Source organism: Sander lucioperca, chromosome 21, assembly GCF_008315115.2.
Source record: "Sander lucioperca isolate FBNREF2018 chromosome 21, SLUC_FBN_1.2, whole genome shotgun sequence".
NCBI lineage: Eukaryota > Metazoa > Chordata > Actinopteri > Perciformes > Percidae > Sander > Sander lucioperca.
In genome coordinates this window covers 28,608,289-28,679,819 of record NC_050193.1, presented here as the reverse complement: position 1 = coordinate 28,679,819, position 71,531 = coordinate 28,608,289, and the positions used below count along the sequence as shown (strand labels likewise).

The following is a 71,531-nucleotide window of genomic DNA, read 5'->3' as shown; positions in this document are numbered from 1 at the left end:
CGGCCATCAGCTGTGTGCTCGGCCATCAGCTGTGTGTTTGGCCATCAAGTGGTATTTCAGACTGGACGTGCTGCGATGATAGCTCAGTTCACAACGACAAAACACACAGATCACTTTGGTCTTGTCAATGGAACCATTTGGCAACTTTTTAAAAGTAAACTTTCCATTCAGAATCTTGTTGGCATCCATTTCGGCGTCTCGCGCTCACCATCCACTCAAAACGTAACGTTAGCCTACTACTCTTTGGCCGGCTCGCACGCCCAAACAAGTGTGTGCGGCGTGCCTGTTGTTCTGTTTCCGGTCTAGCTAGATCCGGTGTGGTATTGTAGTTTTTCTAACATTACTAGTTGTTGCAACAGCATGTGAAAAAAACTACAAAGTTTGCTATGCCAAAAAGAACGTTAATCTCGTGATAAACCAATTGACGCCGTTAAAATGGGTTTACGTTAACGCCGTTAATAACGCGTTTAACTGACAGCACTAATAAATACATAGAGAGACTGATATTCAAGAGTCAAAGAGGAATTCTAGCATGATATGGCAGCCAAAGTCAACAACTACCAGCTGCACTTTCTCACCAGAATTTTCTATTAAGAAAACATCCAGGTTCTAAGTCTCTAATTTACAACTGCGTCACCACCAACTCCTTCCTGTCTGTAAAGTAACCTCCATTACTTGTTTTTTTCATCCCTACATCATGTCTGTAATGTCTCTGCTTTATTCTTCCAGGCTTTAGATTTGCTAAAATTGTATATAAGCATGTAGCCAAACCAAAACTGTCACTTCCAAACAGAAATTGGGAGCTTTTTACCTTTTTGTTTAGATGGTCAGGCCTTTCTGATGTCTGTGGGGGTAAATATTTACAAAAATGTTGAGCCAAAATCAATATTTCACTCAACCAAAATCAGCCACACAACCGGAGAGGGTAGATTACTGGATCCCAGGAGACCAAAGTCACCCCCGAGGTATTTGATTTGCATTCCAATTGTTTTGACATGGCTTCGGTGTAATTCACTGCGTGCCTCTGAAGGTGAACCGCTGCAGGCAAAACCCTAAACCACGTGGCTAATTTATTGCAGAGAACACACACACACACACACACACACACACACACACACACACAAACACACACACACACACACACATTTGATACGCTGCTGTGGTGCCGGGGCAGCTTGTGCCAAGAAAGCAAAGCAAAACAACAAACCCAACATAACATTTTCCCCTCTCTGCTCTAATATTACGCTCCAGTGCCCAACTTTGATTATTTTGTATGGTGTTAATTTCACGTTGTTGCTGTCACCTTGTTTATGGTCGTGTGTTTGTGTAGAAATATCAGTTGCAAAAAATGTCAAGTTGACTTCTCATTTCCACAGACAGGCTGCTTGGTGTTGTTTTTGATTATAACATCATTATGATGTGTATGGGGACTGGATCTGAAAGCAATTATGCTCTGTAACATCCAGCGATTGCTCTCGTTTACAGAAATCACCTCTGTCTTTGCTACAATGTGACAACGTAAATGAACGCCGAGTGTCCACAATTACAGCCAGTATGATTTCAGTATGTTAAAATATTCAGGGGAAATGTTCACTGAGAGTGTTCATTTGCACATGTAGCACAGAGCACGGGCATTGCGAACAGTGGAAATTACGGTTTATTATCTTTCCACACTCGGCTACAGCTTCATATCGTTTCCTTCTCATTTACTCGAGTGTTTGCTCTCCAGCCTCAGCCATTTCTTCCTTTCGCTCCCCCCCCCCCTTTGCTCTGCCACACAGATTGATTCCGCTTTTTTAAATTTCACAGCATAATCCAATAAACTTTATTGTTATTGCCGCAATTAACATTTAAGCTTGGCAATGTAAAAAAAATGAGACTTCTGTCACGGTTGGCGTGAGTCACGTGGCTTCGGTCATGGCTTCATGGTCGGTTAGCGTTCCCTCCCTGCGAGGGGAGTTCGGCAGGGCTCTCCCCTGGCTACCTGCTCCTCCAGGTCCCACCTGCTACACTGAAACAAATTAATTATATCGATTTAAAAAGCCTCTAATGACAGTAAATGTATTAGACTCTTTTTACAGTCCTCACATCACATCACGGCTAGGTTGATTAGCATTAGGCACCATATACTTACACCACACACAGTATTAAATTATGAGCTGCAGCATGTACAATAGGCACTCTACAGTATATGCAATTTATACATAGGGGGCAGCTAGTTATTTGTTGATTTCCTGCCTCTCTGTACCAGTGTAATCACTTATAGATTTTGCTGCGATCCCCTGGTGGATTGAAAATTCTTAGGAACCCTCAGGCCACAGTTATTGCTACACACACACACACACACACACACACACACACACACACCCTGTAAATAACATATAAATAATCAGCTACTGTAGCACTGGGCTGGCAGCAATCTGCCAACTGTTACATTATATGGGCATGTGGAGTAGACAAAATCTGCTGTTGAATACATCGCAGCATTCACAAGATTTAATGCACTACAGTATTAACTTTTTGTTCTCAGTTGTGGTTGTTGTTTATGTAAGGTATTTTATTGTGTAACCTCTCAGTTGAAGCTTAGGAGGAAGTTGTAGACAAGGCAAGGCAGCTTTATTTGTATAGCACATTTCAGCAACAGGGCAATTCAAAGTGCTTTACATGAAAACAGATTAAAACATTTAAAACAGATAAAATACGAGAATAAAAGTTACAGTGCAGTATAAGAAATTAAACATTGAAGACCAGTTAAAACAGTTAAATATATAAATGCAGATACAATAGGAATTTCTACTTTATATGCTTATATAGATTGTCATACAGTGTCAACAATGCAACTTCAGTATAAGAAATGAACATTTTTAAAGAAAGGCAACCTCAAAAAGATAGGTCTTCAGCCTTGATTTAAAAGAACTGAGAGTTGCAGCAGACCTGCAGTTTTCTGGGATTTTGTTCCAGATATGTGGAGCATAAAAACTGAACGCTGCTTCCCCCTGTTTAGTTCTGACTCTGGGGACAACAAGCAGACCTGTCCCAGACGACCTGAGAGGTCTGGGTGGTTCATCCTGTAGTAGCAGATCAGAAATGTATTTTGGCCCTAAACCGTTTAGTGATTTATAAACCAGCAAAAGTATTTTGAAATCAATTCTTTGAGGCACTGGAAGCCAGTGTAGAGACTTCAGTACTGGAGTGATGTGATCCACTTTCTTGGTCTTAGTGAGGACTCGAGCAGCAGCGTTCTGAATCAGCTGCAGCTGTCTGATTGATTTTTTAGGGAGACCTGTAAAGACTCCGTTACAGTAGTCTAGTCTACTGAAGATAAAAGCATGGGCAAGTTTTTCCAAATCCTGCTGAGACATAAGTCCTTTAACCCTTGATATATTTTTAAGGTGGTAATATGCTGACTTTGTAATTATCTTAATGTGGCTGTTAAAATTCAGGTCTGAGTCCATGACTACACCAAGATTTCTGGCTTTGTCTGTTGTAATAAACATAGAGCTTTTATTTTGAAGGGAAAAACGGAAGTAGAGAAAGCGTTGTATTTTTCTGACGTTTTTGACGGTGTGGGGTTAAAATAAAGTGAGACGTGCAGTGCCGTCTTGGTTCTGACATTGGAAGCCAGTGTCTTCATTTTAGAGTCAAACAGTGAGTCTAGACAATATAAGAAACGCTCGGTTACATTTATTTGTGCGTGTGTGTGTGTGTGTATGAAAGAAAAAGCTTTAAGGGTCCCATATTATGCTCATTTTCAGGTTCATACTTGTATTTTGGGTTTCTACTAAAACATGTAACATGCTTTAATATTAAAAAAAAAACACATTGTTTTTTTTCCATACAGTCTGTCTGAATATACCTGTATTCACTCTCTGTCTGAAACACTCTGTTTTGGCGCCTGTCTCTTTAAGCGCCCCTCCCAAAAAAGCGCAGTCTGCTCTGATTGGTCAGCGTTTTGGGGTCTACAACCTCCGGACTCTTGGGAGTCTCTGCACCACCATTGCAGCCGGGAAATGACTGTAACGTCACTGTAGCGGCACCTTCTACCTATATATAGTATAGTTGTGACATCACAACCGTACAGAAGTCCTGATGGCTCGTTTAAAGGCACAGTTTCTGAATACAGGCTGTATGCATTTCTGTGTTTTGATACTTTTATCAATTTATATAGCACCTCGACCTGCTTTATAATAAAAAAAGGCATATGCAATATGGAACCTTTAAAAAAACACAAATATTTATCCTGAGCTTGCTCTCATTTACCTTAATTTCTCAATACAACCCAACCTCGCCATCAAAACCTGAAGTGGGGAAGATCCTCTAAAGATTAATGGATGGATGCTTCTGGAAAGGTCGGCCCAAAATGGGATGTTGTCATAGATAGTCATGGGAGGGAAGACGTGACAGATTTGGCAGCAGGTGGGGTGTAATCAAGACAATAAAAGAAGAAAAACAAAAGATGTGAAGTGATGACAAGTTATATAAACAGGCAGATGGATAAAGAAACACAGATGAGACAAAGAAGGACCAGATAAACATTGAAAGATGCTTCTAAGTGGGGGGAAAAACCCTGCGTGATATTTAACATTTGTCTTCCACTTCAAGATTTCCATCCAATTCCAATATATCTTAAATATAAGGAGTTCTTTTGTATTTATGTTAACCGCCTCTTGGTTTTAGCCATTGTCAAGCTTTACATACTTGGCTGTTAACAGATTGTGAAATTGACATTATCTCTAAAAGCGGAATGGGGGATGAAGGCCTTTTTGGCTGAAATGCAGGTGCTGTCCATGGAGCTAATTAATTAGCAGGAAACGAGCGTCGAGGGAAAGGAGAGCTGTGGGTCAACGAGTCAATGTTAGTGGATAAAAGGAGGAGGTTGGTAAGAGTTGTAGTTTGACAGCCAGCAGACCCGTAACCTCTTGTCCTGCCCTCTGTAGTGGTGAGCAGGTCGGAGGTCAGCTGATCATCGATCTTTAACAGTGGTCAAAAGTATCCTTTTATTTCCATAGTCATCTACAGAAATTCCGAAAAACTGAGCAAAATCATTGTTTGGAATTGATCTGATCCTTTTACCGTCCCCCATCTGTCATGCCTGGTTTGCTCTCCTCCGTACAATCGTTTTTATCTGAATATTGTATCGTACATCACTGAATGCAAATGGAGCAGTTTATCTTTTTTGTCACTTTAACGCTCGGCCGGCTTCTCCTTGGCTTGGCCTTTTTCTTCGGAGGGAATTGTGTTGCGGCGTCTAGCGCCAGTGGAACTGAGGTGTTTAATAACTGCCGGAGGATATTGTTCAGCTGAATTCTAATCACATTGATTGAAGGTATTGACAAGTGGGACCCGGGGGTTTTTTTTGCAGCCCCTTTGCCTTTATCGATCATCCACCGTGCAGCTACACTATCCTCTCTGAGTCTTCATACTGTATGCTGTCTTGCACTGTCTCACTTTATCTCACGCCAGCTAATATACTACAGGTTACCGTTTATAAATGACATCTGTTTTGACTTGTGACATATTGTGTTTATATGAGCAATGGATTGACGGCATCAGCAGAAAGAGCTGTATTCACTTTATGTCCTCTAGGTTCTAAAATGTGGGGTGGTCAGGGTGCAATGCAGCTGCAGTCTGATGTTTTTGTCAACTTAAATTACAATATTAGTGAAAAATGATGGTTACTGTAAATGTATCAAATGTCACTGTTTAATGCCTTTATTTCCCCACACAGGGCATCTACAGCTGTATCCACGGTGTGCAGATTGAGGAGAAGAGCAGCTCGGCATTGAACTCCCCATCAGCCACCATGAACAACACCCATTCCAACATTATGCGCCTCCTACGCACCGCCAAGAACATGGCCTCCCTGTCGGGGGTGAACGGCTCACCCCACAGCGCTCTGGACTTCATCCGCCGGGAATCCTCTGTTTATGACATCTCTGAACACCGGCGCAGCTTGGCGGGCCACTCCGACTGCAAGCCCCCTTACATCCCGGAAGACAACATGTTCAGCGACTACATCAGTGAGGTGGAGAGGACGTTTGGCAACCTCCACCTGAAGGACAGTAACCTGTACCAGGACCACTACCTGCACCACCACGGCTCAACACTGGGGCTCAGCGGACCGGCTCCCAACAGGCCCCACAGTCTGGGCAGCGCTAGTTCTCTGGAGGGGGGCATGTTCGACTGTGACAGTCTGGGCGGAGGGATGGCCCCTATTTTCACCACCCAGCCATGCTCAGCACTGACCCACAGGAACATGAGCAAGTTTGACCTGCTGTCTGGACAGACTCCCCCCTCAGGCCAGAGCTTTAAGGGAGGCCTGCCGGACCTGTACGGGAAGTTCTCCTTCAAAGGAGGCGCCTCAAGTTCCACGTTTATCCCTGGGCACGGCTACTGTGGAGGGAGAGGAGATGACGATGGGAATATACGCTCAGATGTCTCGGACATTTCCACGCACACAGTAACTTATGGGAACCTGGAAGGTAATGCCAAGAAGCGCAAACAATACCGCGATAGCCTGAAAAAGAGGCCAGCCTCTGCCAAGTCCAGACGGGAGCTGGACGAGATCGAGCTGGGCTACAGGAGGAAACCCTACCACATCAGCCACCACCATTACCACGGCCACCGCTCTACCTCCCCACCGCTTTTGCCCGCTGAACGGAAGAGAGGAGGAGGAGGTGGAGGAGGTAACAACGACGGGAACTCCTATCTCTTCAGAGAAAAGGAGAGCGTTCGGGATTTTTATTTGGACCAGTTTCGGCCCAAAGAGGGCGTCCCTCAGTGGGAACATGTGGACCTGACGGAGGGCCCTGGGAGTAGAGATGGAGGAGTGGCGACCTGCACCACCCTGGTTCCAGTGGATGATTTTCTTAAGGGCAAACCCAAGAAGTCAGATTCAAAGAGTGGGGGAGGATCTGGGCTGGCAGGGGGAGAGTGGGAGTGCAGGAACTGCCGGGCTAGCGGGGGAGGAGTGGGCAAGCAGATGTCCATGCATGGAGGAGTGGGTGGTGGTGTTGGGTACGGTGGTGGTATGAGCTGCGGGTCCTCTGGAGGCGGAGGAAACAGCCGCCCCAGCTCCGCGACCTGCATGCGCTGCGAGGGCTGTAAAAAGACAGGAAACCTCTACGATATCAGCGAGGACAACAACCACCTCTTGGAACAGATGGGGGGAGGGAAAGGCGGGGGAGGAGGAGGAGGCGGCATGGGCGCAGGCCCTCAGTCTCAACCTCAGGGCCAGCAGAGGAGAAAGAGTGGAGGATTGGGCAAACAACTGAGGCGGCAGCACTCGTATGACGCGTTTGTGGACCTTCAGAAAGAGGAGTCAGGTGGGATGGGAAGTCTGATAGGCCTAGGGGGGGTTGGAGGGATGAGCGGTGCGGGTATGGGAGGGATGCTGCCCCCACCCAGAAGTGTTAGCTTGAAGGAGAAAGAACGCTACATGGAGGGCTCCAGCCCCTTCGCAAACATATTTGAGCGTCACGGGGGCTCGGAGAGAGAAAGGGAAAGAGACCGGGACCCATTGTTTTACGCAGGTGAGGGCCGGAAAAGACCCGGCTCACCATTCGGCCTGTTCAGAGGCGGCGAGGGCCTCCACCGCCGCTCCATCGGAGAGAGAGACATGCGAGACCGGGACAGGTCTTTGATGGAAGGAGGAGGTGGGGGAGGGTTCTCTTTATCCAAATCTCTTTACCCCGACAGGGTAAACCAAAACCCCTTTATACCCACCTTTGGGGACGACCAGTGTCTGATGCACGGAGCCAAACAATATTACATGAAAAAGCAACAGCAGCAGCAGCAGCAGCAGCAGCAGCAACAAGTTGCCAAAAACAGCCGAAGTGACTTCAGGAGCCAGATGAGCACGACGTCATATCTGCCGGCGTCTGCCACGGCCGGGGTGATGTCCAACGTGACCCCCCGGTTCCCGAAAGAGCTCAGCCACGGTGGAATGAACCACCACGGCTCCATGCTGGGGGTGGGCCCCCCACGTCCCTTCAACGGAAGCAATGGCCATGTGTACGAGAAACTCTCCAGCATTGAGTCTGACGTGTGAGAACAAAACACAAAAAGGGGGAGGAGGACCGGACAATGGCGAGGGAGGAAGGGGGGGGGGAGGAATAGAGGCATGTACTAGTGTTGGGAGATCAGGGATGATTTTAAAAGACACTGTCCACACACTGCAACCCTAGCCCATATTGGGACAGCACGATTAGGTAAGAGAGGAGAGAACTGGAGACTGTGATATGGAGATGTAAGAAGAGTACAAAATCTTGTTTTAGCAAAAAAACTAATCTGGGTTAAAAAATCAGGACACTCTGAGGAGGTGTGGGATGTTAACCCTCTCTCAGAAACGGCCAAAGCTACTCTACTTTTATGTCCACTCACGGTCGATCAACATCCCCCCCACCTCAACATTAACACAAATGCGCTCGACTCCCCCAAGTCCATTATTTTCATCCACCGGTGACGCAGAAGTCAATGTACTCGGTTATTGTCGCAAAGAGGCGACAGCTCATCTTTTAATTTGATACTGGACGTGTGAGCCTGTTGCGATGCGACTGCCTGTCGACGCGAGAGCTCCCGCCGAGGCGCTTCTGAGGAAAAAGACTGCGAGAGCGAGCGGCCCATCTGCCCCTGTGTCACCGCAGAACGGAGACGTTGTCACGCTTACCGGAGCCACGACACAGGCGATGACTCTCTGCTTCTCTCTCAGCCCCGGCCTGTCCATCTCCTCTCCGTCCCAACTCGTCTCTTCTCCTCCCCCACAACCCCCCTCCTCCTCATCCCCCAACGCCAAATGACCTGATCTTGTTTGCTTTGAGAAATACAATCATGAATGATAAGATATTCTTATAGAAAAAAAAAAACAGGGTATAAGAACAACAATAATATTGATAACATTGTGAATAACAAAAATGTTAGTGCTGATTATGATAACACTGCTTATGATATCACTTAAGTTTGTTTTAATTTGTTTTATGTTCAGCTGGTATGATATTTCACTAGTGTTTGAGTACCTGTGGTTGTATCCTGTCTGCCTCCCGTGGCAGCTGGAAGGTTGTTCTAAGTTCAACCAACAAGTCAGAAAGACTGAGTCCTTAACTTCTTATTTTTTTCAATGGTTTCTGTAGAATAGTCTACTTCATGCTCATACATTTATTTGCTCCTTGTGGAAAAAACAGGATCTGGAGAGACATGTTTAGAGCTGACAGATCCTTCTTTGATGTTTCAAGACGTTACAAATGAAGTGCACACACACACACATACACATACACACACACACACACACACACACACACACACTCATACTTTAAACACATGCCGATTTTGTCGGTCTGAACTTGTGTTACTGTGAACGACGCGTTTCGTCTCAAAAGCTGAAGAGATTGAGAGGAAGGACGTGCCTTAATGGTCTCCAGTGGATGTGTCCTCCGGTTCACCCGCCGTCCTCGTGCGACAGGCCTGCACCGGGATGGACCGGCATGTTTTTTTAGGCTCCTCTGTGACTCTCTTCACGTTTATTGAGCCAAAGCTGCAGTGAAAATGTACAGCAAGGCTTTGAGACACTGCAGCTGATGGTTTAGATACAAGAGGATGATGTTTTATAACTTCGTAAGAAAATGATTTCATATGTCGAATGTGGGCAGCGCTTTACGAACCAGATGTATTTTTAGGATGTCACGGATAGACCGACCGCGTCTCACTTCACAACACGGCAGCCTTTAGACCACTTCTTTTATTCAGGTTACATGATAACAGTCACCAGGCACTCACCTTTTTATTTATTTTCCCGCCTCTCACCAGTATCTCGTAGAAGGCGTTACTTATTCACTCACGTAAGCAGTCTGAGAGGCGCGCACAGAAAGCTTTGTTTGTACATTGTGTATGATAAATATATGGACTGCTGTTTATGTTGGCGAAAACACAAAATGGGTAGGAAAAATGTTGTTGCCCCGTGACAATGATGCCGATTAAAGCTTGAGCCGAGGAGGATGTCGATTTGGGACAGGCCTCTTCGACACTGACAGAGGCGTCCGGAAGGCGTCCCGAAGGCGTCCTGAAGGCAGCCATCTTGCGAACATCTTTGCGAATGGCTTTTCACTTTAACTGATGTAGATAGTCTTTATTTTTTATTTATTTATTTATTTTTTTTGCTGGAGAGGCCTCATTGTATTGCACAGGACCTTTTTACTTGGTGTAGGTTCAGGCACTTCAGTAGACATGCCTTATCATCCCATCACCATGTCCCCCCTCCCCCCAGAGCTGTCTGATGATCATATTAACTGTAAATTAATATGTACTATTAAAAGGTTTGATCTTCAGTTAGCTGGCGGCGTCAGAAGTTCAAGGGCTGCGGGAGATTGCGAAGGAGTGCTGGCCTGAGACAGGAGCTGCTGGAGTGTGTAGAGTGTGATCTTTGTCCTTGCGGACTTCTATCTTATACCCTAATCTAAATGCACCAATGTAATAGGTTGGCGTGCGTGCGTGCGTGCGTGCGTGCGTGCGTGCGTGCGTGCGTGCGTGCGTGCGTGCGTGCGTGGGTATGTGTGTGGAAGGAAGCAAATCACGATTGAATGATAACAGCTGTATTTTTTCTGATAACTATTCATAAGTTCAACAGCCTCTCCTCCTACTCCTCCCTCGCTCCACAGACAACACCATCAAAGTGAGACTGATCGAGTTAGCCTTAAATCAAACTGATCCATCCATCTATCCCCCCTCCACCCCCCACCCCCCGCCCCGCAACCCCATGACTCTCCTAATGAATAGATTGGGATCTCTGGAATTTTTATACGCACACATTTTCGAGAGTTCAGGTCAACCATTATCAGCGAGACGGTATAAGGAGAACAGGAAATGACGGGGGAATAAGAAGGAGCAGAAGAAGGGAGACTTTGGAGTGGGCATCAATCAGTGTCAGCATTTGTACGTTCAGTCTTTTCCTTGTAAATAATATATTTCAAACTCTTTTCACTTTGTACAGTCGACAGACAGACAGGATGTAACTTTCAATATGTTTTACAGCAATTTAAGAAATAAACAAAACGATAATAAAAACTGATAAAAACGAAAAAAAGTCATCGACAAAATTATGCAAAAATATACTTAAGACACAAATATTACTAATCATAAGTGATATAATTGCACCTTTTTACTTTAAGTCTCATGTTTACTTAATTATAATAGTTTACCAATCAGTATACTTATTATGTTAAGAATTATGCTTTTTTTCATATTTTCACTAAAGTGTTGGAAATCAAGGATACTTTACTGTAGGTGTAGACGTTTGGTGATAAAAAAGGGGGAAAGTTTAGTTTTAGGAGTCTTCGCTAAGTTTCCCTTGAATTGTGTTAGATTCTCTCTTTTAAGGTAAGCTCTTCTTCATGCTTTTTGAGATCAATTCAATTATCTACACATTTATGGAATACAATATTACATGTATACATAGATGATATTTGCATATAGAGGCAGTATATTGTGATCCTTCATTTTTAAGCAGCAATCCTTGTTAAAAAAACTTACGAGATATTTGTGTTTTTGTTGCCCGTTTTTTTCTTCTCACCTGGGCTCTTTAACGGTGACTGCACACAGAATTTAGAGCCATCGTCGGCCTGGCCTATCCTCTTCCCTCTCTATGCTTGGGATAGACATCACTGTGGTAAAGGAATACACACATGCATACACACACACACACACACACACACACACACACACACACACACACACACACAAATGCACGCTGGCCATTCCCCAGTGTTGACGGCGTTAATGTTGCGGAGGATTTCAGCACAATCTTGTGGGAAACCCAAGAGTGAGTGTAGTTTCATCTCATTGAGAATCCATTTGAAGCTGAAATGCATTTGTGCAACCCCTTATTATTAAAAGGTGCAACATTTGTTCTGTCACGCCTCATGTTATGTAGAGTTTTGCTTCAGGGGAATCAACTGCTGTTGCTATATTCAAGCTCGCATATTCCTAAACTGTGTTATTAGACAGAAAGCCTCGGATACTGACTTATGTTTGTGCAACTTTGTGTACTGCTTGCTTCTCAGCACGAGACTGGAAATATAATTTGTTGTGCACATATGCAATTTTGACCCCATGCAGTCAGAAATCCCCCCCCCCCCCACACACACACACACACACACACACACACACACACTCTTCTGTATGGTACTGATTCCAATAAGTCTCTATAATCTTTGCCTCAACCCTGAGAGAAGAAATTCATATCTCTTCTGTTTTTCTCCTCAACTGTTTTCATGTCTAGAGGGTTGATTGAAAAGTGAAAAATGTTTCTGTGCACGTAAACTCTGTGTAGGTTTGCATATTTTTCATACAAGCCACCACGCTCCTCCTCCCTTATTTGCAATAAAAAAAAAAAAAAAAAAACAGGATGACAGAAAAAAGCTCTTACTGTACTCGGTATGTGCTATTTCATCACTTCCTGTTTTTTTTGTTTTTTTTCCATGCATTGGAAAGGGCGAGCTAGGGCCATTTTCCAGCTGCTGGTTAGGAAGTCAAGGTGCGCCTGACACTGTGGTAAACATGCTATCATCAGGCCTTTACCACCTCCAGCTGCTCTGCTCTGCAGCCAGAGTCTTTATTTCCCTTACGGCCGAATCGGTCCCGGGCTCACTTCTCTGCACACGAGCATGCCACAACACATTTGTTCAAATGGGTCGCGTTGAGCGAAAAACACTGTGTCACATTTTTACAACACAAGAAACGGCCGTGGCAAAGTCAGCGGGGCCTGGAACATCCTGAAGGCGGAGGATGTACACATCACCTCAGCTGACGCGTGTTTTGTCTGTCAGGGATACTGACACACGGGACCACATAAGAGCGTGACGTGGTCGGCTACAGGGATCGATGTTGACCGGTTAAACTGACTCGTGAAAATGTATTTTTTGTGTGTTTTGGAGGAAAAGGTATTTGACATCGGTATTTCTATCATATTGAGTTGCTAATTGCGTTTTCACACATGCAGATAGGAAGGATTATACTGTGATGTTATATGATTGAGTTGTTGTGAAGGTCCATTTGTAATTTAGCTGCTTATAATTTTCCAGTTCACCCTAATTCATTGCAGAACTTGGTTACTCATATTTTAAAAGTTCTTTCTGTGTGTACGTGTATTAATATGTATTGATATTGCTTTATATTGATGCAACATTTTCTATTAAATTGTGTACAGTTTTGTTTGTTTAATATTGCTATTTTCCATCCTCCTCATTGGTACAGTTAAGGGATTGCTTTAGCTGATTGAAAAATGACATAAGGGGTTGCTACTAAATGTATTTCACAAGGTGAACTCACATCTTCACTGAAACTACATAGCCTGATTCAATTTACTGTGGGTTGACAAACGTGTAACATATGAATAGTATCAATTGTATACATAATGATATACATAATATTATTCTTGGCCATTCTTTTCTCTTTTTGTGGCCCTTTTCTTTGAAATAAAAAAAAAAAAACCCACATTTTTACACCATACGAACAGAAAACGACACAAAAACAAATAATTGTACAGGTTGTGTAAATACTGAATACTGCGGTGAAACATTGACCTTGTTTTTTTTTTGTATGGAAACTATCAAAGTAATCTCAATAACAAAATTAACCACGTCATGACAAAATTGCAACAAAAAAATAAATAAACATTAAGGTACTTCTAATAAGGATAATATTGATATCTACAATTATAAGTGCTCAAATAAGACTATTCTTTCTCTTTGTACATGATGAACAAAATGAAGTGTTGAGTATTAATAATAAAAAAAACTAAGTTTCACGCATTTGGCACTGAGTCTTTTTAAGCTTTTTTGTGTTTACCTCTGAATTTTGACACAGACATGCACACCTCTGCATCCTCGAATCATTTCATTTTGCTGGTGTATTTATGTGCCAAAGAAGTCCCCCCCCCCCCCCTTGCATTTTTTTTGTAGTGACACGCACTCTCTCGTAACACACACACTTGCATAATCTGAAACCCTTCGTTGAGTCCTCCTAGCCTGGTCCTACCAGACTCTGGTCCATTAGCCTGGTCCTACCAGACTCTGGTCCATTAGCCTGGTCCTACCAGACTCTGGTCCATTAGCCTGGTCCTACCAGACTCTGGTACATTAGCCTGGTCCTACCAGACTCTGGTACATTAGCCTGGTCCTACCAGACTCTGGTACATTTCATCTGTACAGAGAGTCTGGCCACTCTCCACTGACAAGTGTTAACTTCCTTGAAGGCGGGTACTCTGTTGAAGTTTAAAACTATTGGAGCCACTCTGGATCTGCCATAACCAATCGCTAACGTTTGGTCGTGACGTCAGCTTAGCATCGCTAGCGTTAGCCTTAGCCAACTCCTTCACCACTAACGGAGCGAGCTGGAAAATCAAACTGTTCCTGAACCCCGTGGGGAGGAGGGCCACAACATCATGGCCACCAACACAACTCAGCAAAGATTGTTCTTGCTCGGGCTTTAACTTCTGGATATTCTGCAGCGTTGCCACAACGGACCGAATGACTTCGCTCGCATCTTTCTCCGCCATTACGGAACTACAACTCAAACTAGCGCACGACCTCAACGTCATCGTTCTCAGCCACTCCCTCTGTTCGCTGATCGGACCGCCAAATATTTGGTCGAAGAAAACCCAAGAATATACCGCAAACCCAGACGGAGTTCTGAAGGAAAATGAAAATTGAGCCGAAGTACGTAGGATGGCGGAGCCAGGCTAGAGTCCTCCTCCCACTTTCTTGCTTTCTTTCACAGACTAAGGGCCCCTTCACACCTGAAAGTCCGCACCAAGGCCCGAACCAAACTTGATGTTTTGATACATTGTGTTAGTTTTGGTTTGGTTTAACATTGCAATTACACAAGCGAACTAAAGAACTTTACATGACATACTTGCGTCCTGTCGTCATCATCTACAGTATGTGGGCTGCGTCTTCCTATACATTGATTGGTTCGTAAACGGACGTGCGTCTTACGTCAGCGTGTTGTCAATTCGGCGAGTAGACAATACTCTTTGGCCTTGACAAGAATGAATTAACAGATGCATATCGTTGCCACTATATTGTTATTATTATAGCATTATTACCTGCAGTACCAACTAAACTCAAGGCTAGTTTTCTCATTGCTACCAAGAAAGAAGAAAACGACACATTTTTACTCGATGTCAGACCATATTTCAATTAAAAACGTAGTCTCCTCCGAACCCCATGTGCTACCGCGGCTCATTCTCTCCTGCTACGTCTTCTTGTCTCGGTTGTTTACGCGGGAATACCTGAACTTCCTGTATTTGGTCCGAACCATCCAAAAAAAATTATTTCACACTAGAAACAAACCAAGCCATGGTTGAGTTTGATCCAAACCGAGACTTTTGTTTTTGCCGACCAAATTACGGCTGTTTGGTCCGAACCGTGGTCCAGGGGAGGTTTTACACCTGTGATTTTGGTTCGGATCAAACTCATAAATTCAGAAAATCTGGACCGGTAAGTGTGAAAGGGCCCTTAAATGCATGATCTTTCTGTCACACACAAGCTCTCTCTCCCTCTCTCAGACAGGAATTCCAGGAAGAGGGGGAGAGGAGGGCCATATGGTGACTGTATGGTGGAGTGGTTGGGTCTGGGTTTGCCCCCTCAACAACCCACACTGCTGCTGGCGCTCCACACAACCCTGCTGATTCCGTCCAGCCCCCTCAGGGTTCTCTCAGGCTGCTCTCTCCTCTTTTCCCCCTACACCATCGCTGCTCCTGCTGGACCGTGCAGCACAACAGTAGTCCTGCCTGAGACCTGTTGTGTGTTCTCTCTCAAATTTAAAGCTATAGTGCGCAACTATTTTAAAAATAATGAACGTCCGTTACATTCAAGCCATTGCCAGATGAGTTGATAATTAAGCCTATTAGCTCCACAAAACTCTCTCTGTATTTCTCAGCATGGCTATGTTTACAAAACTTTGTAGTCCGGCGACATTTGCGCGCAGAAGCTCGAGTGATGCATTTAATGTCACCACTGAGAAAGGGCAACAGCAGCGCTCAGAGTTGGAGAGAAATTACATGATAATTACCTTCTCTGAAGAGTCCATCATGTTTTTGTTTTATTCTCCATGTCTTCCTTGATTTGACGGGATAAACGCTACTAGCAACTGCGTGTAGTCATTAATTAGAATTCCTCATGGGGGCGACAGAAACTACGCACTATAGCTTAAAAAAAGGTTGTCAAACTGAACTGGCACCCATTTCAGTCAATACTATAATTATTTTACATGTATTTATCTGAGAGAGATCAACAGTGAGGTGGAGTATGTCTTTCACAATGCATAATAACTGTCTTGAGGTCAGGGAAGCGGGACAGATTGAAAAATCGGGTTGATGGAAGTAAATGAAGAGAACCCTCCCCTGTCTCAGCAAGAAGGGCATTTATCTTGCAGCAGCAGTCTCTGACGCTGTTCAGTCACCAGTAGTATAATAGTGTGCTTGTACTGAGCAGGTCCCTTGTGTAATTGTATTGAAATGTATGAATAATAAGAAGGGGATACAAGCAAAACATCCAGAGAAAATCAAAGCATGTGCATTTAGCTCGGCTTCTAATGTCTGGATATACATAAGCTCTTTTTCAGCATTGTGCATTTAAAATATTTCATTTATTCTGTATAAAAACCAGCTTCTAGCCAAGTTTGAATGATGATGCTTCATGAAGATGGAAAGACATATTCAAAATGGAGGTGTGATTAGATGGCATAATGGATTCTCACATTATTAAAAACACCTCACATCCCGAAAACTGCTTATTTTTCACTGTTGAACAGCTGGGCTGTGAAGGCTGTACATTTTACATTTTTACATTTTAACAAGCAGATCTTATCCAGAGTGACTTAAAGATGCATTAAGATTTGTACTGCCCCATACTACAAAATGACCACGATATAAATTATCTACAGGGGTTGATAGGGTTGTTGAGCAATGACTCAATGATTACTTTGCCAGGTACTGAGGCTTTCGGCGCTCCCAACCTCTCACATTCTCAGCTTGTCAAAGATGGAGGATGGGTGTCCTGCGTGAGTAAACCAGCTCCACAAATGCATTTCGTGCTCAAGCAGTGTTATTTTGCACCGTGACACATCATCACTTCACTCAAACAGTTTGTGGAATTTCTGCTCTGAGAAGAATGAGATTCCTGCAGTTTTGTCAGTGTCGAAGCTCTCAGCTCTGCCACACACCTGTCAACACTTATGCAATTCCCTGATCACCGGTTACTGAAGTTAGTAGTAGTCTTGCATTGCCAGCTGTGGAGTAAGGTGTGGCTACACCACAGATACATTCTGGGATATTCTGGGTTGTTTGCATTTTTTTAAACCAATCACAATCATGGAGGGCATTAAGCTCTGGACGCAGCGACGGTGGCTCTGCGAAATAGCCTCGGCAAGGAACTTATTTGGTGGAACATTTGCATCCCGCAAAAGAAAATGTGTATCACCGTGTGTACTTCGCCGTGTGTACTTCGTCCACAGCAATCCCCCCAAAACGTCCCAGTTAGAGAGTAAATGCTGTAAACATATTCTTTGTAAATCTTTACAATCATTCCCTAAAAGAACCAAGCAGGCCTGCCTTATTGCACGATCCAAATTTAATTCAAAACTTCCCATTTTCAGTGTGTAGCTTGCTAGCTCGAAGTTTGTTGTTGTTTGCCTAAGTGAATGGAGTTTGAGAATGGCAACACATAGTCAGACAATTATCCTGGAAATGTACTTCCCTTGACCCAGACTACTGTAACGGGGTCCAAGCCCCCCGGTGCAAGTCGACCCCGGCGGACCGTGGAGTCCATGAAAGCAGAACCCAAAGCGCGATGGGGGTGAGGCAAACGTCAGGAAATAGTGCAACGCATGAGCTGCAAGGTCTGTAGTAAATTGCAATTACAAATTATCCATTTACATGCATTGAGTTATTGGCCAAAACGTGTCTAAGTTGTTGTAGCGCCCCCTAATGACTGGTTTTCGCCAAATTTGGTACAAAGCCTTGGAGCATGTAGAACAATAATCAATTACAATTAATCCTGTGCAGGGAATAAATGCATATCAAATTTATTGGCAATCCATCCAACAGTTGTTGAGCTATTTTACTCAAAATCATAAATGTGCACGAGGGAAAAAGTCAGGGGATCACCAAAGTCATTACGCCGTCGGTGCATTCTCTAGGGAACATGAATGTCTGTACAATTTTTTATGACAATCCATCCAATAGTTGTTTAGGTATTTCAGTCTGGACCAAAAACTGCTTTAACGACAGTGCTATCCCTGGAGCCATGCTACTAGCCTGACTAAAAAAGTATGGGGGTTAGAGGGAAGCTGGAAGGAGTTAAGGAAAGAGAGATTGATTGAAGTGTAGCTATAGGGGAGGAAAAAGGGTTTTCAGAAAGAGAACAAGAGCATGAGAGAGTTGCATTTAGGAGCTCAGACTCATCATTTTACCTACCTCCCAAAATAGTGAAGTTGAGATAAAGTGGCTAGACTGTCTCCCTAAGCAGACTCTCACCTGCGCTCCCCACAGACCACAGCTAGATAATAGGTTCAGAGAGCTTCAGAGACATGATAGAAAACTTTCTGACAAGGCAAACACAGTCAGACTCATGCTGGGAGTAAGGCTACATGCTGGGAGTAAGGCTACTTGCTGGACAATAGAGAGGCGAAGTCCCTCCCCTTCCGGTGGACCCCATGGGAACTTATTTTGCTAAAAAATATGTATGGTAAACGGGGAGGGACAAATATTTTTTTTATCCTGTTTGAATTGAGCCATGACTTGTGAATTTAAAAGATCATTTTGCAAATATGGAAAGTCATGGTTTGTCGTAGGTTTGTTGTAGTACCACTTAGTTTTGTGTGAATCCGCTCAGTGAACTACATCCCTCGTATCGCACAAAGTACGTCACCTTGCTTGCTAGCTCGGCTTGCTCGCTAGCTAGCTTAGCTATGTTCCACAACACGTAAAGTTATCTTACACAATGTGTTTTATCCAGTGTCTTTTTGTCAGCCGGGAAACGAAAGAACGATCAAGACTCATCGTTTGTGTGAGTAACGTTACATCCGGCGAAGTCCGTCCCCTTCCGGTGGGCCTCATGGGACCTTAATTCGGAAAAAAATATGAACAGTTAGTGAACGGGGAGAGGCAAATTATTTTTAGCTAGCCAGCTTAGCGCTGTTCCACAACACGTGTAACGTTATCCTACCTGCTGTATTTTATTCAGTGAAGTTTTATCAGCCGGAAAGCTTACAAACAAGCTAAATCCTCTGCTCGTGTGAGTAACGTTACATCTGGTACGATACACACAGACATCGTAGCTTCAGCGAGACGTCATCCATGCGACTTTGATTTGTCTGTCTAATTACGTATTTTTTTCATCTTATACTTTAACAGTTTAACAATAAACTGAGACTTTCTTGACTTATAAAATTATCTTTTAAACTGACGAACGTCATATGTGTAATTCATGGCTCAATTCAAATGGGATAAAAAAAATATTTGTCTTTCCCCATTCACCACCGTTCATATTCTTTCCGAATTAAGGTCCCTTTCTTATGTTTGCGTTGAGCAAACAGGGACGAGGAACAAGTGGATACTGTCATCTCGTTGTTTGATGTTTGATGTTGTCATATGTCAACACTTTGACTCAACATTAGGTTGTAACTTTTTGATATTAATGAATGTCTGTTACATTCAAGCCATTGCCAAATGAGTTGATACAAAGCTAATTCAGCTTTACAAAACTCTCTCTGTATTTCTCAGCATGACTGTGTTTAGAAATTGTTGTCGTCCGGCGGCTTTCGCGCTCAGAAACTTGAGTGAAGATAATGACCTCTTCTGAAGAGTCCATCATGTTTTTTTAATCCTCCATGTCCTCCTTGACCACTAGCAACTGCGTGGTGGAGGGGTGGGGGTGGTGCGTGATTACGGAAGGCTTGTGTCATGTGGATGCAACAACAGTGGTGTATTCATTACTTAGAATTCCTCATGGGGGCGACAGAACCTATGCACTATAGCTTTAACTATAGATCTTTAAACATTACAGTAATGGCTGAAAATGACAACAGAAATAAACAAGTTTGCCAATTTCCCATATCTCCGCAATTCAAATCAACTGCCAGTTGTCTACCTGGAGGTGATTTTTGTGTTAGCCACAAGTCACAGTGTGTCACGGTGGTTTGGTCTATAACTAACTAACTTAGCATCCACTCTGTATGCTAAATATCTGACCTACTCTCAGCTCTTATACCTGCACTCTGCAGCCTGCCTGTCCCCCACCCAGCTATGATGACACCCACCTCCTCATCCATCATCCCTGGAACCCCCCGCCCCCCGACTCCTAGCTCACATTAATTTTTCAGTCACACTGGCGAGCAAGACTTATTAAATTATTGATGGAGGGAGTGAGGTGTGAGGGTAAAAAGGATGACGCCTGTGAGCTAGTTCAGGCAGCCAACTCGAGCTGCACTGCGTATACACATGTGACATGCCTCACTCCCCGTATCATTTACCAAACACACCCCCTCAATTTGGCGGTCTATTTAAGCTGCACAATTTCCCTATCTCTGCCTTGTCAATGCTGCTGCTGCCCTGCACCTGTATCGCTGCCCGCTGTTAGCCCACCACCCCAGCATCCACCTGCAGGCTCCGGCCAGGGGGAAGCTACTTTATCATCACTCCCCAATATCTCATGTAAACCCATAATGCGGGGAGTGATGAGGTCGGAGTCTGGCCGCCAAACACAATGTGCTGCTGTTATAATAAACATTTCAAACGTGAGTTGTCTGACTGAAATATTAGTAAGATAGAGATTCACGTGTGAAGTTGCATACTGCACTACAGTGTGGTACTTTTGCTACTGTCAAGGATTAGCTGAATGAAATGAATTTCTTTTTTCTGGTTTGGAGAGAAACCCGACGTGTGTGCATCTGAAGGCCGAAACATTCGACAGTTCCGATTCAGCCAGTCAGAGGCAAAACCTTTCTCTCTATCTGCCTCTCACCCTCTCTGTCCGTCTGCCTCCTGGCGTTGCTTTGCCCTGTCACTCCTTCCTTTTCTCCTATCTTTCGCCTGATACTCTCTTACACAAAGACTGCTTTCCTTCCTTCTAACCTTTTTCAACCCTACTTCTCTGTCTCACCTCTCCTCTCTGTATCTCACCTCTCTCTCCAATGCCCCCTTATATTGTGCGTCAGCTTGAATTATTAGGACGGAGGGATAGGTGGTGGTGGTGGGAGGGGCAATGGGTAATAAAAGAAAGAGGGGCCGGTGAGTTATGGAGGAGAGTTCACTGTATTATGGAGAATGAGAGGGGGAGCAGGATGGAGGGAGAAGAGGGGTAAAAAGGACAGATGACAGAGGGTCTACAGCACTTCAATAAGTCCAATAAAGCAAGCTTCCACTTCAGTGATACAACTCACTCTATCCTTGAAACTTGTGACCTTAAAAGACTCATTGGTTTGCAGAATATTGCTCAGTTTTGTGTGTGTGTGTGTGTGTGTGTGTGTGTGTGTGTGTGTGTGTGTGTGTCGCACCAGTATCTACAACTCTCCCTCCTTCCTTTTTTCCTACCCTCTTCTCTTTCTACTCTTTATGAAGTACCTGCATTTAACAATTAACAGTTACCTAGCAACAGGATATGTTATGTTGAAAAAAACAGAGGGGAGATGTGTCTGAGGCAGCGATGAAATATAGAGTAGATTATTTACAGTAATATTGTTTGTTAGATACCAATAATGCATTTTGACTTAATTTCCACATTTGGTATAATGGAAGGCATGTGTGACACGTGATTCCACTCAGCTACGCAAGAAGATATTTTAGCAGAGAGAAAGAGAAGCAGGAGATTGGCAGGGCAGTTGATTCTGAGGGAGCCGGCGTGATTGAGGTCAGTAGTGGTCTATAGGTCTAAGGACATGTGGGGTGTTGTGTTTTCTTCTAACAATAAGCATTTGTTGGCAGGTCTAGGCACTAAGGCATAGCCTAAACTAAATTATTTAATTATATGTATTATATATGCTAGCTATATTCTAACCATCTTAACTTTCTGCATTCATTGGCTGTGATAAATTAAATAAATATGTAGATTTTGCCTAAATGTAGGCTTGACTAAACAAGAGCATATGCCCACAGATACACATGTGAAAATAAAATGAAAGCAATCCTACATACAGTACATACATACAGTAATCGTTACTCCAAATCTTTTATTCCTTCCACCATCAGGTTATTATATTTAGACAGTAGCCACTTTAAATAGGATCCTTATCAATAGCTTACATGATAAAGTATGCAGCAATGCCTATTTTCTTTCTTTTTTTCTTGTACTACGCTATTTGTCATATTTGTTTAACTTACCAACTTATTAGCTGTCCGACCTCTGTTTGTCTGTTTTTGGACATTTTGGATGTTGTTTCACGTGACCAATTTGCATTTCGACGTCATGAAATTAGCATCAGGGTTTTGTTTTATCGGACAAGACAGGAGGAGAGGCTGAGGAGGAAAAGGGTCAAAAGGCAAGCTGCTCGAGGCAGGGAGAGCAAGCGGGTCCAGAGATAGAGGAGCTTGAGCAAATGGAAATAGAGAGAGAGGGAGATCAAACTGATCCAGGGAGAGAGAAGGAGCAAACAGACCTAGAGAAGGAAAATGACGAAGCAACTGCAGCAACTCCTTCCAGTAATGTGCATGATTTAGGTGAACATTGTGCATTGACTGGTTGTTGACATAAGTGTAGCTCTAATACAGTAACAAAAGATGTGAGTGCAAAGATTTTGCAAACGCAGGTTACAAATACCCTGGGGGCTAAGCACCCCCTGTCTTTAAATCATAGTGACGTCCCTGGGAATCAAATAAAGTATATAAATTGTGTAGGCATTGAACATCAGCCACTCATTTCACTCACCAGCATTCATGATGTATGCAGTGTAAGGAGACTGCATGTGTTCAACACACACGATTGTGGCTCATGGGGATGGAAGCGTTTTTCATGATGCTGCATTCGAAGAGCAACCGAGTAAATACTGTAAATTGGCAAGAGTTGAGATTGTTGTTTTTTTCTGACCTCTAAATGTCATATTTTGCATTGGCAGACGTCCATCAGATCAAATGGTTACACATAGGGGCGTAGTTCTGCCAGAGTGCAACGGAACGACAACCCATCACTTCTTTTCTCTAAGTGAGGAATTAAAATATTCGCAGTTTGCGTAATCCGGTTGAAATTCATATTTTTTTAAGCGCTGGAAAATACATTCACCACCACAGTGTATGTCATGCAAGAGAGACAATAAAAACAAATGGAATGGTCAAAGTTGTCATGTTGACATTCAAGGTGTGTAGATTAAATCGCGACATCAACTCATGCATGAGCAACAAATGCAAAAAAACATTCCACCTTAAAAGTTGCAGGTAGCTGCAGCTGCAGCCTTTGAGCGGCACTGTGAATTAAATAATTTTTTCTCAGTCTATAGCTGGCTGTTAACTAGTAAAGATGAAAAGACGGCAAAACATCCTTTCATTTTATAGTTACGTTCACTAATGTATGTAAACTTTCCACCGTAGGAACAGTGGTTACATGACCTTTGAAACCAGCCACAACTTAACTGCGCGTACTTAAAGCGTAACTCTCGCCAAAATGTAACCTAGGGTCTTTTTGTGAACGTACCTGAGTCAAACTTTCGTTTAAAAGCATATTTAGGATGGAATCGCCACTTTTAAGATTTACAGTATTTCTAGTAGTAGTAGTAGTAGTATTAGTAATAGTATTCTCTATTTTTAAACCACTAAGAAGGCTCGTTACCTTCTACCCCTTCTACACAGGAGTGAACTTTAATTAATTTGTGAATTTCAGTTTGATTTGATTTTGCCTGAAGTTTGCAAATTCAGGATTAGAACTGGGTTGCAATAAGGACAATGCCTACTTTCAAGGAATAGTTTGTCATTTCGGTAAAATACACTCATTCACTTTCTTGCCTACAGTTAGATGAAAATATTAATATCACTATCGCCAGCCAGTTACAGCCGGTTAGCTTAGCTTAGCTTAGCACAGAGACAGGAAATAAGGGGACACAGCTAGCCTGGCTGTGTTTATTAAATCTGTAAAAAAAAAAAGCAAAGTTTAAGCATGACAATTTACAGGGGGTTATGTGCCAGACTATTTCTAAGCTGAGACTGGTTGGCAGGCAATCAGTATAGACTCCAGGAAGTAACTCATCCCAGCTAAGAAATAGCCTAGCACATAACTCTACGTAAAAAAAAAACAACTACAAATTTCATTTTACTTGTATTAATTAGTAAGCTTAAGAGGTGCTGGTAGGCAGATTTTGTTATCTTTGAACAGAGCCAGGCTAGCTTTTTCAACCTTTTTTTTAATTTATTCAAATATAGAAACATTCACATCATTTAAAAGGACCACACAGCATCGTTAGCATCTATTCCTCCAGAGTACTTAACCACACTTTCCTGCATTAAAGCAGTCATGTTGTTGCCCCATGTGTTAACGTTATCAAATCATCAATAACACATACTGTGAAACAATGACTTCCTGACACTTAACACAGTTTAGCACAAATTGTTACTGTTCTCAAGCACAGAATGATTCAGTGTTAACAAAGCACATGTGTGCCGACATGAGGATGAATAATCAAGATGAGACCTAATGGATTTTGAGAGATAGAGAGCTGCATGGAGATAAAGAGAGGGACAGATGGAGTGATAGGACATCAACAAGTGAGAGACAGAAGGTGAAAAGAAAGTGGCAAGGAGAATGGGTTAAAGAGTAGAGGCCAGAGAGATGGTTACCTCGGCAACAGCAGCCAGCGTTTTCTTTCTTTCTTCATCAACCCCTCCTGCGCAAATACACACACATGTTGTCTCCCTCCTTCCCTCCTTTATCTCTTCAGAGTTAAAGTTTTGCAGGCGTACATTAACTCCACGCTCTTCCTGGAACAGATTTTTTCAAAGGACGATGCATTTGTCTGATGCTGTGGCAGCACTTGGAAGCACAGGATGTACTTGGAAATGAATGGTGTAGTACAACGATGTTCAACCAATTAAATGAGTTTTGATCATATCAAATCACATAATATTATATCAGTATTAACACTTCTAGTCTACCATAAGCAGAAATAATTGTAGTAGTAGCCCAAAAACTGGTACTTATATAATCATTAGTGGTACTATTAGTGTCACTGTTACACACTGTTAAGATGCATTTTAATATTGCTCATATTTTGTTACTATAAAGATTTATATATATACAGTATGTGATCCACACAGATAAAAAATGATATTATTGCTGAACAGTGGCTCTTTGCTCTTTGAAAGAACAGTAATCACAAGATGCAGAGATCCAGTGTCTAAGGACAGAGATCCAGTGTCTAAGGTCAGTGTCGCATCACGAGGGGGGTGTGAAAGCTTGTGACTGTGAGTGACGAGCATGTGGAGGTGTGTGAAGTTGAGGCGAAGCGCTGCTGGGTCTTTGTGGTGATCACATACAGGTCCTCTTTGTTACTTCAGGTGTACTGTGTTTAGTCTATCGCGTGAAGGGCTCATTGCATGGGTAGAATCTGCTCTTAAATGTCTCCTTTAAAAAACAATCCAAGGCAGACTGTATGGTTTGTGACAAAATTGAAATGCCTTTATTTTACATGGCAATATGCATTTAAAATGACCAACACGTTGCACTAATCTGTGTGGTTCTCTATTAATGTGCAAGCCTATAGACCCACTCACAATGTTTGCTCACAGTAAATTCCAGGTAGAAAACTCCCTTACATACAATTTAATGGTGCTGAGCAAACGAGGACGAGGAACAACTGGATATACTTTCAATTAATTCATCCAAAATGAGTGTTTGATGCTTTCATATGTCAACACTTTCACTAATGCTGGGTTGGAGACATAGGCGTAATTTACAGGGCGGATGGGGGGCTACAACCCCCCCCAATAATCAAAACTGGCCAGTGCAGCCCTCCCCAAAAACCTATTATAATTTCCTTCACATAAATAAAGACATCTGCATCATAACGTGATGCAGAAAAGGCACAAATTGTTGCTGAAAAATTCACCAGAATGCAGAAAATGAATTGTTTCACATGCTCAAAATTTAAATTTTGCTCAAAGGTGGAGATCTCAACCCCCCTCAATGTTGAACCTAAAGTGACGCCCTTGGTTGGAGAGCTAATTTAACTGCTGGGCCACAGACTAAACAAAATGATGCCACCCAATCTAGCAGTCAGTCCGACCGGCGGTGACATGTTGCTGTTCCTAACGCTAGATTTGGTTCATCAAAGACGCTAGCAAGGCAACACAGGACAGAAAATAAGCACAGCAGAAACATCAGATAGGTCGGACCTCCATGTTTAACTACATATTACAGTTACAGATGAAATGACAATTGAAATCAACTGCCATGTGTCTACCCGGAAGTCATTTTTATGTTAGGGCGATGTCACAGTGATTTGGTCTGTTGGTCAAAAACAAGGAAGTGATGCCTCATCATCGTCATTGTTTTTGAAGAAGACTTGCATTTCTGAACAGATTCTGCCCATGCAATGAGCCCCTTCACGAGATGGAACATGCATTTTCTTTGTGTTCTGAATTCATGACAAACACAGAATATTATTTGCAGACTTGTTATGTGACGTGCAATTACGTGGCATCTCCAGCATACCTGTGTAAATGTATGTGACGTCTGTGTGATGCAATGTAGGATCGTACTGCATGGACATTTTTGTCTCTGTACGTGTCATGCATGCATCCCCCATGTGTGTGAAACATAGATCACCGGACAGGAGAGGACGGACCCCCAAGGAAGAGTGCAGTGATAAAGCACAGAGGCCCGTCACGAGTCACAAGGACGGAGCAGAGATGATGATGGCGCCATCAAATTTAATGGGCTACAGGAGAAGGTGGGTGAGAGTAGAAGAAGAGGGGAGGGGGGAGCTGCTGGGGGGCGGCATGAGCTGTGGAGGCAAAGCAAAGTGGACCCTCAAGACAAACAGGCTTAATCGTGGGCAATCACTCTCTTCCACTTCACATTCTGTAATATGCATGATTTGAATTATGATCCCAATATGTCGCTGAGATCCTTGGCTCCATGATTCATCAGACCCCCCCACCCAACATGACCCCCCGCTGAAACCCCTTGCATCAACTTCTTTTTTTACCTTTGCACTCTTTCAGTGCTGTTGGTTTCTAAAGCACTGGATGGCTGCTCCATTATGAAGCATCCAGACCTCTCAGGTCTGCTTTCTATCCCCAGAGTCACAACTAAACACGGAGAAGCAGTTCAGTTTTTATGCTCCACATATCTGGAACAAAGGTCTGCTGCAACTCTCTCTTCTAAATAGAGCTGCAAATATGTGTCAATTAATTGATTAGTTGTCAACTATTAAATGACTCGTCAACTAGTTTGATAATCAATTAATCGGTTTGAGTCATTTCTTATGAAAAAAAGAGTAAACATTCTGTGATTCCAGTTTTGTAAATGTGATTTTTTTCTCGTTTCTTTACTCCTCTTTGGCAGTAAAGTGAATATCTTTGAGTTGTGGACAAAACAAGACATTTTGAGGACGTCATCTTGGGCTTTTATAGACCAAAAAATTAATCGATTAATTGAGAAAATAACCGACAAAATAATCTCAAATAATTGCTAGTTGCAGCCCTAGTTCGTTTAAATCAAGACTTTCCTTTTTGATAATGCCTTTTTTAAGTAATTGTTCATTTCTTTCACTGCACTGTAACTTTTATTCTTGTATTCCCTGCCTGTCTTATTCTATTTTAGCATTTTTTATAGTCTCCTTAATTAGTTTTTTAACTGACCTTTAATGGTTTATGTAAAGCACTTTTAATTGCCTTGTTGCTGAAATGTGCTTTATAAATAAAGCTGCATTTCCTTGCTGTTCAGGATGCATATGCCTAGCCAGCCTCTCCTCCTCCTCCTCTTCCCCCTCTGCCTCTTTCACAGTCTCCCACCCTCCCTCCATCCCTCCCGGTATCCGTAGTGATTGGAGGCAGGGTTTCTGCGGTTGCTAGGAGACGAGGAGAGTGTGGCAGCCGGCCTCAGTGTGGGAGAGAGTTATGTGAGAGCGGTGATGGACATTAGCGGAGAGCCCCCCCTGCTGGTATCTGCTGGCCACTGATACCTGCACATAGGTTGAACAAGCAAAGGGATTTTCTTTAATCAGATATAGAGGTCCACTGCTATGGAATTAAGAGGTCTGAAACGTACATGTGTTGGTGACAAGACGTAGATGGTATGTGTGGTGTTTTGCATAGTGTAGCATTAAGCATGTCTTAGTTATTGTTATTCAAATATGACTTATTATAGACAAGGACAGAACTGATGTAGTGTAGGTTGTGTTTTAACCACATGCTAAACAAGCACATTCCCAGAAACTAGAAGACTGTAGGTTTCAGATAAAGCCTTATACATGCATGTTGGCCTCGCAGTTCTTCTGTTATAAGCTTTTCAATTTTGGTATGACAAATAGGCGAAAAACAAACAAAAACAGGTAGTTATGAACGAGTTAAAGAAGTTTCTCATTTCACTGTAAACCTTATGGCAGGATGCTTCTTTTGATTGTATTTATTGACTTACTCTAGGTTTGTTTTTCGGTTTGCTTTTGTCTTTTTGCTTGCTTTATGGGTTTTTTATATATACATATATTTTTGTGGTGTTGTGTTTTTTCCTGTTTGTAGTATTGATTGTTTCAATTTTGTCGAGTATTATATAATTTTTAGGTTTTTTTATATTTAGGGGAGGATTCTGAATATGCCTTTTAGGCTTCCCTTCATCTCCTGCACTGACACTGCTGTTTTCCTCTATTGTATGTTCCTCTTTTGTGCAAATAAATTAACTAAACCAAAGTAAGGGATCCCTCAGAAGTGAGTATATACTGTGTATGTATATATATATATATATATATATATATATATATATATATATATATATATATATATATATATATATATATATATATAGATAGATATAGATATATATATATCTATATATATCTGTGTGTTTGTGTGTTTAAGTAGGACAGATGATGTGTACCCTTTTATGCTATACTGGACTTGGTAAACATCACTTGTTCGATGGGAACAATCCCTCTAATGGTGGTGAACAGAGGGAACACTGATTGTTATCATGTCCCTTTGAGGAAAACACATCTTTGCATCATGGGACTCTGTTAAGGTCACAGATTTAGAGTTGGAGCTGTTGCAACTGGGCTGCATCATGCTCTTTGATCTAGAAAAGTTTCACTGAGATTGTAAAAGCGCTACCACACCGAGCAGCAATCAAAGTTCAAGATCTCTTCTCTCTGTGTCCTCAGAATTATGTTTTCAACAAATGTTTTATCAAAGCTGTGCCTTTCTACTCGTATAATACTTAATGTCCGTGGGACACTAATTGTGATATTGTAGGACACTCCAGATGGAAGGATGGAAGGAAGGATCAAAGACTGTGAAATTGTACCAAAAGCATAACTTTAGAAGCATTCACTTCAAAGGGTTTGATGAACTGGGATTTCAGACAAAATAATATGAGGGCTATTTTTTTTTATATCTTATTCAGCCTGCTGCTGTAATGCAAGGCCAGCTTCTGAGCATTAGAGCCCAGCTGCATGTTTGTTTTGTATGACTCTGACTCCATGTGGTCATCAAGGAAACTGCAAATCACTGCTGCTCTGAGGCACGTCAATCACCGTCGCTGTATGAATTGGATGCAGCGGGATGCTAATGTTGTCCAGTCTAGTATTTTGTTTTGATACTAAAAATAATTCCCACTCTCCTCATACTGTGCGGTCTTTTTCCTTCCTCTAAGCTCAGGTCCTCTACCAGAGGCCGTGGAGACTGTGGGTTCTGTGCAGTACCTTTTGTTCGCTGTTCCTAAGACTGCTCTTTTCTGGACAGAAATCTCAGATGTTGGTCCTCGAATTTGCTGGAACCTTTGTTCCAGTTTTGGGGGTTACAGCTCTGAGTGCTCTGATTCCCACTGGAACCACCGTTGCCTTCACTTTCCACATCTTTTCTAGCTCCTCTCTAAGCCCTTATTATTCCTTCTTCTTGATGTTGCTGCTGTCACTGGGGATTGCTACATCTGTCACAGCTGCCTTTTTTCTGCTGTTTTTACTGACCACCACGATCTCCGGTTGGTTAGCCATCACCATTTTATCAGGAGCAGGATCTGGGAAGTCCCACAGGATCTTAGCGATGTCATTCTCAGCCATCTTTGGAAGTGCCTCCAATTTTGACCATGGGACTTCCAGCATATACATATAAAACTCACAACATATATTAAAGCTACGTAGCATAATATCAGGAGCAAGGCCACACCTTGAACACGCCTCTTCCGGTTTTCCTATAAACACTCTCCTCTCATTCGCTCCTGCATTATGCTGCCCTCACTCCCTTCCTGTTTCTTTTTTTCCTCTCCTTTCTCCTCTCCTTTAGGTCTGTCGTGCTACGGTGGATTCCCTACCAAAGCTTCCTCACAATGCAGTGAGCAAACGGATGACTACACTTCACGTGATGACTTCACGCCTTGCATACCAATCATCATTTATTAATAAATTGTTCAAACATATCTGGTTAGATGTGTGGTCCTTGCTAGTAGAAACAAATATAACATATGTACATATAAAACCCACAAACATTTAACATAACGTAGGCCTACAGTATTTTATGAAAGGCCATTTGCTCCCCACTAGTTACTGTTCTGCTGTGGGGAGCAAGTGATTCCTACAAATGTTATCAAAGCATCAGCACTCAAAATGGAGTCAGTGTTGGTTATTATATCCACCACAGGCTTATTAAGTGGCAGAAAGAACTTTTAACTAGCGTGTCAAGGGCAATGCATTTCATTTTTGTGTGAGGGCTTACATATTCACTTTAGCTACGTAGTGCACATATTTGTTCAGATTTCTGAAAAACTGTGTAAAAATGGAAATGCAGACTGCATGTTGTACCGACAGCAGCTGGTTTGTGTTGGACTCTGTAAATGTGATGGTCTTATACTTGTGGTAGTGAGCAACTTGTTTAGTTCTCAACTTCTCATATTTATTCAAGGTTCTGTAACAATTCAGCCATTCCTGTGAGCAGATTCAGTGCTGGGACACAAACACACACACACACACACACACACACACACACACACACACACACACACACACACACACACACACACACACACACACACACACACACAGACACACACAGGCACACACACACACACACACACACACACACACACACACACACACACACACACACAACCATTAGCTACACAATGCATCACAGCCTTGAGATCTTTCCAGTAATGAAAATGCAGTGAAATAAAAGTGAAGTGTTCATATTTTTATCATTTTAAATTGAAAACCATTACCAATAGATATAAGATAATAAAACCGACATGGGCGATACTCAACTTCGATCCATCCATAAAGGAAGCTTGAGTCCTTTTGAGGCATAAAACATTGTTTTGTGCCATACTAGAATTTTATAAAATCTGTCTCAATATGTACCATACAATTTTTAAAACAAAACATATCAGCAAATTGAAAGACGGACGGCTCTGTGGACACAATTGTGTGTGTGTGTGTGTTTGTGTAAGAAAGAAAGATGTGGAGGGCATTAAGTGTGTTCAAAACCGGTTGCTTTCTTTCCAACCGTGTGCTTTGAGCCTCGTCTGTAGAAGATTTGGTGCCCTTGTCCGTGATGGAGAGAGTCTGTGTGTATCCCAGCAGGCGTTCCTGTTGATTGGATAGGCCTGGCTGGCTGACTTGCTGGCCCAGAGTATCAATGCCCTTTATCTCGCCTCTCAGCTCTTTCGCTTCGACTTAATGGCAAAATGAGCACACGACTGCTTGCAAGTGATTCATGGCTGAAGATCTGTACCGGCAAACAATTGTCTGCGTGAAAATCGCACATGTAAAAAAATCAAGTGTAGATGCGTAGCCTAAAAATTATCCACAGTTAAGGCTCTGTGATGCAGTTGCTATGGCAACCATGATAGAAATAGACGTGTATCTGCAAGGGAATGAAATGTATTGAACTGTTGTTTAGAAACTGAGAGGTTTCACTCTTGTGATTGACATGTGAGAGACTGCATGCAGATATGTGTGCTAACTGTTAAGACTGCATTTTTGTGATTGTGCACGTGTGTTATTTTCGTACGTTCACGTGGGGGTTTCTTTTTATGTACGCATGTCGTGGTGAAATGTGTGTGAGCGTGTGTGCGTGCACGTGTGACACACTGCAGTACATTAAAAGTGCAGCACCATGAATGGGGGGCATAGGGCACATCATTATGATGGTAGGAGAGTGTGATGGGTCTGCACTGCACTCAATGGCCCTGTGTGTGAGAGCAGATAAGCTCAGGCAGAGACAACACAATATATTAAATGGGAAAAGGATTCTGTTTGTAGCACCTCCATTGTTGTTCTGGCCATAATGATGTTCTGAGCTTGTCATGTCAAACATTAACCAATGGCTGGATATTATATGGTGATGATTTAAGTGTTTTTTCTTTGTGAAGAAACAACAATATAGCTGCAATGTGTGTACAATGGGTCTGCGTTTCAGCATTGTAAGAGACCATAATTAACTGAACAAGCTGCACTGCAATCTTTTTCTAATGTAGGCATACCTATTTGCTCACAAATAGTCTTGTATCTGTTATTGACTAATTCATTTCAGACATAACCTAGCATTCAGCCCTGTCTCCTCTCCATATTGCCTTTGTACCCTGGTGCCTTCATTAAGGCTACCCATAATTCATTTTCACTGGAGATGAAATAAGAACAAAGGAGCTGTGATAAAACCCTGAGCCCAGACATGCAAAATTTGCATTTGCAATATTACTGTAATCTCAGATTTTATGTTAGAAATAGGGGGGGAATCAGTGGAATAGCAAAGGCTTCAGAGAGGGAGGGGAGGTGGAGGGATGTGATGGAGAGAGATGAGGGAGGGGGTGCAGGAATATGAGTGTGTATGCATTTTCAAGGCGGTCTTTCTGTTGCAAGAAAAAAAAAACAGTAGTCTAACAGGAAAACGAGCAGGTCGAGCTACTGATGAAGGCATGCAAATGCAATTTTGTGACGGAAACGGACGTTTGAGGTCTGCATGTGTTAGTAGAGGCTTGTGAGATGGCAATGTGTTTAATTTTAGTTCGAGATAGGTGGAATCACCTAAGCGGTGTGTGAAAGAGGGAGAGAGAGGCGAGGGAACAAGAGGGGAGGGGGCGGGGGTGTATGGACCTCACTGGCTACGGGACCTACAGGCACCCCGATTGTGCTCTGCCTTCATCATTTTTGGAGGTGAGGACAAAAGAAAAAAGGGGAAATCGGAAGAAAGGCCCGGGATCTGAGTGTCGTGACGGGCCCCCCGACTTCGCCGCCGCTGGTCGGGGTTGTCTGGACTCAAAAGGGTGAGGGAAAAGCGGCGGAGCAGTCGACTCGAGACTGGGGTTTCCTGCCACAGCAGCGGGATTGTCACAAAACAGCTTTTCACTCTTCGAGGGGCCTTGTATTGCTACGTTATTCAGGTATGTATTTAGAGTGTGTTAGCTAGCCTGTCTCTGCCTCTCACTGGTGAACATTAGCTCTGTTTATTCAAGTACAGTGTCAGGCTGCGTGATGATAATTTTCTGATGCAGTACCCACACCAGTTATTTATGCTAGCTAACCCATTTACACACAGCCCCACTGAATGTCTGAGGGGGAAAACATCTGCACCTAATCACTTCTCTTTTGTAGCTAAACGCTGCCTGGCTGCCCCGTGCCTTTAGCCTGCTATAACTATCGTGTTGTGCACCTCTTCAAATGCTTGTAATAATGTAAACGCACGGTTTGCTAGGATGCTAACTAGTGGTTGTAGCTTAGCTAACTCTGCGGCTAACGTTACATCGCATATTTAATTTGCAGTAACGTTATGTGAGGTATTTACGCTATAACGCTAACCTTACAAAGCTAAAAGAGGCAGCACTACAAAGCTAATTGCAATGCGTAGACCTTGGTATTGGCTAATGTAACGTTAGCTACTATATAAGGCTCTATGGCACAAACGCCAGTGTTTGTGTTGATGACAATGTGATGAGACGACAAACCATCAGAATATAACAGAGCTGACATTTGATCATCATATGCAAAATATATTGCGTATACGGAAGTCCATGTTCGCCAATGAGATGAAAAATATCCTGTAAGTCATTATAATGAGAAGATTTATCAAAATATTGAGAAACCTTCTCAAAATAACGAGTCAGTATCTAAAAGAAAAAAAAAGAGAGATATCTCAAAATGACTAAGCTTCTCAAAATGATGAGAAACTTTCTCAAAATGATGAGAAACTTTCTCAAAATGATGAGAAACTTTCTCAACCAAAATGACTTACTATCTCAAAATGATCAGATAGTATCTCGTAATATTCAGAAACCTCAAAATAATGACTTAGTATCTCAAAATGAGAAGCTTTTTTTTAACATACTAAGTCATTATTTAGAAATACTATGTCAGTATTTTGAGAAAGTCTCTAATTATTTTGAGATACTAACTCATTATAATGACTTACAGCATATGTTTTTTTTCATCACATTGGTGGAAATGAGCTTCCATGCATATGCTTTTAACAATTAGGCAGCTATGCAATTGATTGACTCGCTGACAGACTGCATTGAGCCAGTTTTTATTAATGCTGCACTGTTTTGTGTATTGTGAATGCTTCTGCCTGGCCTTGCACAGTGAGCTGCTGTGATTAATTAGTAATCAAGGTATGCGCTAATAGACAGATGGAGATCAATAGTGTCCTTCTAACTTTTCCAATTTTACACTGCATCACCCACGAGCTTTGACCCTTAGATGCGACACTTGAACATAAACCTGTGTGAAGTATGTTTGACCCAACTACATTTAGAAGGGATGACCAGTTTGTTTTGTAGCCATCCTGGTCCTGTTTTTTTTCCCATGATTATTCAACTGCTCATCACTTTCTCCGCGGTGGAAAAAAAACAAAACATTACATTGGTCGTTCACACTAGTGATTGACAAACAAATAACCCATATACTAGTTGTAATCATTAACAGTGAGGGCTTGTTATTGTGTGGCTCGTTGTAAGTCGACACTTCTGTAACAAAAGTCAGCCAAAGTTGTGTTTGGGCCATTAACCATTTCACAATGTATTTGAGGGAGACAATAGAGGCTTGTGTCACACATGGCAATTATGTATACTGACCTCATAAAGATGGCGTCATGCCTTTCATTATCACCCATAATCATTAAAGGCCATTAAAACAAGTTAAATACACTAACGTTAATGGTCTTTGGTCTAATTTTAAAGAGGTAGGAGATTTGACTACTTCTGTCTTGGCTCCACAGGGTTGTTTGTTTACATGTGAAGTAGTGTTTGTGATTTGTCTATGTTACTTTGTTGCCTTAATTGCATGCTGCTGCTTACCCACTTTTCTCTTCAGTTTGTTATCAGTCAGATAAGACAGCGTAGGCATGTATTGTTAAAGCTCCAACCATAGTAAAGGCTGTACTTTCAGAGCATAATAAAACAGGAGTGTTAATATGAGGCCAGCAAGCCTTTTTAAGTTGAATGGACAAGTGTGTGCAACAAGGAAGTAATGTCAGTGTTTCCTCTATGCTGACCCTGCAGTGGCAGCCCGCCACGGCAAAACCTCGGCCACCACGGCACCAGAATCAGGGCAGACTCACAACACAGTTGCTGCTGCACAGACAGTTCACTAAAAAGATCCGCACACCCCCCCCACAAACCATCCCCCCAATAAACTGTCTGTACACTTACAAAGCTCTCAATGCTTCGGCCAACATGCAGGGGCCCTCACCTCGCCACCCTGGAAGTGCGGCGCCACTCCGAGCCCCGTCAGCGGCACAGAAACAGCGACCTTCCCCCACTTTACTTTACCCGCCCCCCGACGACCAGCGCCACAAGCCTCGTCAGCGGTTTGGGCTAAAACTGGTCACATTCGATTCGCATGAAAACATATCCCAGAGAATGGTCGACTCGGTACGGTGTGTTATTAACCCCTAGGTTCATTCAGGGTTCTGGTTTCCCTGTGAAGAATTTCTTGTAAAACAAATTTTGTAGACCTGTTGTAGATGTTAAGTGCCCTATAGTTCCTTAAAAAATACAGTTTTTCATGCCTCATTGTGTGTGAATAGAGGTGAATAAATATATTTGTTGTGTTGCAGCGAAGCGTCCGTTCCGTTTCATACGTAAAACATTTGGCGGGGGGGCGCGGGGCTGCCCCCACTGTTAAAAAAAAAAAAAAATCCTAAAGGATTCACTGAATGTTTACATTATTGTTGGTTTGGTAAATAAAAAAAAAATCTCTTGTGGAAAATGCTGATGTAATCTGTAATATATGATGCTATATCAGCATTTTTTCCCAGTTTTTAAGCGCAAAGGCTCCAAACTAATTTCATTAATGTTGTTCATAGTTGCATTGATACATATGTTGTAATTAACTGCCACTGAATTGTTGAAACAGAATATTAAACTAACCCCAAAAGGCTTTTTTAGTCAAGTGTAATTGTATGACCACTTTACATGTCTCTTTATAACTATTCTAAACAACAACAGCGGGAGCAAAGACATCTCACCTTTTCATTTTTGTGTGCTAACGTTTTTGATTAATCTTTTGTATTTGCAGAGTTGTGAAGGCTTCTGGTCACCTGCCCTTGGAAAAATGAACGTATCTGCATGGAAATACTGAAGAGAGAGAGAGAGAGAGAAAACAGGAGCTTGAATAGACTGAACTTGAAGTGGAATAAATGGATTACCCTCCTTTTGGAAAATTGTTGCCATGGAACTAGGTAGAATAAAATGATGGTTGACAGAAAGAAACAAAGGTAAGACAGCTACACGCTGAAGATACAGGAGAGGACCAAGAAGAATCTGAACACAGTGTCAAGGAAAGAACAATTACTAAATAGGGACCAGAGACTTCTACAGTCCGAATTAATGCATGCCGTAGCAAAAAAAAGAAGACAGTATTTGAAAGGGAATGACCAAGAAAAAGAACATCTCAAATTGTATTACTCTCTGCATCCAAGAGCTGATGAGAATATCAATGGAGTGTTTGCCTCTGGGAATGTTTAATGATGGTCTGTATTTAGACCTCTTGATTCGAGTTACTGCAGTTTTGGTCTCACACAGGTGTGAGTCAGGTCCTGGCAAACATATTGACGGAACTGTTTGTTGTTGCTGATTGTTGGGACAGAACACATTCTCAATGGTTTTATTGAGATTCTTTTGCACAAAATGCTATTGGACCACAACACAATTCAATCCTAACGTAGCTCTGTTCGCTTGAGCTGTGATTATAGCGGAGCATATACATGTAAAGACATTTTGGGGTTGAACATCTCACGTGGTGGTGTGTCAGACATCCATGATATCATTGCCTGCTCGGTGCCAAACTGCTTCAGCTTCATGGAAAGGACTGCACAGTTTTAGTCTTGTATTTTTATGCCGTAGAAACCTGCTTCTCTACACATTTATTTTTGTCTTTTTCTTTTGAAAATTCCATTTTTCAAGACCCAACTGTAAAGTTAACCTTTTTTTCTTTTTTTTTCTTTTAAATGTGAAAACAACCATACCATGATCACATTGAAGAAGTGAGACTTTTACCATTTGGCCTTTTCATATATTGATAAAAGCATCGTCTGTTCAAGTGCCCTACCCACTTTCTGCTAAAAAAAAAAAAAAAAAAAGTCATAACATCTGCGATATATATTCCTCAGCTTGAACTCTTTTTCAAAGCATTTCTCTGTTTTACTGCCAGGCCATAGACTCTCTCTTTGTCATTCATGGTTACTGCCGTAAGCCTTCCAGTTTCTGATCAGAAGCATTCCCTGGTATAGACGCTGACAGATATTTCCGTTTTTAATCCAAACTTAGGAAAACAATGCAGAATTTTTCTAACAGCCCAGTTCCCCCTTCTCTCCCCCCGGGGTTCAGTGGGAGGGCTGTAGGGGGAACTCCATATCCCCCTCAGCCAGCAGACCCTCAGATCTCCCCACGGATGACCGATGATTACGCAGGGATGCAACAGCAGAGCCTGCACAGAAGCCATCACCACCCCAGTCAAGCCAGTCACATGCTTGCTTACAGTGCTAGAAACAGAGGGGCAGTGGAGGCACCGCCAACACAGAACATTCACAGCGGCAACACTAACAACCCTTACAGGAAGGACGCCATGGATTATTATTTTTCAATGGGTGGAAAGGACAGGCACAGAAGGGGGGGCATGGCTTATGGGGCAGGATTTGGGTACCCTAATATTGATGGACATATACCTCACCAGTACCGGCATGCTGGATCTGGCTCTGCACCAGCATCTGGCCTGATGTCACCATATCCAGTAGACTATGGGCCCAGTGCTGGTTCAGGTGGCGGTGGAGGTGCTGGTGCTGGAGCGTTTTCTCCTTCTCATCAGTACAATATGAGTCAGAATGCTGCAATGCAGTCAGTGCCAGGTTCTCAGATGCAGCACCGCCAGCATGGGCAAACCTTCCCCGCTGTCCACCACGGACAGCAGCATAGGAGCTATCCACACTCTGGGCACAGAATGACCCCTCAGTACCCGCACTACTCCCCACAGGGTGGAGCATCCACAGGGTCATCAGGAATGTACAGCCCCCCTCCGCAGAGATATCTCGACGGGGCTGCTAGCACCGGGTTCGATCCCAAAGTCAACAGTTCTCCCAGTGTCAACTCCAGTTCAAACTCAGTCTCCAGTTCAGTTGCTGCTAACAATGTGGGGCCAATGGAGAATGTTCAACAGAGTTACCATGCTTCAAACTATCCTGGATATTCCCAACAGACACTTTCACTTCACAAGCAAGCCACACTACAGCACCGCAACTCACAGCACAATTTAGGGGTAGGTTATGACAACTCTCTCAAGATGCAGCACCAGGGCCCGTCTCCAGGCTCTGTATATGCTAAACATCATCAAGCCTCCAATCCCAGTACACCTCTAGCAGCATCTCAAGAAATAACCAAATCCCCAATGCATCCCAATGCTCAACAAACCCAAATTAACCAAAACTTTAGCCCAATATCCAACCCCTCACCAGCTGCCTCCGCAGTGCATTCCCCCAGTTGTAGCTCCTCTCCTTCCCCTTTGATGGGTGTCTCAGATGTACATGGAAACCCCTCAGGTCATGGTCTTTCACATCCTCCTACATCAAACCCCCGTAGTAGCCATGGTCAAGGTAGATTACTGCAGACCATGCCACAGTTAAGTCCCACGCCCAACTCAAATAGCAGCATCAGTAGTTGTGGTAGCAGTGGCAGTCATAAAGCGCACAGCATGAGTGCAGTTGGAGGGAGCAGTCTTCCTCCAACAGGCCGCAACAAATTGGGTCTAGGCACAGGAATTGGATCCCGAGAAGAATGCCCCTCTGTTTATTCATCCTCTCCACTAGACAAAATGCAGGATGCTGGCTTGAATAGTCTTAATGCCTTGAGCTCACAAGTAGCCAATTTACCAAACACAGTTCAGCACATGCTCCTCACCGACTCCGTGCTTTCCCAGAAGAAGGGGAAAGATGTGGGGCAGATGCAACAGACCACACATGGCGTGTCCCCATCACAACCAAGGAGTCGAAATGCAAGTGCAGCATCAAGCACTAGCACAGTTAAAGATGGAAGCGCACTGGGCATCGGTGATGGTGCCAGCTTAGATGCTGGTGCAGATGAAGACTCCTCATTGATGTCAGTTTGTGGCTCATCAGGGACCAAGGTGGAGCGTGAGGAGCCGTTTTCTGAAGGGGAACATGGGAGAGTGAGGCAGATGAGTGGTGCAAGCAGTGGATCTGAACTAACTGGTTATCACGCTGCCTGTCAGAGTCAAACGCAGACTGGGCAAGCATTGGCTGTAAAAGCAGTCCCCTCTGATTCACCGTCAAAAGAACGAAATGTTTCCGAAACAAAAGCAAATGAAGCTCAAATTCCCTCTTCGTCTCCATCCTTTGGATGTCAATCATCAGAGACTGGCCCAACTTCACATTCAGCACCTCCAGTTTCCTCATCCCCCTCATCCACCCCCTCCAGTATTCCTCCTCCTCAGCCAAATTGTGTCTCAGAGTCTGGTCTAACACATAACGACCACAGAGGTGGTCATAGGAGGACAACAGAAATAAAAAATGAAGTCATCAAAAATGAAAGTGAAGGCACAGTTGACCAAACTGAGAAAGGCAGTAGCCAAACGCAGCGAGATGGAGAAGTAAACTCACAAAATTGTCAGGACAAAGAAAACCGGTTGCACACTGCATCCAGATTACACAATAATGAGAGGGAAGAAAAGCACACATCTGAGGAACAGCAGAGTGCCAGTAGTGTTGGTGTGATTGTTTCAGCTCGGTCTGAGGGAAGTCACACTGAAAAAAGCAAGCATCCCCAAGACAACTGTATAGAAGAGAAACACTCCTTAAGAGAGTCAAGCAGTCATAATGGGGAGGAAGGTGTAGATCTGAGTTTGTATTCCTCCCTTCACCAGAAATCTAATTTTGGACGGCCTCAAAATCCTCCCCAGTCTGGACCACATAAATATGGATACCCAGAATCAACATATGGCTCAGATTTGTCACTGAAAAACAGAGGAAGGGCTGGCCCAGCCGGTGTTATGGATTCAAATTCCAGATACTTAGGGTACCAACAGTCACAAGCTGGTTATGGCCCTGTGCATCCAAAATATGCTGGTTCTGTAGCAGAGGCTTTGGTGAAGAGAGGGCAAGCAGCAGGAGCTAAAGGTCATGAGGATAATTCCCAGCAATTTCCGAGCCTTTTACAAGAGGTTCTTCAAGGTTACAATTTAGATAGGCGTTATGGCAGACCCGAGCAGGCCTTTCCTGCCCATCTCCAAGTTCAACAACCGTTTCAAACCAGACACCCGTATGGCATAACTGAGGTTTCGGCTCATTCTGGACAAATGGGTAGCTCTGGAAAGCCCCCACATCCAAACCAGAGGCATGGAAGAGAGCCTGATTTTAACACAGATGCTCAGTCGTCCGTGAAGTCCGAAGTGTCCATTACTAAGATATTGCAAAATGCTGACAAAACTGAAGTGGGCGTGTCCCAGAGCCATTTAACACAGGCTACAGATTCTCAGCAACCGCCAACAAAACATATCAACTTAGCTGACTATTCTCTACCACAGAGAAAAGTGTTATCTAATGTGTCCACTCCACCCTCTGCTGTGCAGGAGCTCCTTTTGCAAGAGCCAGAGCCGCTAACAGGCACCATTGGTCATACTGAGTCTCAAAAATCATCAGGCTCCATATTAGCCCCATCAGAGCGGCGCTCTGTCATTTGTGATGTGTCGCCAAACCGACGCAGCACACCAGAGAGGGACAGGGAAAGTGACCGAGAGAGGGAGCGGGAGAAAAGTCAGAGTGGAGCCTCTGTGATTCAACAGCCGTTTTCCTCTCCAGCAGCAGCCAATGATCTGAGTAAAAAGGATATTGCAGAGAAACATGTAGTGAAAATGGAAACGGCATCAAGAGACGCTGGCCCAGACGCTGCAAATTTACATACTGATCATCACGGCAGTGGTGGAGCTAATGAGGCTGATATGGAGTATCATTCCAAGTCTGTTCATTCATCTGTTGTAATGAATGCTGACCCCTACAGGCGAGGTAATGTTGATATTACACCCTTGCCTTCCCATCCTTTGAGCACTAACCCCTTATCTTCACCTTCAAGGCACCAGTCCTATATTCATGGGGTTGATTTATCAACTGGCAGTGGGGGAGGTTTTCCTGGATATCGATTTGGAGATACAAGAGAAGGGAATATGATGCCACGTAGTAACCCCCATTTTCCCTCCCACCATCCATACCACAATTTATCACCACAGACTCAAGCCACAAACAAGCTTCAAATGTATCCTCACTCTCGTGGCCCCCCTCATCACCCCCATGACATGAATGACTGGGTAAAAGCAATGAACAGGCCATCGAAGGAGATGATGATGCAGCCTGGTTCTTCTCCAGGAAGACATAAGGTCAGCCAATCAGAACAGAGACAAAGGATGATCTCACAAACTGACATGCCCGGTGAACAACTCGCAACCAAAATGTCACTCCATCATCAAGGCGCTTTCTTTGATTTGAAAATGTGGGAGTCAACACACTCTGGAAGAGAAGGCTCTACAATGATAGGAGACTCCTTCTACAGAACACAACCGCCGCCTCCTGCTCCTGTAGCTTCACACGTCCCTGTTCCTCCACAGTGCCAAAATGCTGCTGAACCCGAGGTCTCCAGAGGAGCCGCAAAGGAAGCCAGACTTCCCTGCCCACCTCCTCCACCCAGCTCCACTAAGCCTTCTGCTGACATGAACTCCAGTCAGCCACAACAGGTGCAGCGTCAGACTAAAGCTGGGGGTTCTGGAGACACAAATCCACTAATATTGCGGAGGAGAGTTCGTTCTTTTATCTCTCCTATACCTGCCAAAAGGCAACTCCAGGCTGCTACAAATTCACATCACTCCCCTGGGGCTCAGTCTGAGTCTAGCCATCACAACGAAGATGACTCATCCAGTTCAGATATCCCATGTCCGAGGCTCTCTTCCCCTCTGCCCGGAGAGAATACCTATTTACAACCTCTATCTCCATCAAGTGGTAATACCAAGGCTTTGCCTCCCAGGAAAGGCAGAGGTTTGAAACTGGAGGCAATAGTGCAGAAAATCACACCAAATATTAAAAAGCCAGCAGGCCATGTTGATGATGAGTCAAATCATTACCCAGGCTTCTCTCACTCAGAAATACCAGCATTTAATGATTCACAGGACCAAGACTTGGCACATTTCCCTAGGGTTGCAGGAGGGGATGATAGTTACATGGATGAAAGTCACTCATTAAACGACATGATTCCCTTCAGAGGAGTCGATGAGACTGGGCCTTTACCTCCATCTGCCTACCCATGTGATCCTCATCAGACGTCCCAAACCCTAAAACAAGACTTTGACTTTGGATTAGGAGCCGCTGTGGCATCGGCATCTGGTGACAAGGAGGATTTTGCCTTGCTCGGACCTTTACCCCCTCCTCCACCTCTTCCCCGCCCAGTCCAGGGTTCCCCACCTCCATCTTCATCTGCCCTGTCGGATATTCAACATTTCACCAACACTTACCAGCAGCTTGAGACAAGAAGAGGAGAGCAGTCTGCTGCTAACCTTCTTCGACAGAAACTTCAAGAATCTGGCATGGGGTTTGATGATTACCCTGGCAGTGACTACTATGGAGCCACCCCACCCCACCATAGTCAAGGACACATGCTGAATAGACAACATCAGATGTCCTCTGGTAGGTCCAGTCTGTCGCCACAAGATTCTAAGCTATCAGAGAGTTCAGTGCCTAAAGGCTATTTCCCATCTGGCAAGAAGAAGGGCAGGCCCGTAGGGAGTGTGAATAAACAAAAACGGGCCCAGAACCAGGCCCAAACACAGGGGCAGGGCCAGCCTCAAGCCCAGGCTCAGAGCACAACTCAGAGTGCTCCTCCGGCCCCAACCACTCCAACCACAACTGCTGCCACAACCCCACCATTGGTGCAGACTACCAGCAGCTCACCACCACCTGCAGCACCCCCCCTGACAGACAATAAAAACACTCCCCCACTGACCCCACCCATTTTAACCCAGATAGTAAAAGTGGATGCCGAGAGTGAGGACACACCGCCAGAGGTCGAGGTCAAACCTGTGCGAAGGAGACGCAAAGGTGTGAAAGATGAAGACGAGACACTGCAAGCCCGAGGACGACAGAGGAGGAGAAGGAGAGGAGCAGCACCGACGGCACCACCAGTGGCCAAAGACGACCCAGATACACCTTTAGGGGCAGGAGGGAGCCCTGGCACAAATAGAGTATCCATAGATCCTAATAGAAAGGGCCCGTTTGTTCCACACATTCACGTGGAGAACAAAGTACCAGAGATCGGGGCAGTGTGCACCATTGTAAATGCAGGCGGGAGTGGAATTGATTCTCTCCTGACTTCAGCTCTTTCCTCCCAGTTATCTAGGAGAGACAGAGACTCGGAGAAAGGCGAGACAGACGAGGTGGAAACTACACTACAGTCAGGAAAAGCGCTTCCTTCATCTGATTATGTTGTTTCAGGCCCCGTGATTACAGAGACCAATCACTCTGGCCGCCTGCTCTGCTGCCTGTGTCAGAAATGGGCAAATTACAAGCACCTCGGAGATCTCTATGGACCTTTCTATCCAGCTGAATATGCTGCAAAGCTCCCCAAGAACCAGCCCCAAGTCCGACAATGTCCAGTGACCACAGGCACAAATAAAACGGGACCAAATTTAGACATGAGCTCAAATGCTTTGAGCACCATCCAAGACACGCAAACACAAGATGCTCTGTTTACCAAGCCCCCAACTGAGAGTGACTATGCCATCAGCCTAGATTCAAACCCAATACCTCTCACCATGACAGCCAGAACCTCCCCCACAGCTGGTAGAGAGGAAATGATGATGCACATGACTGGCAAGTTCAGCAACAGTGCCTCCTCTTCCTCCTCCTCCTCCTTCTCCTCCTACACCAGTAAAACAACATCTCTAACCTTGGACATGAATCTAGACATCCGGCCTATCCCTGAGCTTAAGAGAGAGCCAGACCTTGAGATCGACCAGCGACAGCCGCATATCCAGCAACAGCTGCAGCCGCCAATAGAAGAAGCCCAACAACGACCCCAACACAGAAAGCTGACCTCTCACCCCCGCTTTAAAAGGAGGCACAAATCTAGTGACGATTCCCCCAGAATGGTGCCATCCAACAGTAAGGCGTCCCTGCCCTTTCAGCCCCCTCCGCCCGCCTTGGACTCCCTGGGACCCTTGGCACAACTCGCCCAGCTGCCTCAGATGCCCATGGACCCAGAGGAGCTGTGGGTCCACGAAGGATGCATAGTGTGGACCAGTGGAGTGTATCTTGTCAATGGGAGACTGTATGGCCTGCAGGAGGCACTAGATGGTGCCAGAGAAACAGTGAGTGTCCTCTGTTCCTATTTCAGGTTTCTAACTTTTTTTGACTTTTACTGTTTAAAAGACATAAGACATGCTTTTTTTGATTTCTTCTTTGCCATTCTGTCTCTGCTCAGTCCTGCTCGTACTGCGAGATGGTTGGCTCAACCCTGGGCTGCTACAGCAAAGGCTGTACACTTCGCTACCACTACCTGTGCGCTATTGAAGCAGGTGAGTGAATGCGTTGAATACAGGCACCCTGTAAACAAGTGAATTCATGTAAAATTCTGTTTCCCAATAGTGGATTTTTGTGTCTGTTTAAAACCCAAATATTGTTTTGTTGTTTTTTTTTACTGTAAGAGCTCTGTGTGGCAATATCTGTAGCGTACTAATATTCTCTGTCCCTCTAACAGATTGCTCTCTAAACGAGGATAACTTCTCACTGCGGTGTCCGAAGCACAAGGTAAAGAAGGAGAGGTTGGTCTTCGTTTTGTGTGATTCAGTGAAAATCCTCTTTTTCATATGCCACACTAGTCCACTAATATTATCAAAATTAGCCAAAAATGACGTTCAAATAGCCCTTCTAAAAAAGACACGTAGGTTTGAATATCTACTTTTGAGCATTATGTCCATAAGAGGGCAAACCAATACAACGAGAGACAACTCTGGTATACGTCTATATTTATTTTAACATAAACATTTATTTTAAAAGATCTACATAAACATGACAAATACATGAAATGAAAACGTCATGTAAACACTGTAGACCTCTCTACCTCGCTCTCTCTGGAGCATGCAGGACGTGATGCGGATTACACCGAATTCGTAATTTGGTCATAAACAACCGAGTCTCTTGCCGTGTCCTGTCGCTGTCTGACGATTTCGGCGTCTGCCCTTTCCGACAGAAGTTCCCGACTCTAGTCTTCTCTTCATTTAGACATTTTTCGTTGGCGTCTTTGTGGCGTCTTCTTCTTCACCGTAGTTGTTTGTTCACTTCGGGTAGCGCCAGCCGAAACGTCATCGACATGCCCACTCGCTCGCTGACTTCTCTGGATGATTGGGCTCAATCGGACAACACACAGACAGGGAGCTACATGTTTAGGGAGCTGCAGCCCAGGCCCCAGAAGTGCTGTACAATATTCAAATAACATATTTAAATGTCTGTTTTTTTGTTGTTTTTTATTTTTACAATCGAATATACATTCTAATTTGGAATAGACAGCCCTAATTCCTCACCACCCAATCACTTGTTTTTTCATAATTTCTTTGAATCTCTTCCATCCTCTTTTTCACTCCCTCTGTCTCTCTCTGTCTCTCTCTCTCTCTCTCTCTCTCTCTCTCTCTCTGTCTCTGTCTCTGTCTCTGTCTCTCTCTCTCTCTCTCTCTCACCTCCTCACTCCTTCACTCAGTTCACCCAGAGCATCCGGCCAGCCAAGACAGTGTACCTGGAGCAGTCGGAGAGAGGCTGAGAGAAACGCAGGAGATGAAGAGACGCAGGAGTCTAGGAGCTGTAAGTTTAGACTCTGTGACTCAGACTGTGTGTGTGTGTGTGTGTGTGTGTGTGTGTGTGTGTGTGTGTGATAGTCCAAACATTTACGGTGTTCTCATAAACACATTGTTTCCCCCCTTCCAAAAATATGTTTAGTATTATGTCCTCCTTTTCAAAAATTGGAATGGAAAGGCTTTTCAAAGTGGGGACTAGTGTGCCAGAATGCTGCATCCATTAAAAAAAAAATCAAGTAGATTGAAAAACACAACTTCCCTCGTTGTGTAACATGTAATGTAGTGCTGTTCTGCAGCCAACTGACCCCACCTTCGATCACATACATTTTCATCCGGGAAACATTATTTGGTGGGAGACTGGTTTCTCATTAATGGACCTTCAGTGAATGGGCACTAATTGCTTGCCTCAGGGCAACACATTTATACCTTTTACCTATTCAGACAATTTTAATTTCACACAGCAATACAATAGTTACTCTAGTCTTTGTTGGCTGGGTCTTGGAAAAAAAAAAAAATCCTCCTGCTCTCACACTCCTCCTCACCTCACATTAGTGGCTGTACTGCTGCCTTTCACTCCCTTTCACTACCTCCCCCTCACTTTCATTCAGCCTGTCCTCATGGAAACTAAACACACGCCATATTTCTCATTTTCTTTCTCTTTCTGTAAGATCCCAGCTGAATGCTGATAGCACACTAAAGATTTAGCAACTTCTTCCCCTTAATTCATCACATTTTTCACAAATATATTTCCTACTGTAACCAATCACATAGCAGTAGATACCCTGATCTGAGTGAAGCTCACCTGGTAAAAGCTGTTTGATTTCTGAAAGGGATGCTAAATTAGATTTATTTTTCTGACCGATAGCCCTCCCTTATCCGAGAGTATTAACTGTTAACCAACAAGCAGGCAACGGAGTCCCAGTTCACCCGTCCAGGACGCTCGGATATACTTTTTGCGTTTCACGTCCGCGGACAGAAGCGGACTTTCCGTACCCGTCGCGCGCAGCCACAACTTTCCGTGCATTGTCGTGGACTCATGCAGCCACTTCCCCTACCCTGGAACCCCTTGGGCATCCATGCAACAGAAACAAGTCCGCAGCGGTCTGAACTAGGGCTGGATACTGAATTGAATACTTTTTAGGCACCGACCGAAATTGCGTCTGAAGTATCGAGTATCGAAAATTGCCTCGTCGTTCAATACCCAGTTTCAATACCTAAGGAGTAGACCTGTCACGATAACAAATTTTGCTGGACGATAAATTGTCCCAGAAATGATTGCTATTGATACTATTGATTGATAAACGATAATATTGTCGTTCTGAGACCATTTTCATCTAATATAATGGTAATGGCATAATAATGCATGTACACCTTTTCAAAGATCAATACACTGTATTTCTAAAGAATATTTAACACTGGAAGACTTTTGAAAGATCCACAATAAATGAACAAAACAACCAAAACCAATAAATAAAATGGACTCTCAGTCTCTGTTAACAAAAAATGCATTGGAATAAAAACCAAAAACAATAAATAAAATGGAAATTTTGAAAAAAATGACACTTACTAAAAGAAGCATTATGTCACGTTATGTAATGTTTATGAGACGTTCATGACAGTGTCATGTCACTCTTCCTTCAAGTAAAGTGTAACCAAAAAAAGGTTAGGACTAGCAAGTTAACTAGCAGTTAAGAAGTAGCTTGTGTGTATGTATGTATGTGTGTGTATATATATATATATATATATATAATTAATTTATTATTATTATTATATATATATTTTTTTCTTTTAAAATTTAAAGAAAATGTATTACTGATTTATTTTTGTTATAATAATATTGTTTTTAACTTAAACTGGTAGTATTGATTAATCATTAACATTCCTAATTTATTAGAAATGTAACTTTTTTTTTTAATTCATTGGATTGAAAACGAAAGATTTTGAACAACTCACTTTAGCAGTTGGTTTTTCCGCTCTTTTCCGCTTTTTCCAACTGCTAAAGTGAGTTGTTCAAAACCTTTTTTAGTAAACTCTGTGAACACAAACAATGTTGTCAATGCTCAAGTTCATGTGTAGAGCCTCTGGTGATACTTGGAGCAAAGTCTCATGTTGTGTCGAGCCTTCTTAGTGTTTTAAAAATAGCTATTTTGAGGCTAGTATCAAAGTGTCCCTAGCACTCCCATTCAAAAGGCCATTTGACCAGAAAAACAAGAATACGGTGAATCTTAAAAGTGGCGATTCCGTCCTAAATATGCTTTTAAACGAAAGTTTGACTCGGGTACATTCACAAAAAGACTCTAGGTTACATTTTGGTGAGAGATACGCTTTAACCATGTGTTGCCATATATAATAATATGGAGGAGGTGATGCATCGGGATATTGAATCGATTTGAATTGTTGACAGGATATTCGCAATCGAATCGTGACCCCAGTGAAGATTCCCACCCCTAATACTAACCTCAACTTGTTTGTGTTTTCCCTTTCCTAGGTTAGTTTGGACAATAGAAGACTGAGAAATGAGACTTGTTTGCGAAGCAGCCCCAAATGTGAAAGGAGGACTGTGACGGAGAACAACAAAAGGGAATGTACAATTTCTCAACGGGAATCAGCATTATTTACATTAAAGACAATGGAGAAAAAGATGATTTTTGTTCCTAAGAGAATTGTTGCTCTTTACTTAAAAGCAGAAAAAGGAAAAAAAACCATGGACATGCAACATAGAGGAACGGAGCTACAGGTAAAAGAAAAAAACCCAACAAAGATCGATGTGGGATCAAATGAGACGTCAAAACTGATGGAGGAACTAAAGGAACTTTTCTGTAGAGAACAAAAGAACAAACTTCCTCTCTAGGCTTACTTTGATTTTCCTCCGACACACTTAACGTGTAAAACTCTTGCTTATCATCATCTGTATTATCATTTACCTGTGTTTTTAGGTGTTTTTTTTTTGGTTGCTTTGAAGAGGCGTATTGGGAGCAAGTTGGGTGTCGAACCCAGACAAGATGAGGAGAGAATTTTGTATCCTCTCACAAGCAGTATTTTTTATTTTATGATATAAGGATGACCACAGTTCTTATTTTAGTCCTCATTATTATTTTGTATCCTCATCCGTATTTACTCATGAAAATGAAATGGATGTATCTCACTTTATATTCAGTCAACCCATGAATTGGATTTGATTTTTTTTTTTTTTTCCTTTCATTCCTGGAGAGGGAGGAGCCAGAGTGATGTTGTCTGGAATGTCAGGGTCGAGTTTGCCACAAAGACATTATTGCCTTGGAGAACGGACATCTGTTGCCTTTCAAAAGTCACGTGTATAAGTGAGTGTGTGAGTGTGTGTGTGTGTGTGTGTGTGTGAGAGAGAGAGTGTGAGTGAGCGAGTGAGAGAGAGAAAGAAAGAGAGAAACTGAAAAAAAATGCCGATATCTGGGTCTTTGATTCCATTTTTGGTCCTTTTTGAAAAGTGTTCTTATTTTTCATCACGGGGTTTTTACGGTACAGATAGTATTCATGAGAAATCCGATGGACACAAGCTTATTTTTTAAGAACAAATGTTCGTAATGTGCAAAAAGAAGGGCCGAGCCTTGTAAGAGGAGGAGATAACACTATGAACTAATGCGTGTCCGCCATCTTTAACCGTGCTGACAGGGAAAAGATGGACAGGACACTGAAGCGTTTTCATCGTTTGCTGAACTGTGTACTGTGTGCACCAGTGCTACATAGGAAGTCGCATTTGACTGACAGGTGTCAGTCCCTCATTCAGTGATGAAAGCTTTTTTTTTTGTTTTTTTGTTTTTTTTTTTGGGAACTGGAACCTTTGGAGAGGGTGTCATATGAACAGCTGTGATTGGCCAACCCTACTGGCCAATGGGGAGTAAGCCTTACCAAGTACTTCTGAATGATTTCATTCTTTAGTGACACAGCAGCGATTTGATCGGGAGATGCAAAATCCATTCAAAAGAAGCATTGCCATAAAATTTAAAAAGTGAGTCGTACATGGTGTTGTCTTTATCATTTTTTGTTATTCTTGTAAAAAAAAAAAAAAAAAAAAGTCAAGCTGAGAAGACAGTTACACTAAAACCATGCTGTATTAGAAACCTGTCAATATGTATATGAATTATGAATACACTTAAAAAATGCTTCAAGTACGCTCCTCTTCTTATTTCTAAAACTATTTTTTGGTCACCTTTGTTGTACTGATAAAACCACCTCTTTTAGTTTTCATCTGACATTTCTTTGCCCGGTTTTTTTTTACCATAGTGCATAACTCCTAACCATTCTGTCTTTAGAAGAGCGGTTATGAATGCACTCTCGAGTCTAGAACATGTATAAGGTCAATTCTGTGTTCCTGTCGGTGTCACACTGAGCATTTTTACTTAAGGAAACAAACTGCTTCAATGTAAAAATAGAAAACTAAAATGTCTGATTTAGCGGAGGGAGAAGTTGAAACCGGGATTATATCTCCAACCTGGCCTGGGAACGCCTCGGGATCCCCCAGTCGGAGCTGGTTAATGTGGCTCGGGAAAGGGAAGTTTGGGGTCCCCTGCTGGAGCTGCTACCCCCGCGACCCGTTACCGGATAAGCGGAAGAAGATGGATGGATGGAGAAGTTGAAACCTGTTAAAATGCAATGGTCCTGGAATATGAAAGCAGATTTTCAAAATTTTAAACATAGTGGTATTTATATGATCGGGTGAAGTTTGTGCGTTTTTTTCTTTGTCATAAATGGAACTAAAACTAAAGATTTAAAGTGCTCATATTATGCTCATCTTCAGGTTCATAATTGTATTTAGAGGTTATATCAGAATAGGTTTACATGGTTTTCTGCAGCTCCTCTTTTCACCCTGTGTGTTGAGCTCTCTGTTTTAGCTAGTAGAGAAGTCTTTGTTACACTTTACTTGAAGGTATCTACATAAGAGTGACGTGACACTGTCATGAACATGTCATAAACAAGTCATAAACGTTTATGACATAACGCTTCTGTCATTAAGTGTCATTCGGTTTGTCATGACAGTTTAGGGTTCATGTGTCATGACCGTGTCATGTCACTCTTATGTAGATACCTTCAAGTAAAGTGTTACCAAAGTCTTACATTGGTTAGATTGCTCCAAAGAGATGCCCCTCTGTGTTTCAGTGTATATTGGTTAAGGGTCACAAAGTTGTCACTTAAAATTGGTGCATACATATGGTATTGCAAAGCAATACTATCCAAGTAATAGTGTTTATCTGACATATTTATTCACCATTTCAAATTCATGTTGATCTTCACATCAAAACAGTGGGTGCTGCATGCTTTTACAGGCTGGATAGAATTGGAAGAGGGCAGATAAGAGGAGGAGGAGAGATGGATGAAATAGATCAAAATGAGTCTAGGAATCATAATGAAAACAGATGGAACAGAGTTATCTGGTTTGGATTTATACGGATGGATTAAAGAAGTGGGTGTGTGGGTGTTTGTGTTCGTGCGCTATGCTCTCAGTTGTGTCTGACTGACAGTCACTCTGCTCGCAGAGGTCAGTGTGACGGCCAAAGTCCTCCATCACTCTCACCGTGTGATGAAGAGCGAAAGGGAGCGCAGACAGGTTGGGGAGCACAGCCTGCTATTTGTTTCACCTTCCACAGTGAACCCGACGAGGGAACTGGGGACAAAGTACAAAGTAAGAGAGGCCGAAGGAGGTGAGTGCTTTCTTTTCTCCTTGCTTCAAATTGAATTCACTGCTTTGACGTCAAGAGCTCAGAGGTATTGGTTTGAGTGCCTGTCGCCTGGAGAGGTTCCATGGCGACAGCAATTTTCACCTATTTTCCTCCGATTCCGCCATCTGTCTTCCCACCAATTACTGTGCTGATTTTCTGTCACCGTCTTTTTATTCTTTTAATGTGATTAGTCATGTAAAACCACTGGCTCCCCCGCACCTTCTCTTTCAAACACCTTCGCTAATCATCTCAGGCAATTGGACTGAGATGCTTCTCCTTGGAAACTAGGAACATGCTGGTGATATTTTTAGTGACATGCAAGAATGGAGGTGTACCATATGGAAGGTTAGGGCCACGTGACATTTTTATTTGAGTTCTGAGTTAAAAGTCAGAATTCTGACTTTCTTCTGACATTTTTCACATGTGGCCTTAATCCTCTTCCGTATTAAGTCAAGTAGAACAAAAATGATATTCCAATATTCCCATGTCAGACATTTATTTACACTGCTGACATGCTACTTTTTGACAATGTTTTGAATATTTGTCTCCATCCCTACCATTCCTCCAGCAGCCCAAGCCCCCGTTTAAAACCCCTGCATGATGGCGTTCTTGCAGCAGATGCGCTCCCCTCGCCTCTCCTTCATCCAGACTGTTGTGTCTCTCATCACGGGGACCGTTGCCCTCATGTCCTCCTACTGGTGCGTGGGTAAACAGAAGGTGCCCAAGCCACTCTGTTCGCCCATCAAGCAGAGCAAATGCATCCCCGTTCCCGGCGTCACCAACTCCTCCACCATCCAGTTCTCCTGGGAGACGGGGGACGACCGCTTTGTCTTCCCCACCTTCCACACTGGCCTGTTCCTCATCTGCGAGGAGAACATCTACACAGACGCGTGGGGTAAGAGAGGAACATAGGTAGAAATATAGAAACACATTCTTGATTTATGTAGGACTGCTTGAGAAAACAAAAGAGGAAATCAGTGGTGTAGTCTAAGTATTGTAGTGGTTATACTGTACTGTATATTGGCCAGAATCTGCCTTTTGGGGGGAGGGATCTGGGTCTCCTCCCTCAGGGAAATTTTGAGCATCAACAACTTCATTTCCTGTATTCGGATACACTTTTATGCACCAATTTACGGTGGAAATACCTTCATTTAGCCTATGCGAAGAAGAAAAACACAAATGACATTGATACTTGCATAATTTTACTTAAGTAACATTTTCCCTGCAGGACTTTTACTTGTAACAGAGTGTTTTTACAGGGTGGTATTAGCACTTTTACTTAAGTAAAGGATCTGAATACTTCTTCCCCCACTGCTGATCAGGTTGTGTGTAGTAGAGGATATTATATTCCTGAGGTGAGATCAGGACTGGCACAGAAACAGGAAGTGAAACAAACTAACTGTGGCACTAGTGCGACAGACAATGAAGTAGGTCACAGGAGGAGAGGCGAGCCAAGGCGATGATATGAATTAAGGCCACTGGTGTGTTAATTTGTATTTTGTATACAGTATGTGTGTGTCTGACCGAGTGTGTGTCTGTGGGTACGTGCTCGGCCCAAAGAGGATTATTATCGGTGTGTGTTCTGCTCACAGAGATTTAGACTTCAATTCGGATACACTTTTATGCACCAATTTACGGTAGAAATACCTTTATTTAGCCTATGCGAAGAAGAAAAACACAGATGACAATTCAAAATATGTCAAAAATATAATGGAAAGTATGTTGTTGTGTGTCATTGAGCATTTTTAAGTGGGTATATGGAAATCCTGGAGCTTTCCTAGTGGTTATACTGCATATCACGTAGACTACCGCTGGAGGAAATGTGTCTGAAAAGGTGACGATGTGACAGGAAATAAATCCCCTGTCCAGTCAGCTGAAATTAAAACACAAACCTGCTCTCAAAGGATCATTGACGGGCGGCCCTCATTTACACTGACATCGAGTCAAATTACAAAAACAAAGCACAACAACACAAAAGAAGGCACACCATCATAATGAGCATCTGAATTTGGAAGACAAATAATTGGATAAATAAATAAGGATAATTGGATGGATGCCAAAGAAAGTGAAATGATGTAAAGCAATTACAAGTAGAAGTTTGGAGGTTTAAAACTAGATTTCTATATTGTCCAAAAGGCACAAAATGACTTGATTTTAAGGAAGTGATGTCAGAATTTCTCGGGTTCTTTCAAACGGGGAAAAAACAGCCCAGATGTATCACACTAGTGACCCTGAAAAGGATTAAGCAGGTAGAGGATATTAATAAGTGAGAGAACACAGGATATGTGTGAAGAAATCTACACTGAAGCGCTGACAGACCTCAGTTATACATGTAGCCATGTTTATGGTAAACAATCAGTATCACTGTAAGGGATTTCATAAGCATGCCCCTGGTCACATATGTGCTGATCAGCAGTGATGGAATGTAACTAGTACATTCCATATGTAACTACATTTACTGAAGTACTGTACTTAAGTACAAAGGTTGAGGTACTTGTACTTTACTTGAGTCTTTTCTTTCCATGCCACTTTCTACTTCTACTTCTACTCCGCTACATTTCAGAGAGAAATATTGTACTTTTTACTCCACTACATTCATCTGACAGCTTTAGTTACTTTACAAATTACGATTTTTGAACACAAAACACATGTAGTATAGTTGATTGACAGAATGGTTTTCATCATTTCCAGGTTCTAAAATGTGAGTCATTTTTCTGCATCGAGCACTTTTACTTTCAATACTTTAAACCTATATTGTGTCATTTTTTGAGTTGATTCTTAGCAAAAACCCCTTTGTTCTTTCACAAATATGTACTCATTCATGTGTAATTACTTCCACCAACTAATCAAAGTATTCTCGTAGAATCTGGCATTCAGAATCATTCAGAATACATAGGAGCGACTCGCTCGAATGACGGCAACCATGTAGCGCCTCCATCTTTAAAATACATTAGCCAAAGAGGGACATACCTCCATCTTTAAAATATATTAGCCAAAGAGGGACATACCTCCATCTTTAAAATACATTAGCCAAAGAGGGACATACCTCCGCATTTCACCCCCTTACACCTGTTGGCACCATGACGAATGCCAGGGGGAGATTACTCGCCAGAGAAGCGAAAAAGAGAATTAAAAGGACAACGCGACAGGCGAAGCAACAAGACCAAAGTTAATATTGGAGTGGCTAGAACAGCTGCGTGTAAACGATGGAGAGAGCTAATTTCATGTTCGGCCACCGTAGGAGGAAGGGCTAGAAAGTAATATTCAGTTGGTTGTCATATACAATGTCACCGCTAGATGGGAGAAATTCTTACACATTGTAGGTTTAAGTACATTTTCCTGATGATACTTGCATAATTTTACTTAAGTAGCATTTTCACTGCAGGACTTTTACTTGTAACAGAGTGTTTTTACAGGGTGGTATTAGCACTTTTACTTAAGTAAAGGATCTGAATACTTCTTCCCCCACTGCTGATCAGGTTGTGTGTAGTAGAGGATATTATATTCCTGAGGTGAGATCAGGACTGGCACAGAAACAGGAAGTGAAACAAACTAACTGTGGCACTAGTGCAACAGACAATGAAGTAGGTCACAGGAGGAGAGGCGAGCCAAGGCGATGATATGAATTAAGGCCGCTGGTGTGTTAATTTGTATTTTGTATACAGTATGTGTGTGTGTGTGTGTGTGTGTGTGTGTGTGTGTGTGTGTGTGTGTGTGTGTGTGTGTGTGTGTGGGTATGTGCTCGGCCCAAAGAGGATTATTATCAGTGTGTGTTCTGCTCACAGAGATTTAGACTTCAACAGCATGACTCAATTATGGATTAGAAACCCAGAGAGAGAAAGGTTAATAGGATTCCCAAACATCAGCTGGGTTTCACAGTCTCATTTGGGGCTGATTTGCAACAGATTGTAAGGATTGAGTTGTAATTTCAGCCAAAAGTTTCAATCGACTTATGTGGTCAAATACCAGTATATAAAATCAGTCAGTCAATCAGCGTTTCGGCATTAATAGGTGAGTTTGGTTATGGTTGGCAGTGATGAAAGCAAACACCAATCCTCCTTATGTGCCTCTGCTACAAAAGCTATACCTAAATGTCCTTCTTGTTGTATTAATGAAGGTATTTTGTTTCGTAGAATTCCAAATATTGTTGGACCAAAATTTGTGCAACTTTATTGTTTTGGTTTACTTTCACCAGTTTTCAGTGAACACCTGTGAACAAATCCAGACAGCTAGCTAGACTATCTGTCCAATCGGAGTTTTCTGTTGCACGACTAAAACTACTTTTGAACGTCCACATGTTCCACCAAAACAAGTTCCTTCCTGAGACTATTTTGCAGCGGCACCGGGGCTCCGCCTGGCGCATTGCGCCGCCCATGACAATTGTGATTGGTTTAAAGAAATTCGTTTAAACCAGAGCATGTTTTTCTCCCATCCCGGAATGCTGTGTGGACTAGCCAGACCCTCCTCCACAGCGCTGTGGAGGAAGGTCTGGCTATGTGAGACTAGCGACTAACATAGGGCTGGGCAATATATCAATAAATAAAATTTAAAGGCTGCATTACAGTAAAGTGATGTAATTTTCTGAACTTACCAGACTGTTCTAGCTGTTCTATTCTTTGCCTTTACTCACTTAGTCATTATATTCAAGTTATTGATGATTATTTATCAAAAATTCTCATTGTGTGAATATTTTGTTAAAGCACCAATAGTCAACTCTACAATATCGCTGAAATATTGATATTGAGGTATTTTGGTCAAAAATATTGTGATATCTGATTTTCTCCATATCGCCCAGCTCTAAGCTAACATACAAGCTAACATGAACATGGTTAAAGGAGAACTCCGGGCAATTTTTATGTTAATCTCGACTGCTGCAGCTAATGCCCAGAGCTCACATTGCTAAAACGGCAGTTATGGAGGCATAATATAAAGACTGCATTTGTGCCTCTTAACAGACACAAAATGCAATTAAAATGTCTGTGCAACATGAACAGGGCCCTTACATGACAACAAGATGCGTTTTCAACTCAGACATTGTTTAAATTCACCTACCCTGTTAGCCACTAGCTGCCGTCTGGGATGAGTGAGTGTGTTCAGCCAGGCTTCGGAAATAATCATCACGCAGCAGTTCCTTGTGTTTATTTGTAGCATTCCTTTTTTTATGGAATTGCTAGAAGTGGAGGGGGGAAAGACCCATTGTGGAGCTTTTATGTTGAAATTAAAAAAAAAAAAAATCACCTAGCTATTCAATGTTTTGTTATATTTAATAGTTATATATTTACTGATTTATTTTGTTTATGTTTGTTTGAATTATAGGGCTGAATAAGTTTGATTATGACATCAATATCTTTATTTTAGTAATCTCGCTTTGCTAGACCTGGTCAAAACAATCATACTAAAAATAACTGAGCGTGTTGAACGATGTCGTAATCTTATGTTACCCCACAAGAATTAGCTAACGTCAAGCATTAGCATTAGCTACTTGTTAACCAGCACCTTTACAGTAGTCACCAAAGCACTTTTCCTCTTCGGTCCCCCTACAGGTTGAAAGCGGAATTGTCCATTACTGTTATCATTACCATTATTCTTATGTCTCATTCGAGTTGATGAACCACTGAAACGATTTTGGAAACATTATTTTAAGGTACAAAAGAATCTTTGGTGTTGGATCGATCGATATTGAAATCAATCAATATCAATAAATAAGGTATCTGTTGTATTACTGCAAAGTGGCATGTAATCAATGATAAAACGATGCCATGTGGCAAAAAAAAGTTGTACCCCCCCCCTCCCCCTCAAAAGAATCGAGGTTTGTATCGAACCGTGGGTCAAAAATCATGATACGAACCGAATCGTGGGTTTGGTGTATCGTTACAGCCCTACCAACTTGACATTGGTAGTTTTCTCACTTTGCATTGTTTTCTCTCGAAATGCTGCACACGTGTTGTCAAGTGGTTGAAAATGTTCATTTCATTTCCTTTCGTTTTGTCTGTTTGCATTTGTTTTCTTGTGTGTTGAGCTTTCAGGGCCACCACAGTATAGAGCTAAATACGGTACGCTGATTATTGCAGCTGTCATGTAACCCATTGGTAAACAAGCCACAAAGAAGATTAACTGCCTGCAGAAACAAAAACAGGTTGCTTCTATTTTTTTCCCGTTTGCTTCTCTTTTAATAGCCTTGCTAGCAGTGCTGGTAAGAACACATTTTAGTTTTAGGGTGAAAACAAAATACATTCATGTTGAAATTAATAAGTGAAATGAAAGACGCACTGACAAAGTCTCATTTTGTGCTGCTACTAAGATTGTTCCCGTAGGCCCCATCCTTCCAGATTTATACCAAACAAATCTCATAATCTCATCCCATCCGATTACTGCGGGCCATGTAAACACTTTTACCTCCTTCTGGTTCATTCACACAGTAATTGGATCGCAGTGGGTTCATTTAAATGCACAACAACTATATGCACAGGCTCAGTTCCTCTTGGACATGGAGAAGCAATGGTGACTATACAAATATCACTGTCACAGTGGTTACTTTTGCCACAAGCCAACACATTCTGACAAACGGGTTCGTATGATATCGTACGAAAAGTTATGCATACCAATTCGTATGATATCCTAGGAAATTAGGCAACCCCCTGGCTGGTCACATGACAGTTAAGTTTAGCGGTCTTTACAGTTAAATTTAGCCGAGAAAAAGGTTACTGTGAGATGGGTACAGAGCACCGTGAGATGCTGGTCGTTTCAGAGGCCGTTGCAGTTGAGTTTAGCCGACACAATGTGAGCGTTGTGCGGTGACGACAGTTAAGTTTAGGCACCCAAACGACTAGTTAAGATTAGAAAAACAGATTGTGCTTTAGATTAAAACACAGGTCCCCTTAAAGCTATAGTGCGTAGTTTCTGTCTCCCCTAAGAGGAATTCTATAGCCTGACAATGGAACTCACCATTGGCAGGGCTCAATCCGAGGGGCGGGATAAACGGTTGTCTTTCAAATTCCCTCTGCACGCAATAGGATAGCGCTACAACCAATCAGAGCAACGCTAGTTGATAGATTAAACTTTTGCCGTATCCAGTCGGCAAAACTCTGAACACATCTTCCTTTTTTAAGAATGACTTCAGTTCCGTTCTTTGTTCTTTTCTCAAAGAAAAGCTTAACTCCAAGTCTTCCAGAGTCGCGGCCAAAGCTGATTCCAAAGACCGCTGTTCGCCAGCAGCAGCAGCCATCTTCTTTGTTTCCAAGTAGCAGGGAACTCACGCAGAACCGTCGCAACTCTGCCATCATTATGTTAAGCCCGCCCACCGACTCTATACACGATGTGATTGGCCTAACTAGAGTTTGTTTTTTCCAGCTTGCAAGCCAACGGAGAGTTGCTAGACGACCCTGCAAATTACATTTGCTGCCGCTAGGATGCGTGTACATTTCTAGGCTAGGAATTCTAAGTAATGACAACAAAACTGTCGGCGCATCCACATGGTATAAAGCTAATTTATTGTGCATGTTTGAGTTCATTTCTACTGTACATTTACCTTTGTTTTTTGATTCCTAGAGGAGAAGTGTCGAGGGTTTTATATTTTGACTCCAGGATCAGAAAAAGGTAAACAGATTCATTACATTCTCTTGCGGTTTTTTTGTGGGCACTTTGCTTGACCGTAAAAAATCCAAACCTTTGCCAGTGTTTGTGCTCAGCCTCTTCTCTTCCCTCCACAGCAATGATGTGGCTGTCTCTATCGCTGGAGATCATGTATGTCGGCCTGCTGTTAATCAGCTGCACGCTGCTGTCCGTGCAGTTGTGTATCCGGACCTGTTGCCCCTCCACGCAGCGCTGGGGCCAGCTGCTCAACGCTTTCGCTGCTGTCTTCACAGTCCTGGGAGGTACAGCTTTTACTTTGGATACATACAGTAGTTGAATAAGACTTTAATAAAAACAGAGAACGACCAGTGTTAACCAGTTTCCTTTCGCTGATAGCTGATGATTTAGGTGATAGCTGGAAAAGAAAAATTAAAAACTAATGTGTATATGTATGTGTATGCATGTGTATATGGGTATACATGTGTATATGTGCATGTAAGTAGGTATATGTGCATGTATGTGTAAGTATACATGTATGAATAGGTGAAGAATTAAATTGTTTGTATTAAACTAAAGTTGAAAAGTAGAAAAAGGGGCTAGGGCCAGAAAAACTTACTACCTACTCCTTTTTGAACATGAAAATCCATATTTGAATCATTTACAATAATCTTGAAAGATATGTTTGCTGAATATTTAGTTCTTGTTGGTTTTCTTGCTTGTACTGAAATGTAGATGAAACCTTTAAATGATGTAACCAGTTTGGTGTATATTCCTCCCTCTGTGTTCCCAGGTCTGCTTGGGATGGTGGGTCACATGATGTTCATGCAGGTGTTTCAGACCACCGCCTCAATGGGACCAGAAGACTTCAAACCTCACAGCTACGGCTACTCCTGGGCGTTCTAGTGAGTTCATTAAAAACACTGTACTGAACATTTAGGGCCCTATCTTGCACCCAGCGCAGCGCTGCGCGGCGCAAAGCCCAACGCAAAGCCTGACCCAAGTGTCTTTGCTAGTTTAAGACCGACGCAGTTGTCAGTTTCCCGTCCAGCGACCGCGTCGTTTAAATAGCAAATGCACCTGCGTCCATCTGTGGCCCATGGGCGTGCTGGTCTTACAGGGAGGTGTGTTCAGGTGTGTTCAGGTGCATTCTGGGTGTGCTGGTCTTACAGGGAGGTGTGTTCAGGTGCATTCTGGGCGTGCTGGTCTTACAGGGAGGTGTGTTCAGGTGCATTCTTGGCATATTGCTATCTTGAGGCAGCAGGAAGTGATCGCACCATTGATCAACAAAAACCTGGTCTAAAGTCAATAGTGCAGCATTTTATTGTTATATTAACAGAGCATTAGTAAAATGCTCCTAGGCTCGTGCACAGCACCCGCACACTATGCTTGTTACACACACAGGGACGCAAAGCAGCACACACACATGCAGAAGATTACAAATAAAAATATTACGGTGCAAATCCTCCATCATAACAGCAATGCTCCAAGGTCCAAACGTGCCTGGCTTTTAAAGGGAATGGGAGATGATCTCTGATTGGTTTATTGCATGTTACGCCCAAAACACACCTCTGATTAATGAAGACACTAAGTACAACCCTTCAGAACCATGCGCCCGGCGCACGGACCCTTTTTTCCGCCGTCAAACTAGCAAAAGTGGATTTGGACACGCCCTAAACGCACCTGCACCAGGCGCTTCACGTTACAATAGGGCCCTTAAGTACATACACATGGTGCCTGACTGAAACTGCACCGAGTCCAACAAGCCATACGGCAATATAGGTTGTATATTCCTATCCTCTCATGTGACCCACAGGATCGTTTTCGTCCTCGTATCTAAACCAGAGAACGTAACGGTCTCGGTTTTAAACATGTTCGTTTTGAAACGGTCGCAGTTTGGTTAGGTTTAAGCACCAAAACTACTAAGTTAAGTTTAGAAAAAGATCATGGTTTTTTGATAATGACGATGATGATGAATAATTTTATTTCCGTTAACATACATGAAAGAAACAATTATTTCCCACCATTTGCCACTGTATCTAACCGAAAAAGCAGCAAAGCAGCACATATCTCTACCCTGGGAGCTGTGCTTTTCTCTTTTTCTTGAAAAAGAAGAAAATGATGTTCTTCAAGTTTTCCAAGTTTCCCCCTCAATCAAAATCGAAATGGGCCGAGTATATTTCAGCACTGAAACACAAGCGAACCACCTGCTTCCTGTTTCTCTCTGTCTCCGTCAGCGTGGCCTGGTTTGCCTTCACTGTCTGCATGTCCGCCGGTGTCTCCACCCTGAACAACTACACCAAGAAGGTCCTGATGGTGGGGCCCAGACGCGGCTCCGGCCTCAACGCCTGCAGCTTTAACTTCGTGGGGCTCCTGCCACCTCATTACACCGCTGCCAACCCAGGCCTCACCCTGGCCTGTCCCCCGTCTCCCCCCCGGATCTCCCACTTGTCTCCCTACTACGAGCCCCCGACGGCAGTGTCACGGGCCTCAGGTGCGAGGCTCACGCACTCCCACTCCCTGCCTCTCCCCCACTCCAACTCCTTCCCTCTTCCCCCCTCCCACCCTGCGCCTGCATCCCCGTTCCACCGCCTCTCACTCCCCTCTCCGTCTACGCCACACACCTCGTCCGTATCCGTCCACATGCGCCTGCCGGGACACCAGGAGAGCCATTACGAGCCGGAGGACTACAGCCCACTTTGAACCAGCGCAGTCTTTCTCCTGTCTTGGCAATGCAGTGTAATGTTTGCTTTAGTCTGAATTAAAAATGGTCCACTGACCCAATGAATCCAGGTAATCAGCTGTGATAACAATCACTCAGTTCTAATAGAGAAGGAAAGTGGGTTACACTTTACTTGAAGGTATCTACACAAGAGTGACATGACACTGTCATGAACGTGTCATAAACATTGTAAACAAGTCATAAACGTTTATGACATAACGCTTCTGTCATTAAGTGTCATGACACTCTTACCCCCAATTTCCACCAACTGCGGAATGGCTGCGGGACATCCGGTTAATTTTCCAAATAAAATACACCGTGCACACTAGGGGTGTAAGAAAAAATCGATACACTTGAGTATTGCGATATTTTATTTTGCAATACTGTATCGATTTTCAAAAAGGCAATATTGATTTTTTTTTTTTTTTTTCAACATTCAAAAATATTCATGTAAGACAGTGGTTCACGTTTGTTTTGTGTTCAAACCCCCTACCGCTAGATGACCATGCTGAGATGCTCCACTAGTGTCCTTGCCTAACAGTGCCTAGCAGTGCCTGACCGTTTGCTAGAAGCTAACAACGTAGCTATGGCTGAACTTTGGTCTACTTTATCATATAAACATTAGCTCACTAAGAACCTGGGAACCACAATCCCAAACTGGCAGTTAGATTTTCTGTGTACTGAATTGTTTACCTAAAGTAATCTTCTTTGACTTCTATGCACATCATGTCTTTTTTTAAATATTAGTTTTTCTAAAATTATACTTTAAAAAAATCCCAATATATCGCCTTACGCACAGTATCGAAATATATTGCAATATATTGAATCGTGACCCATGTATCGTGATACATATCGTATCGCCAGATTCTTGCCAACACACAGCCCTAGTGCTCACGGCGGATGATATTTTCCTGCACTACACCATGAAAAGGTCATAATGGGCGGAGACGGGCCTGAAGTCACGTTTGTGGTTCTGTTTATAGAAACTACATCCTGTTATATCGCGCGATAATACGTGAATTCGCAAGATCTCATGGGTCCTCGTGACTTCAGCTGTCAGTCATGGCTGCAGCCGTTCCACGACAAATCCGCACCTGGTGGGTATTGAAGGACGGAGGATCACGGAGCCGACACGCAGACGTTCTGCAGTCGGTGGAAATTGCGGGTTATGTAGATACCTTCAAGTAAAGTGTTACTGGAAAGTGTAACAACCATTGTTTTACAGACTTAAATATTATTAACATACTGCTTCATGAACTGTATTATTTAGAAACAAATCTTACTAAAACTATTTTCAATTGTCATAGTTTAAACTGCTGATATCTTCTTTTGGCTAATGCACATAATTGTAATAAATGTGATCATCAGACTGCTGGCTGTTTGAAACATTTCACTGCTTTTTATCTGCAAGTCTCCAATAAAAAAAAATCATTCTAACAAATTAGCCAATAGATCATAATTAAATACATTTACAACTATCCTTGCTCCTAATCATGACAAATGGACATGAAACAAAAAAAACTTCTTTTTAACTAGTTTTAATATTGTAAAAATCAAGTTTTAATGACGTGAAAATCATTGTCACTGTCATCGATAACGGGGAAAGAAGAAAAGCAAAAAATAAAACAGCGTTAGACATACAGATGCATTATGGGAAACGGTACATATTTACATAGGCCTACTATATCTCACGCTTTAAGAGTCAAGGCAGTTGCCTTTCTGTCACACAGAGCTGACATTACTGGATTAACAGTCAGACAAAAGATGCATTTAGTGGATTTAGGTAAAATGGCAAGTTTGATACATACTCGGTTAATGGAACTCAAAATCTCTAAAATATTGTGTTTGCTGCATTAAGAATAGACCGAAAGAAAAATGATGTTAAGTCCTACTACTTCTTTGGGGTTCATTACTTGGACATATTTGGAAGAAAAACAAAAGCTCTGTATTGTAGTGTAAGAGTTTGTATATGATTTGGCTTTTACACTTCCACACTCTTAACTCCAGTTTGATGTCTTCCTACTCACGAATAATTACAAAACAAACTCACGCTGTATGATTTTATATTTTACATCATCACATATTCTCATTAGATCACACACAAATCTGTAACAGCTGACATATGAATGTTTTTTTTTTAAGACTTTAAACTTGCACAGCTTTGCCGATCGATGCCATCACGTCGTAGTAACACTCTGTTTGATTAGCGGTGCATTATATGACGTTAAAACCAGAGCAGATACATGAAATAAAATCCATGAACTAACAATAAAATAACAAGGAAAAAAAAATAAAAAAATAAACTAAAATCGTAAACTCTGCCCGTTTTATCCAACACTAAATATCCATATGTAAATGTACATTACAAAACAAAAAGGGCCACATATTTTACTCTTCAACCTGCTTTTGTTAAAAAAGCGGAAATATTGATAGATCTTAATTTATCAGAGCATTTTATATCGTCAGGCAAAATCTGTTCAGTTAATAACAAAAATATTCTTAATCCTTGGAAATCCAGCCCAAACTCTGGGTTGAAAATACACTCAAATACAACTGTGATTGATTGAGCTTGCCTTTTACTGCCAAAATATCCCAAACACTCTTAAGGCTATGTTCACTCTTGGCGTCTTTTTTGACAAGAAAAAGTTGACTAGAGCGCTTTTATAGTAAAAAAGAAAAAGAAAGCTGGCAGCATTTTGGTTCCAAAAAGCAGCCGAGTGCGTCTTTTGTTGCTATAACAACAGCTACTGCTAAAGTATCCTAGCTAGAGCACTATGTGGAGTGGTGCTAACCACAAAGCAGTGGAGCCAGCTAGAGAAAGAACAGAGAGAATGGTGCTAACGTTAGATAAAACAAAATGAGTTGAGTGGAGCACCCAATCATATCATATAACTCGCTGTACTCCGACTCCATTTTTTCTTGTTGTAAAAAACGACATGTCTGGCTACTGCACTTGTCATTGGTCAGCTGTCAAAAAAGCGCTTGAAGTAGGGTGTTTTTTTTTTGTTTTTTTTAGACAAGTTAAACTTTTTTCAACTTCAAAAAGATGCCCTGAGCTGTAGAAAAAAGCGCTCAGGACTTTTTTTTTAAAACAAGGTTTACTCCATAGAATTCAAATGTAAAACAGACGTTGGCAGCTTAAGAAAAGACGCCAAGAGTCAACATAGCCTAAAAGTGTAAAACCCTGACTATCTGACAGCAGACCCAATCAAACACTGTTTGATTGGGTCTGATCACATATTTGAGAGGATCAACAGGTTCTATCTGTAGCTGAATATACACTAGCAGCGCAAATCTGGTATGGTATAAACACTGTTTACACCATCTGTGACTAACAACCAGATTTCAGCTGAAAGAGTAGATCCAGCCAAAGGGTTTGGGGCTGGTTTGGAGCTAGCTCTAGTGTCCGTCTCACGCTGTCTTCTTGCGTAGCACAAAGTAAATGATGGAGGAGATGAACGTGATGGCGAAGGAGGTCCACGCCAGGATGTAGCAGTGACCATACCAACCGGTACTCTCGTCGAGGTGAAAGCGGTCTGTGTAGATGGAGGCTGCGATCATGATGCACAGGCCTGGAGGAGAGGAGACAAGGACACATCAGTGAGGGGGTAGAGAAGGAGACAAATGAAGAGTTGTGAGGATAGAGAGGGAAGACAGGGAAGAAAGACAGGGTTTCCACGGGGTCTTAAAAAGTCTTAAAAAGTCAAAAATGTCATAATGAAAATGTTTGGCCTTAAAAAGTCTTAAATGCGCTGACGTTTTGTGTTCTAGGTCTTAAATAATTTTAAACAGGTCTTCATTTTCCAATGTCCGTGCAACGCTACCTCTAATGCTCTTTTTTTAAATCCTGTGGTGGTGTTCTTTTTTTGCTAGTCCAAATATAATGTCGCTGTATTACAACTACAAATGAGACCAACATGCAACTTATATTGCAGCCAATCAGCTTTCGTGTTATTGGCGGGAGTCTCTTTGGGATTGTACCACAGACATAAAGCGGATTTTATTCTACAGATATGGGGAAGTGCAAGTTTAGCGATACTTAGCTTGAAAAAACTGTATTTAGGGCTTAGTTGACTAAAGGTCTTAATTTTCTTTCATAATGGTCTTAAAAAGGTCTTAAAAAGTCTTACATTTGACTTGGTGAAACCTGCAGAAACTCTGGAAAGAGGGAAGAGAGAGGGAAATAAACAACAAAACAAAGATACTCACAGGCGAGGAGCTGAAAGACGCCGGAGATGGTGAACCTCTGTCCTTTCTGGAGGGTGAAGAGCTGACCCACGAACACAAAGATGCCCAGGCCGGAGAATATACACGCTAGCACTGAGCTGGCCTGCACTGCCTGGAGATAATCTGCAGGGGGAGACAGAGAGACCAACACAATGATGTGATGTGACGTGATGTGATGGGGGGGGGGGGGGGGTATCCTAAATATGTGCTAAACATCATACTTGACACATCCAGGACATGCCGCAGTGACTCTGTATTTCTGTAAAAATCTGGTCAGACAGTTGCTCACTGGCAGGAATGTTACGTTCACACACCGCAAGGATTTTAAAACACACTGATCATGACACCATGGAAAGACAAACAATAGCTTTGTATGTTTTGATGGTCCAAAAGTTATATCAAAGTATAAGCAAAACTACCGTGTACCCCATCACTATGCATCAACATACAAAAGGCTCAGGAGATAAACACAAGTCATTACTTTCAGTTTTTGCTACACAATCTTGATCTCTTTGTTTTATGGAAGCATCATTTTGGTGCTAAACAGGTCTTAATTTGCAATGCGAAAATAATAATTTGGATAACTGCAAACCCATTGTGTGTCCCCAATCCATCTACACGCACGTGTTCTGGGTGGATAGCAGAAGCAATAAATACTATAAAATGAGATTCTAGCTATATGTTTGTACAAGATACCACTTTCATATCACTTGAAGGTTTGTTTTATTTAATGTGTAGAAAAAGGTAAAGTCAGGCACCAATCAGGATTGAACAATATTTGAATCAAATCAAGTGTAATCAGATCTGACCAAACCACACCCACACAGGCCTGATGAAGCCATTTTTGAGAATAGGGTATGTAACATTGGTTGGGCTGAACATGGCCCGGGTGCTGTTCTATGAGCACTAATGCAACCCTGTCAAACAGCCCCAGACTGAAACAAGAGGTTTTCTCCCTTATATGGTATGCTCATGAATATTTAGATAAGCTGTGCGCTGATTGGTTGGTTTACAACAAGCGACACCCACACAGGCCTGATAAAGCCATGTTTTGAGCATTTAACTCTCAATAAATGATACCAAAAGATATCTTTTTTTCATTTTAATCTTGGTCATTAAAGCATAAATATTTAATGTTTTAGAGAAATACTTAAAAAAAATTGAAGACAGATTGTCAGGGCCTTTAATGAAATGCAGTTATTATAGCCACTGGTGTAGAATTAAGGCAGTACAGTGAGTCAGAAAATCAAACATTGTCGGCAAACCCTGAGTTTTACTGAGAACTAAATATGACTGAGTGTTTAAGTGTTGTACGCATGGAAAAAGGTTCTCCTCATAATTGCTTCTTTGCAGCGTGGCCGTTGTGTCTGGCTTACCCTCTGGGTAGTGTGAACCTGTGGGAAGAGCGGTGAAGTTCCACACTCCGTTTTGAAGTACCCACCGGGCCCACACATCAGTGGACACAGTTTCAGTCACCCACCAGGCCTGAGGGGAAAGGGCAGAGTGACAATATTTTACATCTGAGATCATGTTTTCGATATGGACAACCTTCCTACATGCAACAAGGAAAATTAATGAATCAATACAAGAAGAGAGAGAGAGAGAGAGAAAAATGTGGAGAATTCAAAGCAGGAGTGCGTGCACACAAAGCTGCAGGTGTGTTCACCCTGGGTTCTGACATGTATTGAGGGGAAGCTGCAGGCAAAGGGACGACAATCAGAAGGAGGAATGCACATCCGACTGTCACTGTGGCATTCCACAGCTCTATGGTACGCAACATTTACGACAACGCAGGTAAGAATCTGACATGTTTACGTGTGTGTGTGTGTGTGTGTGTGTGTGTGTGTGTGTGTGTGTGTGCACCGTCTGAATGCCACCTTGGCTGCAGTTTAAATGCACACACACTGATGCACTCGGTGACACCGGGTGACGACACCGGGTGACAACACCGTGGCGTGGCCAGCCCATCTGTCACCCGGATATGTCAAATATGTGGCCCTGAGAAGACAGCGGACCATTGACATACAGTACAAAAGGAATGGCGGCCTCGAACGATGGCCGAGGGGCGAGCAGCCAATCACTTATACGTCTTGACTCTTCTGTCCGTCTCTGCTGTCTGTCAGCATGCTAAGAGATGCGCATAACTCTTCAGCTCTGCCATTCTAACGCTCAAACTATGGGGAAGTTAGGGATTATGCAGGGGGGACAATTATCCCTTTGTGCTGTGAGGAAGTGTAGAGTGCCGCACTGTGACAGGTGTGTCATAATAAAATGCCCAGCAGTTAAAAACAAAGCAAAGATGTGCTTACATTGTCAATGGTGGCCACCAGGAGGAGGATGATGCCTATAATGTGAAGGAGAAAGATACCAGCAAGGAGAATCAGCATGATGACGATGCTGCAGAGAGAGAGAGAGAGAGAGAGAGAGAGAGAAAAGAGGAAACTTGTTAAACCACAGGATGAATATAACTGGAGGGCTAACTGTTACCCAAGCTAATAAAACAAACACAAGCAGCTACTATGAGCAGAAAGAATCAAATAGGCCTATGGCCAATAACAAAGGCTGCACACTTCCTGTCGGGTTTTGGAAAGCCAGCCATTAATGACAGCACCAAGCACACACACACACACACACACACACACACACACACACACACACACACACACACACACACACATACATACAGTACATATCATCATGAACACACTCAGAGCAACAAAGCAAGGCCAAAAACCTGGCATCCACTCAGGGTGTGGCTTCACAACTTCTAATTACTTTGAATTACAGCTACGCCACTCTGAGTGAAATGCCTGCAAATAGACGTCGGGATAATGTTCTTGTCGAGAGGGTGGGGGGGCACAAATGCAGGGGTGTCGTATATTTGTGCAGACAGATTCAATTTTCAATGAATTTATTCAAATTTTATTCATTGTGTCAAATCATAACAGAAGTTATCTCAGGACACTTTACAGATAGAGTAGTTCTAGGCCACAATCTATAACACACTCTATGTAGGCTATAGATCAGTACACAAAATCAGTTGGGAAACAGATTCTGTGAGAGAGAGTGTGTGTGTTAAGGAGGGAAGCTGATGATGATGGCGAGTTTGGGCTTGTCTTGTGCTCGGAGAACCCCACCTTAAAATAACTGTAGACAATACCTGCTATCCTAGCAGCCTAGCTGGCCCATCCCCCTGGTTACACATTATTACACACACTATTACACATTTAAGCTAAAAAACTCCACTCTCCACTGTCCCTCAGGCCCCTCTACTGTAACTGCAATAGTTCTACTTCACTGGTCCCACAACAAGTGGCTCTGCCCTGACATATCACAGGTTTAAACCCTTTTTGTTTTGTGTGTGACATTCTTAATAGTGTGTGAACTACGTACAGCTGCATCCAGTACTGAGGCCGCACTGGGTGCTAACAGAGGAAGAGGCACATCTGGAATGTGCTGGTTCTTTCCACGGTGAGGGAGTGGTCAAGGGCTGAGTCCACACACACTCGGATGCTCGCCAGCTCACTCACACGCAACCACACACATATACAAACACGGAGCAACCAACATCTGCTTCAAACGGCTACAGTGAAGTGATAAATTGAGCTTTTAAATATTTGTATAATTTCTGTCTGAAGCTCTGAGAGCTCAAACGCAGACTTATGTTGTCTTCTGCTAGACAAGCAAACTTTAATGAACAACTTCTGGTCAGAAAATATAACAAGTTAAATGCTCAGCAGTTGCATTAATATAAAACACATTTGTGAAATACTTTGATCATATGTCTTCCAAATGCTTGCCCGACACAAGACGTGCAAACTGTTGCTGCTGGGATTTTTTAGATCTGGCCTGGCTTTGGCACATTTTCCATTGCGCAAAATGGAATACATGTGGCTAAGGCTACTGTAGGTTTGAGAATGCTAAAAATCCCCAAAAAGAAAGCTGGAAAGTAGTCCTGTGTGACGTGTCTTTTAAAGAAAATACATTCAAACAAGTGACTATAGCACTGCTTCAGGAACTGGGCACATCTGGAAAGCAGCCTCACCTGGCCAGTTAAGGTGGAGTTACTGTAATTCAATAGCAAAGTTGCCTGTAAAGGTGAACAGGTATATACGGGAGATACACACACACACACACACACACACACACACACCTGCCTTTACTCTGTGCCTCATTTGTTTTTCTTAAATAAAAAATACTGAAACAAACCTGCAGAACTCCTATTAAAATACCACCGTTCTATCATTCTGAAGCATCTATAGAGAAATTAAACACACAAAGGGATTCAAAAAGCACAAGAAGAATCTTTGACTTACTGTTTGAAGGCTGTGTGTCTCTTTAGGTCTTATTCCTCCTGCTCTCAAGATCACTAATTTCAGACTCAGAGTCTAAATGCACAAACACTAGAAACTACCCGTCCGCCCACTTTTACCCAGCCCTCTTTTTAAGTCCACACCCCAGACAAGCCTCTGCCTTGCTAGATCACATTATCCCTCTTCCCCCCCCTACTCTCTTTGCCCCTTGCCCCACCCTCTCTTTTTTCTGTCTACTTTACACACATGCAAAGGCTCCAGCCAGCCACTATTTCCACAACTTTTGTGGGCAGGCAATATTTATTTTCCCTTTGTGTTCGTTATCTCACGTCTCTGTCACTCAGTCCGGTGGTGGTGATTTTGTCAGGGAGGGCAGCTGATGACTCACTATGACACTAATGTTTGAGGGAGGAAACTCCCATAACATTTAACACTATTGACAGTGATTGTCCATGTGCTGCCATGGCGACAGACTGCAGCCCCGACCTAATCACAATCTCGCCG

General features: G+C 42.7%; 4 protein-coding genes and 1 long non-coding RNA gene across 9 annotated transcripts in view; 3 read left to right on the top strand and 2 right to left on the bottom strand.

Annotated features, from left to right (window-relative positions):
• LOC116065533 (glutamate receptor ionotropic, NMDA 2B) overlaps positions 1-13,795 on the top strand; it is a 165,777-nt gene extending 151,982 nt beyond the window's left edge. For 2 of the 3 annotated variants that reach the window (XM_031321076.2, XM_035996780.1), the window contains exon 17: positions 5,729-8,050. In XM_031321076.2, the coding sequence (XP_031176936.1) occupies positions 5,729-8,050 (2,322 nt within the window). Of the gene's footprint in view, positions 1-5,728 lie in introns of all 3 variants that reach the window. The other variant, XM_035996781.1, reaches the window with a different exon arrangement.
• A 19,238-nt stretch (positions 13,796-33,033) lies between these two features.
• tcf20 (transcription factor 20) lies at positions 33,034-50,648 on the top strand. 2 transcript variants are annotated; one of them, XM_031320952.2, is made up of 6 exons: positions 33,034-33,557; positions 36,688-45,024; positions 45,138-45,231; positions 45,414-45,463; positions 46,410-46,510; positions 48,992-50,648. In XM_031320952.2, exons 2-5 carry the CDS (start codon positions 37,945-37,947, stop codon positions 46,467-46,469), a joined length of 7,284 nt encoding a protein of 2,427 aa, XP_031176812.1. In that variant the 5' UTR covers positions 33,034-33,557; positions 36,688-37,944; the 3' UTR covers positions 46,470-46,510; positions 48,992-50,648. The 2 variants fall into 2 exon arrangements, with proteins under 2 accessions (XP_031176812.1, XP_031176811.1); XM_031320951.2 differs by having other exon boundaries at positions 45,414-45,477.
• On the bottom strand, positions 36,768-61,880 carry LOC116065479. The gene is made up of 3 exons (XR_004108733.2): positions 61,731-61,880; positions 54,656-54,662; positions 36,768-36,778 (listed from the first exon to the last, which is right to left on the bottom strand). It is a non-coding gene; the product is annotated as an uncharacterized LOC116065479 (long non-coding RNA).
• LOC116065461 (germ cell-specific gene 1-like protein) lies at positions 51,942-62,637 on the top strand. Of its 2 annotated transcripts, none has more exons than XM_031321009.2 (6): positions 51,942-52,178; positions 52,765-53,091; positions 59,745-59,792; positions 59,906-60,070; positions 60,559-60,670; positions 62,003-62,637. In XM_031321009.2, the coding sequence occupies exons 2-6, from the start codon at positions 52,794-52,796 to the stop codon at positions 62,466-62,468; spliced, it is 1,089 nt and encodes a 362-aa protein (XP_031176869.1). In that variant the 5' UTR covers positions 51,942-52,178; positions 52,765-52,793; the 3' UTR covers positions 62,469-62,637. The 2 variants fall into 2 exon arrangements, with proteins under 2 accessions (XP_031176869.1, XP_031176868.1); XM_031321008.2 differs by having other exon boundaries at positions 51,943-52,178; positions 52,768-53,091.
• A 2,938-nt stretch (positions 62,638-65,575) lies between these two features.
• On the bottom strand, positions 65,576-71,225 carry LOC116065471 (epithelial membrane protein 2-like). The gene is made up of 5 exons (XM_031321022.2): positions 71,031-71,225; positions 69,024-69,111; positions 68,091-68,199; positions 66,697-66,837; positions 65,576-66,059 (listed from the first exon to the last, which is right to left on the bottom strand). The coding sequence occupies exons 2-5, from the start codon at positions 69,099-69,101 to the stop codon at positions 65,899-65,901; spliced, it is 489 nt and encodes a 162-aa protein (XP_031176882.1). The 5' UTR covers positions 69,102-69,111; positions 71,031-71,225; the 3' UTR covers positions 65,576-65,898.
• Positions 71,226-71,531: the final 306 nt, after the last annotated feature.

Excerpts from the sequence above, each read along its gene's own strand:
- LOC116065461 (XM_031321009.2), top strand. The coding sequence starts at position 52,794 with ATGATGGCGTTCTTGCAGCAGATGCGCTCCCCTCGCCTCTCCTTCATC. Across the intron at positions 59,793-59,905 it reads GACTCCAGGATCAGAAAAAG|CAATGATGTGGCTGTCTCTA; the intron begins GTAAACAGATTC and ends TTCCCTCCACAG. Across the intron at positions 60,071-60,558 it reads TGTCTTCACAGTCCTGGGAG|GTCTGCTTGGGATGGTGGGT; the intron begins GTACAGCTTTTA and ends CTGTGTTCCCAG.
- LOC116065471 (XM_031321022.2), bottom strand. The coding sequence starts at position 69,101 with ATGCTGATTCTCCTTGCTGGTATCTTTCTCCTTCACATTATAGGCATC. Across the intron at positions 68,200-69,023 it reads TGGTGGCCACCATTGACAAT|GCCTGGTGGGTGACTGAAAC; the intron begins GTAAGCACATCT and ends CTTTCCCCTCAG. Across the intron at positions 66,060-66,696 it reads CGTCTTTCAGCTCCTCGCCT|GCCTGTGCATCATGATCGCA; the intron begins GTGAGTATCTTT and ends CCTCTCCTCCAG.
- tcf20 (XM_031320951.2), top strand. The coding sequence starts at position 37,945 with ATGCAGAATTTTTCTAACAGCCCAGTTCCCCCTTCTCTCCCCCCGGGG. Across the intron at positions 45,025-45,137 it reads TAGATGGTGCCAGAGAAACA|TCCTGCTCGTACTGCGAGAT; the intron begins GTGAGTGTCCTC and ends GTCTCTGCTCAG. Across the intron at positions 45,478-46,409 it reads CACAAGGTAAAGAAGGAGAG|TTCACCCAGAGCATCCGGCC; the intron begins GTTGGTCTTCGT and ends TCCTTCACTCAG.